The 72,089-nt window shown below is 37.9% G+C and overlaps 3 protein-coding genes across 3 annotated transcripts; all 3 read left to right on the top strand.

Annotated features, from left to right (window-relative positions):
• The first annotated feature begins 19,770 nt into the window (after positions 1 to 19,770).
• Positions 19,771 to 21,130, top strand: LOC117073091 (olfactory receptor 2F1-like). The gene has a single exon (XM_033193611.1). The coding sequence runs from the start codon at positions 20,095 to 20,097 to the stop codon at positions 21,046 to 21,048; it is 954 nt and encodes a 317-aa protein (XP_033049502.1). The 5' UTR covers positions 19,771 to 20,094; the 3' UTR covers positions 21,049 to 21,130.
• A 22,869-nt stretch (positions 21,131 to 43,999) lies between these two features.
• Positions 44,000 to 44,953, top strand: LOC117073347 (olfactory receptor 2F1). Its single transcript, XM_033194151.1, has one exon. It carries the CDS (start codon positions 44,000 to 44,002, stop codon positions 44,951 to 44,953), a length of 954 nt encoding a protein of 317 aa, XP_033050042.1.
• Positions 44,954 to 63,946: 18,993 nt separating this feature from the next.
• Positions 63,947 to 64,882, top strand: LOC117073403 (olfactory receptor-like protein OLF3). Its single transcript, XM_033194228.1, has one exon. The coding sequence runs from the start codon at positions 63,947 to 63,949 to the stop codon at positions 64,880 to 64,882; it is 936 nt and encodes a 311-aa protein (XP_033050119.1).
• Positions 64,883 to 72,089: the final 7,207 nt, after the last annotated feature.

Genomic DNA, 72,089 nt, shown 5'->3' with positions numbered 1-72,089 from the left:
ACTGATGTTTTCTTTGTTGAAAAATTTTTAACAATGAATTTAATTATTTAATATATATATATAATTATTCCTGTTATCTATTTCTACTAAAGAAAGCTTTGTTTTGTGTGTTTTAAGGAATTTGTCCATTTTATAGGATGTCCCCTTTTCCTTCCTGTCTGTGTCTTGTCTTGTCATTCTCTTGACAGCTTATTTCACAGAACAGAACATTTTAATTTTATTATATTCAGCTTGTTAATTATGTCTTTCATGGATCATTCCTCTGGCTTTCATGTTGTACCTAAAAAGTCATTGCCAAACTCAAGGTCATCTAAAATTTCTGTTATGTTATCTTCCAGAAGTTTTGTATTTTTGTTTTGTTTCACATTTAGGACTATGATTCATTTAGAGTTAATTATTGTAAAGAATGTCAGCTCTTTGCATGGATTCATTTTTTTTGTTTTTTTGTTTTTTTGGCATGTGGGTGTCCAGTTCTTCCAGCACCACTTGTTGAAAACACTGCCTTTTCTCCATTGTATTCCCTTTACTCCTTTGTCAAAGATCAGTTGACTATATGCATGTGGGTCAGTTTTTGGACTCTCAGTTCTGGTCTATTGATCTATTTGTCTATTCTTTCATTCAAAAGAATACCATTCTTTTCTGATTACTGTAGCTTTATAGTGAATCCATACCAGGAAGTGTCAGCCTTCCAACTTTATTCTTCTTCTTCAATATTGTGTTGGCTCTTCCGGGTCTTTTACCTCTCCATAAAAACTTTGGAATTAGCTTGTCAATATTCACAAATTAGCTTTCTGGGAATTTGTTTGCGATTGTATTAAATCTATGGATCAAGTTGAGAAGAACTAATATCTTGACAATATTGAGTCTTCCTATCCATAAGCATGGAATTTCTCTTTGTTTATTTAATTCTTTGGTTTCTTTCACCAGAGTTTTATTTTCTTCAAATATATCATGTACATATTTTGTTAGATTTGTACGTATTTTGTTAGATTTGTACATGTTTCGTTTTTCGGTGTTAATGTAAATAAAATTGTGTTTTTAATTGCCATTCCACTTGAACATTGCTGATATATAGAAAAGTAATTGACTTTGTATATTAGCGTTTAGTCACTTAGTTCTAGGAGTTTTTTTCTTATTCTTTCAGATTTTTTGCATAGATAATTATGTCTTTTGTGAGTAAAGACAATTTTATTTCTTCCTTCTCAATCTGTATACATTTTATTTCTTTGTATTATCTTATTGCATGCGTTGGACAGGATTTTCAGTATGATGTTAAAAAGCAGTGGTGAGAGGTGACTTCCTTGTCTCATACCTAATCTTCATGAGAAAGATTCAAGTTTCTCACCATTGAATACGATGTTACTTGTAGGTTTTGATAGATATTCTTTTGAAATCTAGGAAATCTTTGTAGTAAATCCATATCAGGCAATGTCAGTCTTCCAACTTTCTCCTTCTTCTTCTTCAATGTTGTGTTGGCTCTTGTGGATCTTTTACCTCTGCATAAAATCCTTTCTATTCTTAGTTTACTGAGAGTTTTTTAAAAAATTATTATTATTATACTTTAAGTTCTAGGGTATATGTGCATAACGTGTAGGTTTGTTACATATGTATACTTGTGCCATGTTGGTGTGCTGCACCCATCAACTTGTCAGCACCCATCAACTCGTCATTTACATCAGGTATAACTTCCAATGCAATCCCTCCCCCCTCCCCCCTCCCCCCTCCCCATGATAGGCCCCGGTGTGTGATGTTCCCCTTCCCAAGTCCAAGTGATCTCATTGTTCAGTTCCCACCTATGAGTGAGAACATGCAGTGTTTGGTTTTCTGTTCTTGCGACAGTTTGCTGAGAATGATGGTTTCCAGCTGCATCCATGTCCCTACAAAGGACACAAACTCATCCTTTTTTATGGCTGCATAGTATTCCATGGGGTATATGTGCCACATTTTCTTAATCCAGTCTGTCACTGATGGACATTTGGGTTGATTCCAAGTCTTTGCTATTGTGAATAGTGCCACAATAAACATACGTGTGCATGTGTCTTTATAGCAGTATGATTTATAATCCTTTGGGTATATACCCAGTAATGGGATGGCTGGGTCATATGGTACTTCTAGTTCTAGATCCTTGAGGAATCACCATACTGTTTTCTGTAATGGTTGAACTAGTTTACAATCCCACCAACAGTGTAAAAGTGTTCCTATTTCTCCACATCCTCTCCAGCACCTGTTGTTTCCTGACTTTTTAATGATTGCCATTCTAACTGGGGTGAGATGGTATCTCATTGTGGTTTTGATTTGCATTTCTCTGATGGCCAGTGATGATGAGCATTTTTTCATGTGTCTGTTGGCTGTGTGAATGTCTTCTTTTGAGAAATGTCTGTTCATATCCTTTGCCCACTTTTTGATGGGGTTGTTTGATTTTTTCTTTCAAATTTGTTTGAGTTCTTTGTAGGTTCTGAATATTAGCCCTTTGTCAGATGAGTAGATTACAAAAATTTTCTCCCAATTTTTTAATATCATGAATAGGTGTTGAATTTTGTCAGTTTTTATTCTGCATCTATTTATTTGATCATGTAATTTTTTTTAAGCCTACGGATGTGATAGATTGGATTAGCTGATATTTGAATGTTGAGCCAGCCTTGCATACTGGGATAAATCCTACTTGGTCATATTGTATAATTCTTTTTATACATAGCTTGATTCAATTCGTTAATATTTTGTTGAAGATTTTTGCATCTATGCTCATAAGAGATATTGGTCTCTAGTTTTCTTATAATGCCTTTGTCTCTTTTTGTCTTTGTATTTGGGTAATGCTAGCCTTATAGAATGAGTTAGGAGGAGTCCCTGTGCTTGTATCTTCTGAAAGCAAATCGTAGAGAATTGGTATATTTTCTTCCTTAAATATTTGGTAGTATTCACCAGCAAACCCAACGAGACATGGTGCTTTCTGTTTTAAAAGATCATTAATTATTGATTCAACTTTTTAATAGATATAGACCTATTCACATTTTATTTCTTCTTTTGTGAGTTTTAGCAGATTCTGTCTTTTAAGAAATTCATTGATCTAGGTTATCAAATACGTGGGCATAGAGTTGCTTATGATAGTATTCCTTGACTATCCTTTTAATGTCCCTGGGCTCTGTAGTCATGTCTTGTTTTTCATCTCTAATATTAGCAGTTTGTGTCTTCTCTTCTTTTTTCCTAATTAGTCTGGCTAAACGCTTAGCAAAATTATTGATATTTTTAAAGAACTGGCTTATGATTTTATTCCGGTTTTATTTTGATTTCTTATTTTCAATTTCATTGATTTATCCTCAAATTTTAATGATTTGTTTTCCTCTGCTGAGTTTGAATTTGATTTGCTCTTTTTCTAATTTTCTAGTGTGGAAGCCTAGATCATTGATTTTGAACCTTTCTTCTTTTCTAATGTACACATTGCATGCTGTAAATTCCTCTTGAGCACTACTTTCACCGCATTTCACAAATTTTAACAAGTTGTGTTTCCATTTTCATTTAGTTAAATGTATTTTAAATTTCTTTCAAAATTTCTTCTTTGATCCATATGTGATTTAGGATCACGTTGTTTCATTTTCCCCATTTCACTTTTTCTTCTTGTCTCACTAGAGACTAGGTGGATTGCTGAGCTTAGGAATTCAAAACAAGCCTGGGAAACATGGCAAAACACCGTCTCTATGAAAAATAAAAAAATTGGCTGGATTTGGTGGTGGATACCCGTAGTTCCAGCTACTTGGGAGGCTGAAGTGGGAGAATCACTTGACCCTGGGAGATTGAGGCTATGGTGAGCTGTGATCACACCACTGCACTCCAGCCTGAGCGACAAAGTGAGACTGTCTCAGAAAAAAAAAAAAAAAAAAAAAAAAAAAAGAGCTCATGTAAACAAACCCAGTAAAAAGAAAAAAGGGCGGGGAGTGCTTGAGGCATAAATAATATGTCAGAATGGTAACATGACTGTGTTCTTTCAAAATTGCATCAAACCTCTTCCTAGGTATTAAAAATTTAAAGAAGTATAGAAAGTTAACCATTCCATGTTAAGGATTGTATTAGGCTGTTCTTGCATTGCTACAAAGAAATACCTGAGATAGAGTAATTTATAGAGAAAATAGGTTTAATTGGCTCATGGTTCTGCAGACTGTACAAGCCTGGCACCAGCATCTATCCAACTTCCGGCGAAGCCTCAGGGAGCTTTTACTTATGTAGAAGGCAAAGTGGGAGAAGGCACATTGCATGGAAAAAGGAGGAGCAAGAGAGAGCGATTGGGGGTGGGGAGGTGCCCCACACTGTTTTTTTTTTTTTGGAGAGACGAAGTCTGGCTCTGTAGCCCACGCTGGAGTGCAGTGGGGAGATCTCGGCTCACTGCAACCTCTGCCTCTCGGGTTCAAGCAACTCTCCTGACTCAGCCTCCCGAGCAGCTGTGATTATAGGCGCATGCTGCCACACTCAGCTAATTCCTTTTGTATTTTATCAGAGACAGGGTTTCACCGTGTTGCCCAGTCTGATCTCGAACTCCTGAGCTCAGGCAATCTGCCCTCCTCAGCCTGGCCTCCCAAAGTGATAGGATTACAGGCGTGAGCCACCGCGCCCGGCCCCCACAGTTTAATTTAATTTATTTATTTATTTATTTATTTATTTATTTTTGAGATGGAGTCTCGCTCTGTTGCCCAGGCTAGAGTGCAGTGGCGCGATCTCGGCTCACTGAAAGCTCCGCCTCCCAGGTTCCCGCCATTCTCCTGCCTCAGCCTCCCGAGTAGCTGCGACTACAGGCGCCCGGACCACACCCGGCTAATTTTTTTTGTTTTTTGTTTGTAGAGACCGGGTTTCCCCGCTTTAGCCAGGATCATCTCGATCTCCTGACCTCGTGATCGGCCCGCCTCGGCCTCCCCAAAGTGCTGGGATTACAGGCGTGAGCCACCATGCCCAGTCTGCCCCCACACTTTTAAATGACCAGATCTTGTGTGAACTCAGAGAGAGACCTCACTTAACACCAAGGGGGATGGCTCAAGCCATTGATGAGGGATCCACCCGCATGATCCAAACACCTCACACAAGGCCTCACCTCCAAAACTAGGGATGACAATTCAACATGAGAATTGGCAGGGACATACCTTCAAACTATATCAAGTATTTTGGATAAACTTTTTACTTTCTTTTTTTTCTCCCTGTGGATCACAAGACATTCTTTATGTAGGTCTTAGTTATAGTCTTAGCTCTTAATTAAAATCTTAAAATAATTCGATGTTATTAGTATTGGAACTTAACACCATGAAAATATACTTAGTTTTCTATCCACACTTGCAATGATCAGAGAAACTCTTTGCACAAAACTCTGGGGGTTGAAGCATAATTCTCTTGTCTACAGACAGAGGTAAGGGCATCCTAGTGCCAGATATAAAAGTTGGCTTGGTTCACCAGGTATGGATGGAGACCCGTAACTGCTAACTGGAATAGGGGCTTTGAGTGCTAAAACTCAGGTTCAAGCTACAGGAGAACATCTTAAACCTCACAAAGCTGGCTTCTGTGACCTTTTAGAGTGATCTAAGGCTTCAGTGGAGTTTTTGAGGGGAGAGGGATGGTAGAGCACAGCTTTCCATAGGGACAGGAAGGGCCGCATGGAGGCTCTGCTCTGGAGAATTGGGAGTGGTGACAATTAGTCACTCTAATGCATGAAGCTCCTGAGGGGACTCTCTAAGCCCTTCTGTGCAAAGTCAGCCACTGCCACACTTCTGTAGTTCTGTGGATTAGCCAATTTGAGGCCATCTGTGAATTTCCTCCCAGTAGTTTTTCTCACAATCTAAACTAGTCTCAGGTGATTTCTGAGCCCCTGAGTCCGAGGAGTCTGGAACCCTTAAACTCCATCATCCATCATTTTGTTGGAGGGGAGCATTCTTTACAAAGCAACTTAAACGTTTACTGAAATAGGTAAGTCCACTTTCTCAGGCTCTGATGAATATTTTAGAGCTCTTAATAGAAATTTCAGCAGAGGGTGAGTGTCAACAGAAGTTTATAGAGAGGTAGAAGTCATTCTTACATGAATTTTTAGGAAGTTTGGATCAGAAACAAGAACCATGAATGATGAAATCATCTCACTCTAAGTATTAAAACAAATGTAATAATATAATTTTGTTTTCCAGAAGCTGGAGAACTAACTACATTTTCATTTCATGGGTTTCTCAATTTTAATCTTTATTACTAGCAGAGAAGAAGAGAGAGTGAAAACAGAGGTTGGGAAAGAAGATAATTATTAATTTTAAAATAGAGATACCATGGATGAATTCTACATTATTTTTGGGAAAGAAATTTAGAGGAGAAATTCATAGCTATAAAACTTTTACTGGGGCGGAGCAAGATGGCCGAATAGGAACAGCTCCAGTCTCCAACTCCCAGCGCGAGTAACACAGAAGACCGGTGATTTCTGCATTTTCAACTGAGGTACTGGGGTCATCTCTCTAGGGAGTGCCGGACAATCGGTGCTGGTCAGCTGCTGCAGCCTGACCAGCGTGAGCTGAAGCAGGGCGAGGCATCGCCTCACCTGGAAGCGCAAGGGGGAAGGAAATCCGTTTTCCTAGCCAGGGGAACTGAGACACATAACACCTGGAAAATCGCGTAACTCCCACCCCAATACTGCGCTTTAAGGAAACAGGCACACCAGGAGAATATATCCCACACCTGGCCGGGAGGGTCCCACGCCCACGGAGCCTCCCTCACTGCTAACACAGCCGTCTGCGGCGATCTATCCGCAAGGCAGCAGCGAGGCTGCGGGAGGGGCGCCCGCCATTGCTGAGGCTTAAGTAGGTAAACAAAGCCGCTGGGAAGCTCGAACTGGGTGGAGCTCACAGCAGCTCAAGGAAACCTGCCTGTCTCTGTAGACTCCACCTCTGGGGACAGCCCACAGCTGAGGTCCAATAGGGAAAGCAGCGGGGGCGGTGCAGAGGCGAACGACTCTGTCTGACAGCTTTGGGGAGAGCCGTGGATCTCCCAACGAGAGGTTGAGATCCGAGAACGGACAGACTGCCTGCTCAGGTGGGTCCCTGACCCCTGAGTAGCCTAGCTGGGAGACATCCCCCACTAGGGGCAGTCTGACACCCCACACCTCACAGGGTGGAGTCATCCCTGAGAGGAAACTTCCAAAGGAAGAATCAGACAGGTACACTCGCTGCTCAGCAATATTCTATCTTGGCAACCTCTGCTGCTGATACCCAGGCAAACAGGGTCTGGAGTGGACCTCAAGCAATCTCCAACAGACCAACAGACAGTCCTTCTGACTGTCAGACGGAAAACTATCAAACAGGAAGGACACCTATACCAAAACCCCATCAGTACGTCACCATCATCAAAGACCAGAGACAGATAAAACCACAAAGATGGGGAAAAAGCAGGGCAGAAAAGCTGGAAATTCAAAAAATAAGAGCGCATCTCCCCCCGCAAGGAGCGCAGCCCATCGCCAGCAACGGATCAAAGCTGGTCAGAGAATGACTTTGACGAGATGAGAGAAGAAGGCTTCAGTCCATCAAACTTCTCAGAGCTAAAGGAGGAATTACGTACCCAGCGCAAAGAAACTAAAAATCTTGAAAAAAAAGTGGAAGAATTGACAGCTAGACTAATTAATGCAGAGAAGATCATAAACGAAATGACAGAGATGAAAACCATGACACGAGAAATACGTGACAAATGCACAAGCTTCAGTAACCGACTCGATCAACTGGAAGAAAGAGTATCAGCGATTGAGGATCAAATGAATGAAATGAAGCGAGAAGAGAAAACCAAAAGAAAAAAGAAGAAAAAGAAATGAACAAAGCCTGCAAGAAGTATGGGATTATGTAAAAAGACCAAATCTACGTCTGATTGGGGTGCCTGAAAGTGAGGGGGAAAATGGAACCAAGTTGGAAAACACTCTTCAGGATATCATCCAGGAGAACTTCCCCAACCTAGTAGGGCAGGCCAACATTCAAATTCAGGAAATACAGAGAACGCCACAAAGATACTCCTCCAGAAGAGCAACTCCAAGACACATAATTGCCAGATTCACCAAAGTTGAAATGAAGGAAAAAATCTTAAGGGCAGCCAGAGAGAAAGGTCGGGTTACCCACAAAGGGAAGCCCATCAGACTAACAGCAGATCTCTCGGCAGAAACTCTACAAGCCAGAAGAGAGTGGGGGCCAATATTCAACGTTCTTAAAGAAAAGAATTTTCAACCCAGAATTTCATATCCAGCCAAACTAAGTTTCATCAGTGAAGGAGAAATAAAATCCTTTACAGATAAGCAAATGCTTAGAGATTTTGTCACCACCAGGCCTGCCTTACAAGAGACCCTGAAGGAAGCCCTAAACATGGAAAGGAACAACCGGTACCAGCCATTGCAAAAACATGCCAAAATGTAAAGACCATCGAGGCTAGGAAGAAACTGCATCAACTAATGAGCAAAATAACCAGTTAATATCATAATGACAGGATCAAGTTCACACATAACAATATTAACCTTAAATGTAAATGGACTAAATGCTCCAATTAAAAGACACAGACTGGCAAACTGGATAAAGAGTCAAGACCCATCAGTCTGCTGTATTCAGGAGACCCATCTCACATGCAGAGACATACATAGGCTCAAAATAAAGGGATGGAGAAAGATCTACCAAGCAAATGGAGAACAAAAAAAAGCAGGGGTTGCAATCCTAGTCTCTGATAAAACAGACTTTAAACCATCAAAGATCAAAAGAGACAAAGAAGGCCATTACATAATGGTAAAGGGATCAATTCAACAGGAAGAGCTAACTCTCCTAAATATATATGCACCCAATACAGGAGCACCCAGATTCATAAAGCAAGTCCTTAGAGACCTACAAAGAGACTTAGACTCCCATACAATAATAATGGGAGATTTCAACACTCCACTGTCAACATTAGACAGATCAACGAGACAGAAAGTTAACAAGGATATCCAGGAATTGAACTCATCTCTGCACCAAGCGGACCTAATAGACATCTATAGAACTCTCCACCCCAAATCAACAGAATATACATTCTTCTCAGCACACATCGCACTTATTCCAAAATTGACCACATAATTGGAAGTAAAGCACTCCTCAGCAAATGTACAAGAACAGAAATTATAACAAACTGTCTCTCAGACCACAGTGCAATCAAACTAGAACTCAGGACTAAGAAACTCAATCAAAACCGCTCAACTACATGGAAACTGAATAACCTGCTCCTGAATGACTACTGGGTACATAACGAAATGAAAGCAGAAATAAAGATGTTCTTTGAAACCAATGAGAACAAAGATACAATACCAGAATCTCTGGGACACATTTAAAGCAGTGTGTAGAGGAAATTTATAGCACTAAATGCCCACAAGAGAAAGCAGGAAAGATCTAAAATTGACACTTTAACATCACAATTAAAAGAACTAGAGAGGCAAGAGCAAACACATTCAAAAGCTAGCAGAAGGCAAGAAATAACTAAGATCAGAGCAGAACTGAAGGAGATAGAGTCACAAAAAACCCTCCAAAAAATCAATGAATCCAGGAGTTGGTTTTTTGAAAAGATCAACAAAATTGACAGACCGCTAGCAAGACTAATAAAGAAGAAAAGAGAGAGGAATCAAATAGACGCAATAAAAAATGATAAAGGGGATATCACCACCGACCCCACAGAAATACAAACAACCATCAGAGAATACTATAAATGCCTCTACGCAAATCGACTAGAAAATCTAGAAGAAATGGATAATTTCCTGGACACTTACACTCTCCCAAGACTGAACCAGGAAGAAGTTGAATCCCTGAATAGACCAATAACAGGCTCTGAAATTGAGGCAACAATTAATAGCCTACCCACGAAAAAAAGTCCAGGACCAGATGGATTCACAGCTGAATTCTACCAGAGGTACAAGGAGGAGCTGGTACCATTCCTTCTGAAACTATTCCAATCAATAGAAAAAGAGGGAATCCTCCCTAACTCATTTTATGAGGCCAACATCATCCTGATACCAAAGCCTGGCAGAGACACAACAAAAAAAGAGAATTTTAGACCAATATCCTGATGAACATCGATGCAAAAATTCTCAATAAAATACTGGCAAACCGGATTCAGCAGCACATCAAAAAGCTTATCCACCATGATCAAGTGGGCTTCATCCCTGGGATGCAAGGCTGGTTCAACATTCGCAAATCATAAACGTAATCCAGCATATAAACAGAACCAAAGACAAGAACCACATGATTATCTCAATAGATGCAGAAAAGGCTTTTGACAAAATTCAACAGCCCTTTATGCTAAAAACGCTCAATAAATTCGGTATTGATGGAACGTACCTCAAAATAATAAGAGCTATTTACGACAAACCCACAGCTAATATCATACTGAATGGGCAAAAACTGGAAAAATTCCCTTTGAAAACTGGCACAAGACAGGGATGCCCTCTCTCACCACTCCTATTCAACATAGTGTTGGAAGTTCTGGCTAGGGCAATCAGGCAAGAGAAAGAAATCAAGGGTATCCAGTTAGGAAAAGAAGAAGTCAAATTGTCCCTGTTTGCAGATGACATGATTGTATATTTAGAAAAACCCATCGTCTCAGCCCAAAATCTCCTTAAGCTGATAAGCAACTTCAGCAAAGTCTCAGGATACAAAATTAATGTGCAAAAATCACAAGCATTCTTATACACCAGTAACAGACAAGCAGAGAGCCAAGTCAGGAATGAACTTCCATTCACAATTGCTTCAAAGAGAATAAAATACCTAGGAATCCAGCTTACAAGGGATGTAAAGGACCTCTTCAAGGAGAACTACAAACCACTGCTCAGTGAAATCAAAGAGGACACAAACAAATGGAAGAACATACCATGCTCATGGATAGGAAGAATCAATATCGTGAAAATGGCCATACTGCCCAAGGTGATTTATAGATTCAATGCCATCCCCATCAAGCTACCAATGACTTTCTTCACAGAATGGAAAAAACTGCTTTAAAGTTCATATGGAACCAAAAAAGAGCCCGCATTGCCAAGACAATCCTAGGTCAAAAGGACAAAGCTGGAGGCGTCACGCTACCTGACTTCAAACTATACTACAAGGCTACAGTAACCAAAACAGCATGGTACTGGTACCACAACAGAGAAATAGACCAGTGGAACAGAACAGAGTCCTCAGAAATAATACCACACATCTACAGCCATCTGATCTTTGACAAACCTGACAAAAACAAGAAATGGGGAAAGGATTCCCTATTAATAAATGGTGCTGGGAAAATTGGCTAGCCACAAGTAGAAAGCTGAAACTGGATCCTTTCCTTACCCCTTATACGAAAATTAATTCAAGATGGATTAGAGACTTAAATGTTAGACCTAATACCATAAAAACCCTAGAAGAAAACCTAGGTAGTACCATTCAGGACATAGGCATGGGCAAGGACTTCATGTCTAAAACACCAAAAGCAACGGCAGCAAAAGCCAAAATGGACAAATGGGATCTCATTAATAAAGAGCTTTTGCACAGCAGAAGAAACTACCATCAGAGTGAACAGGTAACCTACAGAATGGAGGAAAATTTTTGCAACCTACTCATCTGACAAAGGGATAATATCCAGAATCTACAAAGAACTCAAACAAATACACAAGAAAAAAACAAACAACCCCATCAAAAAGTGGGGAAAGGATATGAACAGACATTTCTCAAAAGAAGACATCCATACAGCCAACAGACACATGAAAAAATGCTCGTCATCACTCGCCATCAGAGAAATGCAAATCAAAACCACAATGAGATACCATCTCACACCAGTTAGAATGGCAATCATTAAGAAGTCAGGAAACAATAGATGTTGGAGAGGATGTGGAGAAATAGGAACACTTTTACACTGTTGGTGGGATTGTAAACTAGTTCAACCATTATGGAAAACAGTATGGCGATTCCTCAAGGATCTAGAACTAGATGTACCATATGACCCAGCCATCCCACTACTGGGTATATACCCAAAGGATTATAAATTACTCTACTACAAAGACACATGCACACGTATGTTTATTGCGGCACTATCCACAATAGCAAAGACTTGGAATCAACCCAAATGTCCATCTGTGACAGACTGGATTAAGAAAATGTGGCACATATACACCATGGAATACTATGCAGCCATCAAAAAGGATGAGTTGCGTCCTTTGTAGGGACATGGATGCAGCTGGAAACCATCATTCTTAGCAAACTATCACAAGAAGAGAAAACCAAACACCGCATGTTCTCACTCATAGGTGGGAACTGAACAATGAGATCACTTGGACTCGGGAAGGGGAACATCACACACTGGGGCCTATCATGGGGAGGGGGAGGAGGGAGGGATTGCATGGGGAGTTATACATGATATAAACGTTATGCACATGTACCCTAGAACTTAAAGTATAATAAAAAATAAAAAAAGAAAAAAAAAAAAAAAACTTTTACTTAGACATTGATTGATATTAATGAACATGTAGCAGGAATATATTACTTTTCCAAATATGTATATTACATTTCCAGATAAATTGTCAATTGTTTTAATGTCTTTTCTCTCAATTATTTCCCTTAGAGTATTTTGATTTTAATTTTCCTTTCTCTGAGGGAAATTTTAAATGTAAGATGATGAAATAAATTGAAGTCTACAGCTCTCAGAACATGAACTGGGACTACCGTTGAGGTCTCCTGACTCAGGTTTCGTTAATCTAGAGTGTGTTGTAGGGAATACACTGTGAGACTATCCAGACTAAGGAAATTATGCTACAAAAGAATACCCTAGACTTAGATATAGGAGAGAGGAGATATAAAGAAGATAAGCATTTACAGAATGAAACCATGATAAAACATAGGCAAAGGCGAATTGTAGGATTGCACCATGTTTGAGACACCAGGCCTCAATAATTGGACTCAGATTATGGGAAAAGTCAACCAAATCAAGACAGGAAATAGATAACAAGGTCTCAAAGAAGAACAACTAATTGTTTTCTCAGGATATCTAAAACCATCTTTGAGATCTCACCCACCCAGTGGCACTTGGGTTCTGGGTATCCAAATGTTAGTATGATGGAAATACTTTTGCCCGTGATGGATGCATTCAGTGTACACAACCAAGTGTTCAACCATAGGTCAGATGCACCTTCCTCTAAATGAAATGAACATTTCTAATCACAGCCCAAGTCTGTAAAGAAATGTGTCTGGTTTATTTAGAGCAGCGTGGAAGAAAAACATATGTAGATTGTGGGACTTAACCTTCATGTGCACTATTGAATACGCTACAGAGTATTCAGAGCTCTATTTGCCTCAGCTAAGATTGTAGAGGACTCCAATAAGAAGGGCAAATGAGCTTAAAATTCGGTGGAGTATAAGAATCATGGTGCACACATTTTCTGGAGAGAAAGTTTTTGGCTTTTTAGACCTTAGCTTTAGGGAATTATCACTATAATGAATAAGAGATAATATTGGTAATATGCCCCTAAGCCTCAGCATGTTTCAGATTAAATTCACAAAGCTCTTAGAAGGTTTTGTTTAACCATGCACTCTTTGAATTGATGTAAGTAGTGGAAAGGATTATTATTCAAAAATATGTTTTTGGAATGTGAGACATTGAGGAATACTTTTCTAGCGTGCATACCTTCTGAGTCTTTCCAAGTCAACACTTCCCTCTTCCTAATATGGGGGAAAAGGGAGAAGTTAATGTTTTAAGGCAGCCAGTCAATAGAAGTGGAAAATTATGTTAGATACTTTAAAATGTATAATACACTGACTGAAGTGGGATAGCAAAACATGGAGCTCAATGTTGCAAATGGAAATTATGCCTAAGTGTCAAGCCCTGGACATTTGATTCCTTGCAAGAATAAATTGAATATATTTCAGTCTTGGTCCACAGAGTAGCAATGACATTTAAATGCAATTAAAAATAATACAACAAAAATGTGAACAGCAGCACGTGAAGACATTTCCAGAGCCCCACAACTTATGATCCTGTCTGCGTGGCACCAACAGTGATAAGTTCTGTCAATGCCCGATTGATTTTAACTATGGGTCTGGCTTCTCATCTTTTACTTGATGAACAGTGGCTCATGGTTCCTCCAACACCTTCTTATTTCATTAGAGCAGCAATAGGGGGAGGATGTGGCAAAAGGCTGAAAGGGAACTTTAGGTGGGAAGTCATTGTTGCTTGGGGCTGTACCCTGCCTTCTCAGCATTCTGCAGAGTTGTACGGAGCTGGGCATGGATGGGACCCCCATCTCGGAGATCAGTTCTTCAGGGTTAAAGAAAATTCTAGCAGACTTGTTGGCAGAATGATTCCATAATTTCAAAATACCAGATGTTTACAGCAAATATTAACATACGTCACTGCCTAAGAATTTACTATGAGTAACATTTTTAACTTCACTTAACATCTTGCTTTTCCCTGTGTTCCTTTGAGGAAGGGGAGAGGAAAAGGCAATTTTAGAACAGGGACCACATCTTCTGGAAGGCAGGCCTGCATGTAGAGAGCTACAGAGACTGGCATGGAGCTTTTTGTCTCATAGATGAGGGGTTAGAATATAAATTCAGAGAAAGGAAGGCAGGAACATCTATAGCCCAATTTTATCTACTCCATCCAGATAAAGGCTAGTCCAGGTTTGAACATCTGCTAGCTCAGTTCTGTGAATTTTTCACTCTTCATCTTCTTCAGGTGATATATATTTTTTGTCACAGATATTATAAGATAGTACTTGATTGAAACAATAAGAAAAAGAGTAATGGGTGAATTTACCGAGATAGGATAGGTTGAAAAAGAACATTTAATTTGTTGCAATTTAGATTTAATTTTTCCAAAAAAGAAAACAGATTCCATGGAATCAATGAATAGATTTGCTTTACTAAAGAAAGATCATGACTGATTGAAATTTAACTGTTAAATCAGGGTTTTTTTATTATGTAAAATGAACTGTGTGAGGAATCTAAACACTCATTTTTTGGTCTTTCTTTGTCGTAGATAGAAGAACATTTCAGTCCTGATATTTGCTGTAACTAGTAACTACTGGATAAACAGAGAAGGCACATGGAGGATCTTTTACCTGGGTCCAACAAAAGTAATTTTGTTTTCTTTTATATGTTTGTTTGACACATAAAAATTGTATATATTTATTGTATATGTTTTAAGAATTCTTGTTACAAAAATAATATGTATGTGATGTGATGCACATATTAATTAGCTCCACTTAGCCATTCCAATAAAGGTAATATTTTAACTAGAAAATTTTTATCTTTGCTATTCATACCTCTTCCCTGATTTTTTCTGTAATTTTCAGGTTATTTACATCTAAAACCCCAGTTTTTACTGTTATGTGATGTGTTGTAAAGGATCAGTGTAAGCTGTTATACCAGTTGATAATGTTTAGGTACTTTATATTATAAAAGTTTCATTTAGCATTATTGCATTTTTGAACAATTTCGCAAAAAAAGACAATGTTCAACATAAATGTAATACATTTCAGGCATTAGAGACAGGGCTTTAAGAAAGATAATCATTCACAGAATATTTCAGTAGCACCTCTCTTACTATATCACACATTGTTTTCTATTTCTTATGGTCACGGTGATTATCCTATGTTCACCCCATTTCATAAAATACAATAGGAATTCCTTTTTTCATCGTGATCCTGTTTATGGAGGTGAACTACAGGGTATGCCATTCTTCAGTACTGTGTTCTGAGCAGGCAGCATGAATTGGTTATTTTCAACAGTCAAAAGAAAGCTCAAAACATATATAGAAAAAAATTGATTTGATGTTTATTGAGTATAAAGATGATATAACTCTAAGAATGTAAAATATAATTTTATTGCTTACTAAAGGAACATTAGATGCCTGGCAAAAAGGTAATGTTGTTGGTGTTGGACAAGTACTGTGAAGAGCACACAAGTCACACTTGTACACCACGAAGAGCTAAATAGGACTATTAGCTGTGTTCATTGTCCAATACTGGTTTTGTAACTTGGCTGTGTGCTTGTATTAAGAGGTTTTGGTAGTTGTGTTTGCACAGACAAATTGAAGAAATATTCTCACGTTTTTTCCTTAGTTAGTTGACTTCAATGAGTGTCACTTGTGTAGGGGAAATACAGATTCCACAAATTAGAGCAGTAAAGATCAAGCTTTGGCTTCCTATACGAGTGGTTGGATACGAAGCATGTTACCTGGCACCTGGTCCGTTCATCGTGATATAAGAATAGAAAGCCAGTTATATTTAGCTGAAAGGTGAGCCCAGAATAATATGCATATGGTTTCAACTGAAGGTGCGTTAAAATCATCTGGCTCGTACATGGTTCCTCTTTCAATTGGCTTTCCAAGTGCAGATGATACTTACATTTTCTTTATCTAACATCAATCCAAAAACGTTAATTATTAATGTTTAATTATTTTGAAACCCACAATGGCCATGGAAAAGCACAGCAAACTTGATGGGTTAATAAAAATTAGCTAACATATCAGTGAAAGATATTCAAGTATTAGCAGCTTATTTTAATAAAAGACTTGGTTGGAAAACACAGGGCATGATAATAAATGCTACAGTTAATAAAAGTTAGTCATAGAAGAAGAGCAGATTATGGATTAGATGAAAAGTCTTCTACCCAGGATAAACTTAAATCTTTAAGCACTTAGACATTATACATCTTTTTGTGCTTAAAATGATGTAAAAATTTGTATTTTATATAATTAACTTGGAGGTAGTGTGTAGGATTTTTGGAGTGAATGGAAGTTACATTAGGGAAATTTACAAGGAAGCTCTGGAACTCTAGAAGATGGGAATAAAGAGGGAAAGCATAAGTGTGGCTGAGAGTAAGGAGAAGATGGGGGAGATATATAATAAAATAAAGGAAGAGAATGTATTCTGTGGCATACAGAAGAAGAGGGAAAAATAAAAGATGACTCACTGAGAGACTAGGAGAAATCTAATTCTGCTGATAGTAAAAAAGAACTCAGGATGGATTTCATGTATGGATAGAGGAGTACAGGCATCGGTGAGATATTTAAGAAACATTCATTCAGCTTTTCTGGAATGCATTTGGAGCTTTGAAGGGAAATCCAGAAGCTAAATGTAAAATTGAGGGTGAGCCATATAGAGTTGATAGTAATTATTATAACTAGAAATAAAAAGACTTCTAAGAAAAACTGTAGAAGTTGAGTACAAGTTCTGAGCACAGAACCTTAGCAAATGCTCATAGAGCAGAGCAGGGGAACGAGGAAGGTTAAGAAAGCAAATTCGATTGGAGGAAAATCAGGACAGAAGTCCATGACAGAGTTGAGAGTTTGAAGGAAGAAACAGGTAACATTATTAAAAGCTAAGTAAAAAATGAAAATACGATAAAAAAAATCTCTGGAATTGATGATGGCAGGTTATCAGTAACCTTTAAGTTTTCAAATCCTATAGATTAGTGAGGGCAGAAATGTTTACAGGCTCAGGAATAAATATTAGGAAATAAATCCAGACAATGGATTCCAATCATTAGAGATGTGAAACGAAGGGGGATTTAGAATGCTATATACACAGTAAAGCTTCCTAAGTTGAGATGCCTGTATATTTTCTTTTATAATGAGGGCTAAGGAGATACTCAGGAGCAAGAGAAACATGAGGGAGAGTAAATGGATAAAGAAGATTCTGAATGAGAGAGCATGAAATCAAGACTAAGGATCATCAGTAAATAATGGACACCTGCCTGTTCCAGCACTCCTGTAGGAACCTAGGCCTTCAACGCCTTTAATTTCACCCAGGACCCTTCAGCTGGCCAATATTAGGCACATTTCACACATGAAGAATGTGAGGCTCTGAGTCGCTAAGTATCTTGCTCTGAGTCTCAGGAAACAGAGCAGATGTGGATCCAACACAGGAGCTGTTAGACTCTGAAGTTCACACTTTCTCTGAGATGAGTCACTGTCAGTCATTTGTAATGTGACAAGGACTTAGTGGAGAGACATGTTGGGTGACTGAGAGGAGCACAGTGAGTCACGGGCTTGCAGGGTCTCCAGTGCGGCAGAGGAGCAAATACAGTGAAGATCACTGTGTCTTTTCCCTCACTGATATGTCAGCTCTCCATGAAAATTAAGGGTAATATTCACCCTAAAAATCCATCATCTAACAACGATGGCACTTTATAGGTGTTTGCCAAGTTAATGGAAAAATGTCTAGTTCAGATGCAAATCTGGAATCTAGTCAATAATAGTTGACAGGTTTTCTTTTAGTGAAATGTTTTTGAGGTTTTAGAATTTAAATTTGAATGTCTCTTTGAGGCAATCAAATGTATTTGCAGGCTCATTATTATTTTAGAAAAGCACTGAGGGGTGCTGCTGAGGGATGCTGCTGGGAGCATCAGGACAGAGCAGTAAAGAGGAAATGTTGGAGGAGAAGGAAGGTCTTGAGGAGGACATCAGGGAGAGTCTAGAAAAAATGGATGTGAACGTCAACTCTGAAAGGGATGAGCATTTCTGGAACTACATGTTTTGCTTAATCCTTTATCACGTAAGAGAGTTGAAGCATTGACAGTCTTTCCCTTGTAGGTAAGAGACCCTAGTCTGTCCGGACCTGTTTCTGCCCTCAATGCCTCCTGCCTCCTTTCTTTCCTACTTTCCCTTATTGTGGACACTGCAATAAAAGGAAAGCTCATGAAGAGGCAGACATGGAATAAGAAGGAATTGGTTCTAATTTTTTTTTTTTTTTTACAATGTAGCTTGTTTTTGTTTAATGTTCAAAATTGATGCTGTAACATTAGTTTTACTGACAAAGCACTTGCTGAGCAAAAGTAAGGAGAAGGGAATCTCCATTCCAATGTACATTCAAGTGAATTCATATCTTACTCTCTGTCTTGGACAATGAAGAAGGGTCCTTAGACATCTGCTTTCTCTTCTTCCCTCGTATCTAAAAAGTCTAAGCATTCATATCCATATTTGTTTTCTTTCACGGCCAATAGCAACAGGAGCAAGTTGAAAAAAGCGGAAAAAAAAAGAGAGACCAAGGTACAATTACAATCCTATCCCACAAAGAGGTCAAAGGCTACCCAAAAGACCAGTGGGCCGCAGGATCCTCAAAGCATCTAAGCCATTTGTATACGTTCAGGTATGTTACAGGTGGTCTCCAATTTTATTTGTATCTGAATTTGTGGAGAGGATGCAGGGAAAATCATGTTTGTTGGCTTACCTATCCCGACACAGACATCATGTTACTACTAAAACACATGATTCTACAGTTGTACTACCAGTAACAATTCAAAAAGTACTTTCCCCATATGTTATCCACATTTGATGCTAAATGTACTCATGAGTTATGCAATAATGTCCTCTTGCATATATAATGTTTATCAATAAACCAACATCATGAATCTGCCTAATACAATCAGGTTTAAACATGGGTTTCCGGTTCCAGATTTTTCCTCCAGGCCTTGCTTCTTCCAAATCTTTCCTTTTGTAGTAGAGTTACACATTTCATCAAAATGAGTCTGGTTGACATGTTTAAGGTAATTCTTTAACTTTCCAATCATATTCTTCTTTATTGCTTATCATTTTACCTGCTGGTTGTCATTTGAAATTCTCTCCTTGCCCTGGAATCTGAAGTAAGTTGGTAAAGATTCAGAATTTCTAGTGTTGCAATACATTATTTACTTTTGTAGTACATTTACACATTCCATCAAGATGAGTCTAGTTGACATACTTAGGGTAATTTGTTAACTTTCCAACCATATTCTTCTTCATTGCTTATCATTTTTACCTGTGGTTGCCATTTGCAATCCTCTCCTTGCCCTGGAATCTGAAGTAAGTTTGTAAAGATGTAGAATTCCTAATGTTGCAATGCATCATTTCTAGGATTTAACTGGCTTCCCTGACATCGAATTGCATCTTATAAAGGCCATAGTTTGTCTCTCTGATGCAAAGTAAATGTAATGCATGTTGGGTCAAGACTGTCATTTTGGCCAATAAATGACCTGAAGTACCTGCCTAGGGCTGGCTGGCATGTACAGAATGCATTCAAACAAGTTATTCTTATGGTTAGTCAACAGCTTCTGTTTTTTTCTGACTCCCTTCACAGATTAATAATCCTTAAATATTTTAATGGGAACAAATAACCAGACTCGGGTGAGTGAATTTATTCTCCACGGCCTGTCCAGTGACTGGAACACTCAGGTCTCCCTCTTTGTCCTGTTCTTGGTCATGTACATGGTGACCGTGCTGGGGAACTGTTTCATTGTCCTTCTGATCAGACTGGACAACCGACTCCACACTCCCATGTATTTCTTTCTCACCAACCTCTCACTTGTTGATGTCTCCTATGCCACAAGCATAGTCCCTCAGCTGCTGGCACATTTTCTTGCAGAACATAAAGCCATCCCATTGCAGAGCTGTGCAGCCCAGTTATTTTTCTCCCTGGCCTTGGGTGGGATTGAATTTGTTCTCCTGGCAGTGATGGCCTATGACCGCTATGTGGCTGTGTGTGACCCCCTGCGATACTCGGCCATCATGCATGGAGTGCTGTGTGCTAGGTTGGCCATCACATCCTGGGTCAGTGGCTCCATCAACTCTCTTGTGCAGACTGCTATCACTTTTCAGCTGCCCATGTGCACTAACAAGTTTATTGATCATATATCCTGTGAACTCCTAGCTGTGGTCAGGCTGGCTTGTGTGGACACTTCTTCCAATGAGGCCGCCATCGTGGTGTCTAGCATTGTTCTTCTGATGACACCCTTCTGCCTGGTTCTTTTGTCCTACATCTGGATCATCTCCACCATCTTAAAGATCCAGTCCAGAGAAGGAAGAAGGAAAGCCTTCCACACATGTGCCTCTCACCTCACGGTGGTTGCCCTGTGCTATGGCCTGGCCATTTTCACTTACATCAAGCCCCACTCCAGTCTCTCTGTCCTTCAGGAGAAGTTGTTCTCTCTCTTTTATGCCATTTTGACACCAATGCTGAATCCCATGATTTACAGCCTAAGGAATAAAGAGGTGAAGGGGGCCTGGCAGAAACTATTATGGAAATTCTCTGGGTTAACATCAAAGTTGGCAACTTGACTCACGAGCATGACTTAGAGAAACCAACTTTACCTCAGTGTTCATCCAACTCAGATCTGACAGGTGTAAACTAGATTGTCCTGGCAACCAGGAAGGAGATGACATATCATGAACTGTGGGTATTATGTAGGAGGCTGAGTGGTTGAGTTGGATGGGGTGTGGGATGTGGGGTTATGTTTATGAACAGTGGAGTTAGATACTGCTGTTATAAAACTTCCCACACTTCTTCCACCTCCACTCTTACAGCCTGACAATCATTGAAAAAAAATTACTACTTACTGTTTTGATTTGTCACATCATTTGTAATCATAAACCTATTCATGAATGTTACCTTAGACCACTAGTACTTACACATCCACATTTTATAAAAGGTTATGGTGCTTCCATTGAAAACAAAACGCATTTTTACATTTGAAGACTCACTTTAAATAATTTGTAGCATAGGTCATCATATGCAGTAATTGTGTGAGTCAACATTCTGAGAGAAGTGTTACTGTCAAGGCTGACTAAAATGTTTTTGTGCAGTACCTACAAAAGGTGAACATAATGTCTTTTCCTGAGTGCCGGAGGTAATTCAGTGAAAAAATATCAACTCAAGGTCTTGTTTTACCTTTATAGGGTTATAATTAATGGTTGTTTGTACTAAAGACTATTATTGACTAAGAAAAGTTAAGCTTCAGGCACTCCTTGACAGTATCCAAACAGTTTGAGAAGAATTTTACTGCATATATAGGTATGTCATTTAATATATTAAAAATGATTAATCTCTGAAAAATTCATAAGCTCTTTCTCTGAAACGTTTTTTATTTATTTTTTATTTTTATTTTTTTGAGATGGAGTTTCACTCTTGTTGCCCAGGCTGGAGTGCAATGGCGCAATCTCGGCTCACTGCAACCTCCGCCTCCTGGGTTCAAGTGATTCTCCTGCCTCAGCCTCCCAAGTAGCTGGGATTACCAGCATGTGCCACCATGCCTGGCTAATTTTTTGTATTTTTAGTAGAGATGGGGTTTCTCCATGTTGGTCAGGCTGGTCTCGAACTCCTGACCTTGGGTGATCCACCTGCCTCGGCTTCCCAAAGTGCTGGGATTACGAGTGTGAGCCACCACACCTGGCCCTCTCTGAATCTTCAGAAACACACAAAAAAGCACACAAATTATGAGATACTGTATAAAAGGTCAAAGACATAGTTAATCTAAGGACAAACTCTTCAGCCAAAGTCAGTGAAGGGTAAGATAATTTAATACGAATTCTCAAACATCAAAGGTCAGTTAGCTGGGCAAATGTTACCCTCAAGTCTCCACACTGAGAACTTCTCTTGCCCCCTCTGTCTTTCCCGCCCTCACACACACAACAGAGCCATAGGTGAACTTTCGTAAATCTTGTAACCTGGGCTTGTCTGACAGTGGACTTCCCTTTGAAAAGAAGCATAACTGATATAAAAGAAGGAGAAGACATAATTGAAAAAGGGGAAAGAAAAGAAAGAATACGATCATAGCTGGTCTCTCTACTCCTTTGAAGGTGTCAAAGTCCTTTCTTCCTTTTGCATTTTCTTTAAGTCAGTTGATTTGCATTTCTTACATTTGTGAACACATCATCATAGAATCTAAGCTTCCTACAGTGTTGAAGACATACAACTCAAAGCCCATTTGATATCTGAATTTTATATTAATAGTAATGTAATCTTAAATTTTGCAAGATAGGCGGTCATCCTAAAAGATGACAATGCTGGCAAATTAAATTTTTATTTCAAGTATTATCAGTGGAGTATCTATTCTGTGTCAGTGTCAATAAATGGTTGTTGGACACAATAGTCAATATGATACCATCCTGACAAGGATAATTTCGCATAGTGGGGAAGACAGATGATGAAACAATGATAACGCATTGTGGTAAGTGTTACAGTGAAGGGAAACCTGCTGGAAATGATTGCAGAAGTCTTCCTATAAAAGGATCTTTGGGTTGAGACCAGAAATGTAAGAACAAGTTATCTAGAAGATAAGAAACCCAAACAAGAAACAACCTGTACAAAGTTGTAGAGATGTGAGCAAGAATGAAAGTCCAAAAAATGCTGGAAGTTCAATTTCAGGGCAGAGAAGAGTGAGGGAGTAGTACGGATAAAGCAGGCGGGTTAGACATGGTCAGATTCTGGAAGGTGTCAACTGTCTAAATATCTTTTAATTTTATTCTGATAGAAAACAATAGTCAGTGGAGAATTTTTAGAAGGAGTATAGATTGAAAAAAAATCACATTTAAAAACTATCACTCTGGCAAATGAGATAGTGGAAAAAAGGATTAGAGGCAAGACGACCAGCCTGCCTGCTGGGTCTGCTTCAGTAATACTCTTGAGACATTAGAGATGTCTGAATTAAGTTAGATGCAATGGGAAGGAGACAAGTAAAGTAGTGTCATTTAAAAGCGATGTCAGCTAAAACATTTCATCTCCCAGATTGGAAATGTCATCTGAATCTCATTCCTCTTTTAAAATGTGAGGATACTGTCTGAACATTCTGTAAATTGTGTAGTAAACTGGAAAATTCACCATCATGAACATGCCCTATATAAAATGGTATGGGAAAGAGATAAGGAGAAAGTAATCAAAAATACAAATACATACATAATACCTCAAGGAGGAAAATACATGAAGATGCTATATCTTCATTTCTGTAAGCAGTCATGTGGTCACAGTGTTTGTGACATTTCTCCATCAACCATCACACAATCCTTTGCCTTCAAACCCCACCTAAGCATGTTGGGATTCTTCCTGGAAGGGGTATCCAAGTCTTGATCTCTCAGGAAGCAGAAATGCTGAGAGTGGGCCTTAGGCATTTGGAAATAGACTACTATAGTCTCATATTCTGTATTCACTAGGGTTCTTTAGAGAGACAAGACTAATAGGATAGACATATGAAAAGAAGTTTATTAAGGAGTATTGACTCACACGATCAAAAGGTAAAGTCCCACAATAGGCCTTCTGTAGGCTGAGGAGCAAGGAAGCCAGTTGGAGTTCCAAAACCTCAAAAGTAGGGAAGCCAACAGTGCAGCCTTCAGTCTGTGGCCGAAGGCCTGAGAGCCCCTTGCCAACCACTGTTGTAGGTCCAAGAGTCCAAAAGCTGAAGAAATTGGAGTGGAGTCTGATGTTTAAGGTCAGGATGCATCCAGCACAGGAGAAAGATGGAGGCCAGAAGACTCAGACAATCTAGTCTATCCATGTTCCTCTTCCTGCTTTTATCCTAGCCATGCTGGCAGCTGATTAGATGGTGCCCACCCAGATTGAGGGTGGGGCTGCCTCTCCCAGTCCACTGACTCAAATGTTAATCTCCTTTGGCAACATCTCCACAGACACATCCAGGAACAATACTTTGTAACCTTCAATCCAATGAAGTTGATGGTCAATATTAACCATCGTATATTCCATCTATTACATTTCAATTTTTATCTTTTTTATTTGATAGACTTTTTAATTTCAAGGCTGCACTTTCTCAGTAACTTAAATCTTCATAAATTAAATTAGTTGGATCACCTTATGACTGCACACACTTCTAATTCACAGCTGCTTGTGAAAGGCATTCCCGATAGAAGGCATGAACATTATCTTGATACAGGAATACAAAATAAGATGCTCTTCTAAACTTTATTGTTTATTTAGCCATTAAATAGAAAAAATTTAAAAAGGCACTGAAAAGTATTTGAAAAAAAAAGTTTTTCATTAGTTAATGACCATAAAAACACCACTGAAGTTTTTCCTTAAAAATCTAATACATATAAAAATTACAGTTTGTTCAAACAAGAATCTGAATGAGACCCATATATTCCAATTGTCTACTCTGCCTCTGAGAATTCTTCTACTCTATCAATTAATAAATTTATGGTAATTTAGTAACCTATAAATTCTGCTTTTTTACTGTTGGAATTATTTTGTAAATAAAACTGCATCATTTGTTCCTGTTGGACTTCTCATACAGTCTAGATTTTTTGATGACATCCCTATAGTGTAATTTTACATGTTATTTTATTTCTGTATCTCCTGTTTAATCCAGAGGTTTCATCAGATTTACTTATTTATTTTTCTGACAATAGTATTCCGTAGATGGTCACATGTCCTTCTAGCAAGAAGCACATGATGTTTGCAGCAAGAAACACAATGTTTCTTTTTTTTGTCTGGGGATTGTTACAGTTATTATATCGCACAGGTCAGGATTTTTCAAAAGTGCCAAATATCTATTGACATTTTGGGCTGAATAATTATTTGTTATGGGGGCTATTTTGTGCATGGTAGGATAGTTAGCGACATTCCTAACCTCTACCTACTAGATGGCCCTAGTACTCCCTCCCCACTAGGCAATGCCAATATTGCCCCTGATAGAGAAGGACTGACCTAGCTCTATTAATTTATTAGGGGTTTCAACATGATGAGAGTCTATCATCCTTTTCTCTTTATAATCTAAAATACGTGTACAGAGAGAGACTTCCACCTCATCACTATTTCATCCTCCTGAGGTACAGTTGGTATGAGAAAGGCAGAATAAATTTTTTAATTTTTCCTCTTTGCCACTTTTCAAAACAACAAATGAGGCGAGGTTTTTTTCATTATAGTTGTGAACTCACTGATGTACATTTATTCGATGTGTCTTAATCCATGGCAATTATTGTCTTTACTGATGTTCAAACTGCCCCATATTTGGTGAACGTGAGCCTATTTTAGTTTCTTATTCCTGCTGTAAAAGCAGGAATTCCACAAGTTCCACTTTATTTTACAAAGTCCCACAAACTTTGTGACTCAAAACATTACAAAATTATTATCTTAACATTACAAAGGTCAGAGTCTGATATGGGTTCTACTAGGGCAAAATCAAGCTGTTGCCAGAGCTGCATTTCTCCCTGTGGTCTCTGGGGAAGATTCCATTTCTTGCTTTCCTGCTTTTTGAGCTGACTTCCACTCCTTGGCTCGTGGCTCCTCCTTCCACAAGACCAACAGCACAGCAAACCTCTCTGTGTCTCTGATCCTCCACTCCATTCTGTCCTCCTTATGATGACAGATAAATGATCCTCTGTCATCACATATCTTTCTTCTGACCCTGATCCTCTTATCTTGTTCTTTACAAGAAACTTGTGATTACACTGGGGCCACCCACATTGTCCAGGACAATATCCCAATTTAAAAATCCTTCATTTAAATGCATCTGCAAGGCCCTTTTATCATGTACAATAGCATATTCACAGGATATTCTGTATTCATACAGGAACCTTAGTGTGCTACTATTTGCTACTCCTCATTTTTATACTTTTATTTTCAAAGATTTTATATTAACATAAACTATGAATACAAATAATTGCTATGCTGTTTCAGCTTTTGCTGTGCAGAAGCTCTTTAGTTTAATTAGGTCAATTATCCTGTAGTCTGTTAAATATTTAAAAGTGAATTTTATGTTAACCTTAAATCTTACTATTTCCAGGATGACCTACCTTCCTTTTCTTTTCTTTTCCTTTCTTTTCTTTTCTTTTTCTTTTTCTCTTTCTTTTCTTTTCTATTCTATTATCTTCATTTATTTCTTTTTTCTTTTCTTGTATAGATCCAATTTTCTGTCTGGTATTCTATTCCTGAAGAATTTCTATTAACACTTCTTCTGGGGCCAGGCGCGGTGGCTCACACCTGTAATCCCAGCACTTTGAGAGGCTGAGGCGGGCGGATCACGAGGTCAGGAGATTGAGACCATCCTGGCTAACATGGTGAAACCCTGTCTTTACTAAAAATACAAAAAATTAGCTGGGTGTGGTGGCGGGTGCCTGTAGTCCCAGCTACTTGGGAAGTTGAGGCAGGAGAATGGTGTGAACCCGGGAGGTGGAGCTGGCAGTGAGCCGAGATCACACCACTGCACTCTAGCCTGGGCGATGGAGCAAGACTCCATCTCAAACAAACAAACGAACAAACAAACAAAAAACACTTCTTCTGGTCTAAGTCTGCTGGAAATATATTTATTTGCTTTTTTTCTGAAAAAGAATTTATTTTTCTTTAATTTTCAAAAACATGTTTTCTCTGCATATAAAATTCTAGCTGATAGTTTCCCCCATCTCACAGTTTTAAAGATGTAACTCCATTTTCTTCTGCCTAGCATAGTTTCCGACAAAATATCTGTATTGATTTGTGTTTTTGTTTTTCTGTGTGTGATGTATCTTTTTTTCCCCTTGGTCTGTTTTCAAGGTTTTCACTTTTATTTTAGCTTTCTGACAGTTTGAATACCATGAATGTAGACTTTTCTTTGCTTATTTTCAGTTATGCTATTTGGCTGAGCTTCTTGGATTTGAGCTCCAATTTCTTTTATTATTTTTCTCAGTCATTATCTCTTCAAATACTTCTCCTTTTACTCTGTTTTGATTTCTCTTCTGCAATTTTCAAATTTTATGTATGTTAGATTGTTTGATATTGTACCACAGTCCTTGGCTGCTCTATTCTATTTTATCATTATTATTCTTTTCTCTTTGTGCTTCAGGCTTGCTAATCTCTATTGATTTATCTTTATCTTCACCGATTGTTTCTTGGCTCTCTTGAACCCACTCATCAGCATTCCTCATCTGTTATTATGTTCTTCATGTCCAGCATTTCCATTTGATTCTTCCATACAGTTTTCAATTTACAGTCCTAATTCCTTATACGTTTACAGAGGCTGACCATCTTTTCCACAGGATCTGTTCACTTACCAAAGAGAGTTATTTTAAGTCCCTGTGTGATAGTTCCTATATTCAGGCCATATTTGATTCTGGTTGTGTTAATTCTTTTGCTCAGTGACATTTTTTTCCAGCTTTTTCCTCTGATCTTTAATTTTGGTTAGATCCAAACATTGTGTGTGTAGGATAATAGACTCTGAGAAAAAATAAGAGTATGACTTGAAATGGGCATGCCTGTTTTGCTTGTCCTGCAGTATTTTTTCTTTTTCAACTTTTATTTTAGGATCAGGAGGTACATGTGAAGGTTTGTTGCAAAGGTACATTGCATGATGCTGAGGTTTACGGTATGACTGAACCCATCACTCAGGTAGTAAGCATAGTACCCAACAGCTAGTTTTTTTAGGTCTTTCCCTCCTCTCTTTCTCCCCTTTATACTAGTCCCCATTGTCTATTGTTCCCTTTTTTATGTCCATGTATACACAATGTTTAGCTGCCACTTATAAATGAGAACATGGGTATTCTGTTTCTATGCTAGTTTGCTTAAAGGTAATGGCCTTCAGCTCCATCCATGTTGCCGCATAGGACGTGATTTTATTTTTCTTTATGGCTGCATAGTAGTCCATAGTATATATGTACCACATTTTCTTTATCCAATTCATCACTGATGGACACCTAGGTTGATTCCATGACTTTGCTATTGTGAATAGCACTGCAGTGAACATACAGGTGCATGTGTCCTTTTAATAGAATGATTTATTTTCCTTTGAGTATATACCCAGTAATAGGATTGTTAGGTTGGATGGTAGTTCAACTCTCAGTTGTTTGAGAAATCCCCAAATTTCTCTCCACGGTGACTGGACTAGTTTACCCTTCCACAGACAATGTATACATGTCCATTTTTCTCCATTGCCTTGCCAACATCTGTTTATTTTTTTATTTTTTTATTTTTTAGCCATCCTGGCTGGTGTTAGATGTACCACTGTTGTTTTCATTTGCATTTCTCTGATGATTAGTAATAATGAGCATTTTTTCATATGTTTGTTGGCTCTTGTATGTCTTCTTTTGAGAAGTATCTCTTCATGTCCTTTGTTCACTTTTTAAAGAGGTTATTTGCTTTTGGCTTAATGATTTAAGTTTCTTATAGATTCTGGATATTAGAACTTTGTTGGATGCATGCTTTGCAAATATTTTCTCCCATTCTGTGTGTTTTCTGTTTACTGTGTTGATAGTTTCTTTTGCTGTGGAGAAGCTCTTTAATTTAATTAGGTCCCACATGTCCATTTTTGTTGTTGCTGCAATTGCTTTTGAAAACTTAGCCATACATTCTTTGCTAAGGCCAATTTCAAGAAGGGTATTTTCTAGGTTTTATTCTGGAATTCTTATAGTTTGAGATCTTACTTTTAAGTATCTAATCCACCTTCAGTTAATTTTTGTATGTGGAGATAAGTGGTCATCCAGTTTCATTGTTTTGCATATGGATAGCCAGTTATCTCAGCACCATTTATTGAATTGGGAGTCTTTTTCCAATTGCTTATTTTTGTCAAGTTTATGGATTACCAGATGATTGTAGATGTGCAGCTTTATTTTTGGTTCTCTATTCCATTCCTTGCTTTGTGTGTCTGTTTTTATACCAGTATTATACATTTTTTGGTTACTGTAGCAGCATATGATGAAATAAGGTAATGTGATGCCTCCAGCTTTGGTTTTTTGTTATTGTTGTTTGTTTGTTTTTTCTTAGGATTGCTTTGGTTATTTGGGCTCTTTTTGTTTTCCCTGTGAATTTTAGAATAGTTTTTTCTAATTTGAAAAATGATGTTGGCAGTTTGAACAGGAATAGCATTGAATCTGTACATTGCTTTGAGCGGTATGACCATTTAAATGATATTGATTTTTCCAATCCATGAGCATGGAACGTTTTTCCATTTATTTGTGTTGTCTCCAATTTCTTTGAGCGGTGAATGAAGTTGAGACACAAAAATCCATACAAGAGATCAATGATTCCAAAAGTTGATTTTTAAAAAAATAAATAAGATCAATAGACCACTAGCTAGATTAACAAAAAAAATAGAAAAGATCTAAATAAGCACAGTTAGGAATGACAACTATGACATTACAACTGATCCCACGTAAATACAAAAGAACCACGTAAATACAAAAGAGACTATAATGAACACTTCTATGTACACAAATTAGAAAGCCTGGAGAACCTGGATAAATTCCTGGAAACACACAACCTCCCAAGATTTAACCAGGAAAAAACTAAAAGTCTGAAAAGACCAATAATGAGTTCTGAAATTGAATCAGTAATTTAAAAAAACCTGTCAATAAGTAAATAAATAAATACAAACAAACTATGGAACAGATGGATTAATAGCCAAATTCTACCCTATGTAAAAAAGAACTGATACTGAAGAAAGGACTTCTCTCCAACTTGTTCTACAAAACCAGCATCATCATCTTGATACCAAAATCTGTTAGAAACACAACCAAAAAAGATAATTTTGGTCCAATATCACTGATGGATGATGCAGAAATCCTCAAAAAACATGAGCAAACCAAATCCAGCAGCCTATCAAAAAGTTAATTCATCATGATCAAGTAAGCTTTATTCCTGGGAGACAAGGATGGTTCAACATACACAAATCAATAAATATGATTCACCACATAAACAGACTTAAAGACAAAAACCATATGGTCATCTCAATAGATGCAGAAAAATCTTTTTATAAAATCCAACATTTTTTTCCATGAAAAAAAAACACTCTCGACAAAGTAGGTAAAAGGGACATACCTCAAAATCATAAGAGCCTTTTATGACAAACCCACAGCTAACATCATACTTAGGCAAAAATTGGAACCCGTCCCACTGAGAACTGGAACTAGACAAGGATGCCCAATCTCACCACTCCTTCAATATGGTACTGGGAGTCCTAGCCAGAGCAATCAGGCAAGAGAAAGAACCATAAGGCATCTGAATAGGAAAATAAGAAGTCAAATTATCTCTCTTCAGTGACAATATGATTCCAAACCTAGAAAACCCAAAAGACTTTGCCAAAAGACTCCTGGAACTTATACACAACTTCAGTAAAGTTTCAGAATACAAAAATCAGTATAGTTTCTATATACCAAAAGCATTCTAACTCAGAGCCAAATCAAATGCAGAAGCCCATTTGCAGTAGCCACACACTCAAAATAAGATACCAAGGAATACAGCTAACACGGGGGTAAACAATCTCTACAAGAAAAACCACAAAACACTGTTGTCCTATAGTTTTGTGTGTTGTGTGTGTCTGTAGGTGGGTCCAGGGTATGTGGGAATCAATGGCATCAGGGGTTGACCTGGGTTTGAGTTTTGTTGTTGATTATCCTCCGCGCACCAGTGCATCTAAATTTCTCTAGCATTGAGCATTGCTTGTGCTTGGGGTGAAGAGTTAATTGTTGGAGGGTTTTCTCAAACATTGCTGTTCCACCCTCAGTTTTAAGCTCTTACCGTGAGACTCCACACTATATTGTGTCTTTCCACATGCTGCCTTTTGTTCATGGTAAACTTAAGCCACAATACCTGCTCTTCAATTCTTGCTGTCCTGGTGACAGAGAATGGGGATTATGCTTTGCTATTCCAGCTCTATCTCAGTCTTAGGCACATTGTTTGTCCTTGTCCCTGGGTCACAGTGATCCAGTCTCTTTCCCAGCCTTAGGACAGGGCTCATGGTCTGGACTCAGGGCTAGAAAGTGTTTATTTTTGCTTGTTTGCTTTTTCCTTCCCTCAGCAATAGTCTTCCTCTGTCTGTGGGGAAAAAAGGGTTCCTGCCCTTCCTCCAGTGAGTGGTTCCTGGTTTCGTCCCATGCGGGAGACAGACTTGGCAAGAGTGAGTGGACTTCCTGTCTTCCTGCAGCCACTATTGCCACCCTTACCTCAACCTGCATCATAAAGGAGGCTTTCTGTGGCGTTTCACCCTCTCTCAAGCATTCTTATCAGGACATTCCAAGTCTCCAAGTCTGAGAATAAAATATTAAGAAAAGATGTAAACTTCTCATTTATCTGTGGTTCCTGATTCTCACAATACCTCACACTTAACCTTCAGCAATTTGGCAAAGCAGTTCTTACTAGCACCTAGGGTGGCCTCATTTTCCTCTCACGCTCTGGCCCAGGTAACACAGAGCTCACGCCCCATGTCTTTCTGGGATTACCTGTATTTCCTCAGATTTCATGCTAGTTAGTTTCCCTGCAACCTCAGTTCTCTTATCAATTCAAGAATAGTTATGGTTGTGTAGGTTATCAAACCTTTTCTTGTTTTAGGATGGAAGCAATGCTCTTTCCAGCTTTTTACAACCTAAGTGAAAGCTAGAACAAGCTCAATTACCATTTTTCCTTTTTAAATAGACTTTATTTTTTGAGCAGTTTTACATTCATAGAAACGTTTAACAGAATGTACAGAGAGTTCACATATCTCCACTCCCCACCATGCCATGCTACCATGCAGTCTTCTCTGTTATCAACATCCATCTCCAGAATGACACATTTTCAATTACTTTTTTTTTTTTTTTGAGACAGAGTCTCACTCTGTCATCCAGGCTGGAGTGCAGTGGCGCGATCTTGGCTCACTGCAACCTCCGCTTCCTGGGCTCAAGTGATTCTCCTGCCTCAGCCTCCCTAGTAGCTGGGACTACAGTGGCGTGCCACCACGCCCAACTAATTTTTTGTATTTTTAGTAGAGATGGGGTTTCACCGTGTTAGCCAGATTGGTCTCCATCTTCTGACCTCATGATCTGCCCGCCTGAGCCTCCCCAAGCTCTGGGATTACAGGTGTGAGCCACCATGCCTGACCTTAATTACTTTTTAATGTCAGTTTTAACAGTGTGAGAAAATGTGTGCTAAGGTTAAGCTAAGTAAACTGTAACAATGGCAAATAATGCTTTTTAGGCCAAGGAATTGCGAGCCAAACAAACTGCTTCTCTGGAAGTAGCTAACTCTAATTATATGCAGAATTCCTAGCAGGAAGTAATTTGTTATATTCATGTTTATTTTTTTTCAATACCAAGGGTATGAATTTATAGTAAATATTAGTGTGCCTTTATGAATGCTTGTTGAAGGAACGCATTCAATTTCGAGATAGACAACTATGAAGCAGTCTTAAAAAATGAAATAGATAGGTAGATGGTGGTGCCGAGGAATTACCGGTATTTGACTTGGTAGACGAATAAATAAATAGAGAAATGATTCATTTAAGGGCACATACTGGATAAAGAACATATCAGACAATGATACTATGCTTGCATTATCTCAAAATTGTGTGAAATCTCTTCATATATATTAAAAATTTGAAGAAGTATGCAAAGTTAATCTGTTGTATTATTTTGGATAACTTTCTTCCTTTCTCTTTTTTTCCCAGTAGAACATAAGATTCACTTTTTCTACATCTTATTTGAAGTCTTAAATCTTTTTATTCAATGCTATTATTTTGCAACTTAAATAGTACCGTGAGACATGCACTGGCTATCCATGGACTCTTGTAAAGTTCACAGTGGCCCATTATATTCTGTGCATATATCTCAGTAGAATAAAGCACAACTCTCTTGTCTCCAGAAGGAGAAATAAGAGAATTCTAGAGCCAAGGGAGAGGATTTTTCTTTTTTTCCCTTTAACCTGTTGTGAATGCAGGCCTATTCACTGCTCACTGGAATTGGTGCATTGAAGGATAAAAGCTAGATTTGGGTTATAGGTGAATATCCTAAAACCCTACCAAGCAAGCTTTTATGAATTTTTTTAAGAGTGACCTAAGGCTTCAGTGGGGTTCTGCAGGAAACAGGGATAGAGAAGAACAGTCTTCCACAAGAAAAATAAGAGTGGCATGGAGGCCCTGCCCTTGAGAATTGGGAGTGGTGACAGCAATTAACACTCTAATGCATGAAGCTCCTGAGGGGAATCTATCAGCTCTGTGTTGCCAATGCAGCCACTCCCACACTCCATTACTTCTGTGTGTATGAGCCAATTTGGGAGTACCTGTAACCTTCCTCGTAGTTTCCCTCAAATGTGTGCTAGTTCTGGGTAATTTCCCAAGAGATTGGGGCACTTAATCTTTATGGTCCACCACTTTGTTGGAGGGGAGCCTTGCTTAGCAAACAACTTAATCCTAGACTGAGTTAGACATGACCATTGCAGGCACTGATTAACATTTGAGAGCTCATCACAGAGCTGTCATCAGAGGGTGGGTACAAACAGAGGCTTAAAGAGGGGCAGAAATAGTACAGTATGATTTGTTAGGCAGTTTCAATCAGAAATACAAACCATGAATGTGAAACCTCTTATTTATTTATTTATTTATTTTTGACAGAGTCTCACTCTTTCGCCTAGGCTGCAGTGCAGTGGTGCGATCTCGGCTCACTGCAACTTCCACCTCCCGGGTTCAAGCAATTCTCCCTGCCTCAGCCTCCCGAGTAGCTGGGATTACAGGCACCCACCATAACATCAGGCTAATTTTTGTATTTTTTTAGTAGAGACGGGGTTTCACCATGTTGGCCAGGCTCAGATCACCTGATCTCAGGTGATCTGCCAGCCTCGGCCTCCCAAAGTGCTGAGATTACAGGTGTGAGCCACCATGCTCAGCCTGAAACCTGCTCATCTTAAGTATTGTAACAAATGTAGGAAAGTAATTTTGCTTTCTGAAGGCCAGAGACTTAAGTACATTTTTGTCGTATGTTTATTCAATTCCAGACTTTAGTATTAGCAGAGAAAAAAAGAAGGGGTAAAAACTGAGGCTGGAGAAGAGAATGATTATTAACTAAAAAATAGAGATACCATGGATGAATTCTGTATCATTTTTGGGGAAGATGCTTAGGTGAGAAGGCTAGATTAATAAAACATTTCATGAACATGTAGTAGGGGTATATTACCTTTCCAGAAAATAAAAATTGTCAATTATTTTAAAGTCTATCATCTCAATTATTCTCCGAAGAGTGTGTATACTAAATGTTTTGACTTTCTTTTCTTGCTTTCTTCTTCTTCTAATTTTTTTAAAGACAGAGTCTCTCTCTGTTGCCCAGGCTGGAAAGCAGTAGCACAATCATAGCTAACTTAACTTTGAGCTCCTGGACTCAAGCAGTCTTCCATCTTCAGCCTCTTGAGTGGCTAGGACTACAGGTATGTGCCACTAGGGCCAGTTAACTAAAAAAAAATTTTTTTTTCTTGTAGGGATAGGGTCTTACTATGTTGCTCAGACTGATTTTGAACACTTGACCTCAAGCAATCCTCCAGCCTCAGTCTCTCAGAGTGCTTGGATTACAAGCCTGAACCACCATGCCAGCCTGATTTTCTTTTCAATAGAAACAAAAATGAAATGTAAGATAATTAAACGAATTGTTCAAAGTTAAAAGACTCTTAGAATGCAGACTGGGCCCACAGTTGAGGTCTCCTGACTGTCATTCAGCATCTCTCAAATGAGCTTAGGGATTGCACTATGGAAACTTGCTGGAGTGAGGAAACTACACTGGAAAAGAATATTCTGAGGTGCGAGGGACAAGAGCTCTAGAGAAGGTGTAGCATAAATGGAATGAGACCATGATAAATTATATGTCTAGGGTGAACTTCAGAATTGCACGTTTCAGAAACTAGCTCTCAGTAATTGGATTCCGATTATGTGAAATGTCAGACAACCAAATCAAGACAGGAAGTAGATAACAAGACCCTGAAGAAGAAAAGCAAATTTTCTTCTCAGGATATAAAACCATCTTGGGGACACTGTCTACCCACTGGCACTGGGTTTCTCCATTCCCCAGTGCTAGGATGATGAAAATACTCCTCTCCAGGATGGATGTATTTCGTGTATATCAAAACCAAGTGTTCAACAACAGGTCAGATGAATCTTTTGCTAAACAAAAATGCCATTTCCACTGAGAGTTCCACTGTGTAAAGGTAAGCTTCTTGTTTATTTAGACCAGCACGAAAGAGAAATAGCTGTTAAGTTGTGCATCTTATCTTCATGTGCTCTGCTTCTGTGTTCAGAACTCTGCATCAGCTGAGGTTGTAGAGAGCTCCAAAAGGAGGCCACATATGATGAAGACTCAAAAAAGTTTTACAAAAGATGATACACAAACACATTTTCCCAGGAGAAAACCTTTTGGTCTTTTACTCCCTAGCCGTGGGGCATCACATATGTAATGATGTACAGCATCATCTCTATTACATGGGGAAGCCTCACTATGCCTGACTATGTTTGCGATTGGATTCAAGCCTTATCCAAGATTGTTTCCGACCCATACTCTGTTTGAATTGACAAGGACAGTGGCGAGGATTATGATTCTGGGTGATTTCTGGAGAATGAGGCACTGAGGAGTTCTCTTAGAGTGTGCATACCTCCCGAGTCATTCCAAATCAGTACTTTGCTCCTTCTATTGTGGGGATAAAGAAAGAATATAACGTACTGAAGCAATCAGCCTTCAAAGTGAAACACTGTCTTAGGTAGTTTAAGTGTGTAGTATACTCACCGGGTGGGGTAGGATAATCAAATGTGCACTGCTTGCTACAAAAGGAAAAGGTACCTAAGGGTCAAGTCCTGGATACTTCCTTGTGAAAGTAAATCGAGCGTTTTTGAGTGTTAGTCTGTAAAGCAGCAATGGGATTTCAATGCAATTAAAGATGAAAAAAAAAGTGAAAAGCAGCACATGAAGACATTTCCAAAACGACAAATTATGATCCTATCTGTGTGGCACCAACATAATGAAAAGTTCTGTCAGTGTCTGGTTGATTTTGACTACGGGTACAGTTTCTCATCTTTTTCTTGAACAAATGCTCAAAGTTCCTCCATCTTATTTCTATTAGAGCAGCAATAGGGGGAGGATGTGGCAAAAGGCTGAAAGGGAACTTTAGGTGGGAAGTCACTGTTGTTTGGGGCTTTACCCTTTCTTCTCAGCATTCTGCAGAGCTGTACAGAGCTGGGCATGGATGGCACCCCCATCTCAGAGATCAACTCTTCAGGGTTAAAGAAAATTCTAGCAGACTAGTTGGCAGAATGATTCCATAATTTCAAAATACCAGATGTTTACAGCAAATATTAACATACATCACTGCCTAAGAATTTACTATGAGTAACAAGTTTAACTTCACTTAAGATCTTGCCTTTCCTGATGCTCCTTTTTAGAAGGGTAGAGGAAAAGGCAATTTTAGAACCGGGGCTACATTTCTGGAAGGCAGGCCTGAATGTAGACAGCTACAGAGACTGGCATGGAGCTTTTTGTCTCATAGATGAGGGGTTAGAATATAAATTCAGAGAAAGGAAGGCAGGAACATCTAAATTCCGACTGTATCTACCCCATCCAGGTAAAGGCTAGTCCAGGTTTGAACATCTGCTAGCATGGTTCTGTGAATTTTTCACTCATAATCTTGTTTGAATGACACATATTTTCAAGTAAAGATGCTATAAGGTAGTAGTCGATTAAAACAATATGAAAAAGAGTAGTGAGTGAATTTATTAAGATAGAATAGGTTGAAAAATAACCTTTGTTATAATATAGACTCAACTTTTATAATAACGGAAATATAGCAGTTTCATGAAATCAATAAATAGGTTTGCTTTATTTTTTAAAAAGAGATTCATTAAATTTTTTAAAAATTAGATATATTGTGTCATGTAAAGAGTTATGTGAGAAATTGGAACATGTACTTTTTGTCTTCATTTCCTTTTCATAGACAGAAAAACATTCCAGTTCTGACACTTGCTGTAGCTAATAATTGCTGGATAAAAGGAGAGGGCTCATGGAGGTACTTTAAACTGGGGCCCCACGAAGGTAATATTTTAAGTAAGTAATTTGATCTTTGCTGTCAGTTAAAGTACACTACTCTTTTCTTTTTCAACTTTTATTTTAGGTCTGAGGGTACATGTGCAGATTTCTTACATGGGTAAATTGTGTGTTACTGAGGTTTGGTGTACAATTGATGTCGTCATTCATATAGTGAGCATAGTACCCGCCAGGTAGTTTTTTGACCCTCGCCGCCCTCCCGTTCTCCACCCTCATCCTCCCCCTGCTCTCTACCCTCAAGTAGGCTCTCCCACTTATAAGTGAATAACATGTGGTATTTGGTTTTCTGTTCCTGTATTAATTTGCTTAGGTTAGTAGCCTCCAGCCGCATCCATGTTGTTGCAGAGACCATGATTTCATTCTTTTTTTTATGGCTGCATAGTTTTCCATGGTGTATATGTACCACATTTTCTTTTTCCGGTTCACCATTGATAGGCATGTAGGTTGACCTCACATCTTTGTTGTTGTGAACAGTGCTGTGATGAACATACATGTGCTTGTGACTTTGATCTGAAAGGAACAATTCAGATTCCTTTGCGTATATATCCAGTAATAAGATTGCTGGCTCAAATGGTAGCTCTGTTTCCTTTCAGAAATCTCTGACTTACTTTCCACAGTGGCTGAACTAATTTGCCTGAACCTTGACTTTTCTTGCAATTTCAGTATCATTCATAGCTTCGGCTCTAGTTTCTACTCATATATGATATGTCGTAAAGGATCAGTGCAGCTCAAGATACTAGTTCACACAAAGTTCAGGTACTTCATATTATAAACCTTTAATTTAGTATTATTTCATCCCTAAACATGTCACAAAGGGGGCAGTGCTTTACATAAATGTGATAACTTTCAGATATTAGTGACAGACATTGCTTTAAAGACATAATTTTAGTGGAATATTTCAATTACACATATGATATTATATCATATATTGTGTTCTAATTATTATGGGCACAGTAATTACCCCAACTTCCTCACCATTCATAGAACACAGGCAAGAGGAAGTCCTTCCTTCATGGTACTCATGTCTAAGAAGATGAATTACAGGGTATGTTACTCTTCAATATCATGTTCTGAGCAGGCAGCATGGATTGTTTATTTCTCAATAGACAAAGAAACCTCAAAACATATGAGTTAATGGGTGCAACACACCAACATGGTACGTGTATACATATGTAACAAACCTGCATGTTGTGCACATGTACCCTAGAACTTAAAGTATAATAAAAAATATATATAGCGAGAGGTGTAACTTTAGGTTATTGAGTATGAGGATGGCATAACCCAATGAAGATAAAATAGGATTTCATTGTTTATTAAAGGAGCATTAGGTACTGGCAAATAGGTAAAGTAGTTGGAGTTGGACAAATACGGAGAAGAGAACACAGGTCACCCTTGTACATGAGGAGAAGCTGAATATGACTGTTAGCTGTGCTCATTGTTTAACTCTGCTTTTGAACAGTAGCTGCATACCTAAACCTGTAGAAAGAGGTTTTTGTTGTCTTAATGTATAGACAAATGGAGCAAATATTCTCAAAATTGTCCCTGGGTTATTTGCCTTCAATGAAAACCACAGGTTTAGGGAGAGTTATAGAACTACAAATTATTTAGGACTGAAAAGGCCAATATCTGCTTTGTGACATGTGTGGTTAGACACAGAGCACTTATCTGGCACCTAGTTTACTCTTCACCTTGAAGGGAGAATATAGATCTAGTTCCATTTAGCTGGAAGCTGAGATCAAAGCAATATGAAAATGGTATTAGCTACACATGTGGTAAAATGATCTGAACAACACATTTTCCTCCTTAATTTGGTTTTCAAACACACATGATTTTTTTTTCTTTATCTATCATAAATTCCTAGAGGAACTCCATGAGTATAGACAAAAGGTATACTTAAATATTAATTTTTAAAACCAAGCCAATAGCCTTGGAAATAGTCACCTTATATGTTAAGAGTATTCAGTTAATACATCAATAAAAATTATTCAAGTATTAGCAGCCTGTTTTAATAAAACACTCCACTAGATGCCACAATTAATAAAATGAAAGCTAGATATAGGACAGGACTGGATTTTGGTTGACATGGAAACATTTCAGCAAGGATAAATTAATTTTTAAACACAGACATCATAGAAATGTTTGTACATAAAAGTGAATAAAGTAAGTTCATACTTTGCATGATTAATTTGGAAGTAGAAGGTAGAATGCATGGAGTGAGTGGAGATTACATCATAGACATTGCAAGAAAGGTCTTATACTCTATAAAATGGGAATGATGAGGGCAAAGGGAAATGTAGATGAAGATTAAGAGGAAGATGAATGATAAGCAATAGAAGATATAAAGGAAGAGGATTTACTCATGGGGAGGAGGAGGGAAAAATAAAAGATGGTTCATTGGAAGAGTGGGACAAATCTAATTCTGTTGATAGAAATAAAGAGGACACGGTGGAATTTCATTTGTGGATAGGGGAGTACAGGCATTTGTGAGACATTTAGGAAACATCCATTCAGCTTTCGCAGAATGCATTTGGAATTTTGGAGGGAAATCTAGAAGGTAAATGTGAAACTGAGAGTGAACCATATAGAGCTGATATTAATTATTATAGCTAGAAATAACAAGCCTTCCAAGAAAAACTTTAGAAGTAGAGTCCAACTTTTGAGCACAGAACCTTAGCAAATGCTCATAGAATGGAGCAGGAGGACTAAGAAGGTTAAGAATGCTCACAAGGCAAATCGATTGGAGGAAGATCAGGACAGAAGTGCACGACAGAGTTGTGACTTTGAAGGAACAAATAGGTAACATTGTTAAAAGCTGAGTGAAGAATGCAAATAGAATAAAATTCTCTGGAATTGCTGATGACAGGTTATCAGTAACCTTTAAGTTTTCAAATTCGGCCGGGCGCGGTGGCTCACGCCTGTAATCCCAGCACTTTGGGAGGCTGAGGTAGGCAGATCACCTGAGGTCAGGGGAGACCAGCCTGGCCAACATGGTAAAACCCCAAAATGCCAAAAATTAGCCAGGCGTAGTGGTGGGCTCCTGTAATCCCAGCTACTCGGGAGGCTGAGACAGGAGAATCGCTTGAACCTGGGAGGCAGAGGTTATGGTGAGCCAAGATTGAGCCACTGCACTCCAGCCTGGGCGACAGAGTGAAACTCCATCTCAAAAAAAAAAAAAAAAAAAAATTCAATTCTATAGATTAGTGAGGGTAGAAATTTCCACTGGCTAAGGGATGAATATCAGGAAATAAATCCAGAAAATGGATTCTAGTCATTAGGGATGTGAAATGAAGGGGGATTTAGAATGCTATCTATATGCTAAAGCTTCCTAAATATTTTCTGTATATTTTCTTTTATAATGAGGGAGAAGGAGTTGCTTAGGAGCAAGAGGAACGTGAGGATGGTAGAGAGGAGGAGTAAATGGTTAAAGAAGATTCTGAAAGAGAGAGCATGAAATTAAGACTAAGGATCATCAGTAAATAATGGACACCTGCCTGTTCCAGCGCTCCTGTAGGAACTTTAGTCCTCCAACTCCTTTAACTTCACCCAGGACCTTTCAGCTGGCCAGTATTAGGCACATTTCACATATGAAGAATATGAGGCTCAGAGACGCTAAATATCTTGCTCCAAGTCTCAGGAAGCAGAACAAACAGATGTGGGTCCACAACAGAAGCTGTTAGACTCTGAAGTTCACATTTTCTCTGAGATGAGACACTGTCACTCATTTGTAATGTGACAAGGACTACAGTGGAGACGTGTAGGGTGGCTGAGAGGAGCACAGTGAGTCACGGGCTTGCAGGGTCTCCCATTCGGCAGAGGAGAAAATGATCTGGTGACAATCATTGTGTCTGTGTCTTTTTCACCACTGATGAGCAAATGCTTCGAGAACAGGGAAGGGTGATATTCACCCTGAAATCAGCATCTAGCAAAGATGGCATTGCAAAGATATTTGCCTAATTAGTGGAAAAAATGTCTACTTCTGGTGCACATCTTCTATTTATTCAACAAGAGTTGGAAGTTATTTTTAAGTAAAATATATACTTGAGGCTGTAGAATTTAAATTAGAATGTCTTCTTTGAGGCAATCAGATGTATTCTCAGGCGGGTCAGGATTGAAGAAAAGCACCCTGAGGGGTGCTGGTGGGAGCATCAGGACAGAGCAGTAAAGGCGGAAGTGTTGGAGGAGGAAGAAACTTTTGAGGAGAATATTATGGGAGAGTTTAGAAAAAATAAATGTGACTCTGAACCATGAAGGAGACGAGCATTTCTGGAACTACATGTTTCGTTCAATACTTTATCAAGTAAGAGATTTGTGGCATTGACAGTCTTTCTCGTGTAGCTAAGACACTCTAGTTTGCCCTGCTTCTGCCCTCAATGCCCCCATCTCCTTTCTCTCCTAGTTTCCCTTGCTGTGTACACTGCAATAAAAGAAACGTTAGTGAGCAGGTGGACATGAAATAAGAAGGAGTCAGTTCTAAAACATTTTCAAATGTAACTTGCTTCTGTTTAAGGTTCACAGTTGATCATGTAGCACATTAGTTTTACTGAAAAAGCATTTGCAAAATAAAACATCAGGGAATCTCCATTCCAAAACACATCTTCCCTGCTGAAGACAGGGAAGAAGGGTCTTTAAACACCTGCTTTGGCTTCATCCCTTGTGTCTAAAACGTGTAAGCATTCATCTTTTTGTCTGCTTTCTTTTAAACCCGTATTTAAAGGATAGATTCTTAACAGTAGCAAGTTGAAAAGAGAAAAATACAAAGAACAAGATGCCATCACAATGTCCTCCTTTATCCCACTAATGATTGAAGAAACCAAAGCCTATCAAAAAGGCCAGTGAATCCTCAAAGCATCCAAGCCTTCAGATCTATCAGAGGTTGCTATCAATTTATATTTGATTTTGTGGAGGGTATGTGACAGCAAACACATTTGCTACTTTACCCCAAGGCAGAAGTACTACCAATTAGTGTACACCAAGTACTTTCCTATAACCTGTCTAAGTTTGACCTTAAATATAACCAAGAGTCATTTAATAGTAATCTGTCTTAGGTATGAAACTTGTCACTAAACAAAAATCACCTACCTGCTAGATAAAACCTAGGTTCTCTGATTCCAGGCTCTTTCCACAAGACCCTTGCCTTTTCCCAATGTTTTCTTTGGTAAATGATACATATATTTCATCGAGTTGAGTCTAGTTCATGTATTTGAGATACTTTCCAATTATCTGTCTTTGCCGTTTATCATTTTTCAGACAATTGTCCATTACCATGCTTTTCTTGCACTGGAATCAAGGGAAGATGGTAAGAATGTAGAATTCCTAAAACTGTACTACATTATTTCCAGGCTTTCACTGACGTCTCTGAGACAAATCATGTCCTTATTTAGAGACTGGCCTGTCTCTCTGAAGCAGAGTAGATATAATGCAGTTGGAATCCAGGTTGTTAGCCTCATGAATAATCTAAAGACTGAGGCTAGCACTGGTGGCTCATATACATATGTATTCTTAAAAAGTTATTTTTGATGGGCTTGTCTTTTTTTCTTGTAAATGTGTTTAAGTTCTTTGTGGATTCTGAATATTAGCCCTTTGTCAGATGGATAGATTGCAAAAATTGTCTCCCATTCTGTAGGTTGCCTGTTCACTCTGATGGTAGTTTCTTTTGCTGTGCAGAAGCTCTTTAGTTTAATTAGATCCCATTTGTCAATTTTGGCTTTTGTTGCCATTGCTTTTGGTGTTTTAGTCATGAAGTCTTTGCCCATGCCTATGTCCTGAATGGTATTGCCTAGGTTTTCTTCTAGAGTGTTTATGGTTTTAGGTCTTACATTTAAGTCTTTAATCCATCTTGAGTTAATTCCTCAAGGATCTAGAACCAGAAGTACCATTTGACCCAGCGATCCCATTACTGGGTATATACCCAAAGGATTAGAAATCATTCTACTATAAAGACACAGGCACACATATGTTTATTGCAGCACTATTCACAATAGCAAAGACTTGGAACCAACCCAAATGCCCATCAATGATTGACTGGATAAAGAAAATGTGGCACATATACACCATGGAATACTATTCAGCTATAAAAAAAAAATGAGTTCATGTACTTTGCAAGGACATGGATAAAGCTGGAAACTATCATTCTCAGCAAACTAACACAGGAACAGAAAACCAAACACCACAAGTTCTCACTCATAAGTGAGAGTTGAACAATGAGAGCACATGGACACAGGGAAGGGAACATCACACACCAGGGCCTGTCGAGGGGTGAGGGGCTAGGAGAGGGATAGCATTAGGAGAAATAGCTAATGTAGACGACGGGTTGATGGGTGCAGCAAATCACCATGGCACGTGTATACCTATGTAACAAACTTGAACATTCTGCACACATATCCCAGAATTTAAAGTATAATAAAAAAAGAAAAAAAGTTATTATTATGGTTACTCAACAGCTTCTGTTTTTTTTCTGACTCTCTCCACAGATTAATAATCCTTGAATATTTTAATGGGAACAGATAACCAGACTTGGGCGAGTGAATTTATTCTCCTCAGCCTGTCCAGTGACTGGGATGCTCACGTCTCCCTCTTTGTCCTATTCTTGGTCATGTACCTGGTGACCATGCTGGGGAACTGTCTCATTGTCCTTCTGATCAGACTGGACAGCCGACTTCACACTCCCATGTATTTCTTTCTCACCAACCTCTCCCTTGTCGATGTCTCCTATGCCACAAGCATAGTCCCTCAGCTGCTGGCACATTTTCTTGCAGAACATAAAGCCATCCCTTTGCAGAGCTGTGCAGCCCAATTATTTTCCTCCCTGGCCTTGGGTGGGATTGAGTTTGTTCTCCTGGCAGTGATGGCCTATGACCGCTATGTGGCTGTGTGTGACCCCCTGCGATACTCGGCCATCATGCATGGAGCGCTGTGTGCTAAGTTGGCTATCACATCCTGGGTCAGTGGATCCATTAACTCTCTCATGCATACCACCATCACCTTTCAGCTGCCCATGTGTACAAACAAGTTTATTGATCACATATCCTGTGAAATTCTAGCTGTGATCAGGCTGGCTTGTGTGGACACCTCCTCCAACGAGGTCACAATCATGGTATCTAGCATTGTTCTTCTGATGACACCCTTGTGTCTGGTTCTTTTGTCCTACATCCGGATCATCTCCACCATCTTAAAGATCCAGTCCAGAGAAGGAAGGAGGAAAGCCTTCCACACGTGTGCCTCTCACCTCACGGTGGTTGCCCTGTGCTATGGCCTGGCCATTTTCACTTACATCAAGCCCCACTCCAGTCTCTCTGTCCTTCAGGAGAAGTTGATCTCTCTCTTTTATGCCATTTTGACACCAATGCTGAACCCTATGATTTACAGTCTAAGAAATAAAGAGGTGAAAGGGGCCTGGAAGAAACTATTATGGAAATTCTCTGGGTTAACATCAAAGCTGGCAACTTGACTCGTCAAGATGACTTAGAGAAAACAGCTTTGCCTCAGTGTTCTCCACCCAACTTAGATCTGACAGGCATAAACTACGTTGCCCTGGCAACTAGGAAGGAGATGACGTAGCATGTACTGTGGATGTTATGTAGGAGGCTGAATTGTTGAGTTGGGGAGTGAGATGTGGGGTATTTTTATGTCATAGCAGCATGATAAGTGGAGTATGGCACTGCCCCCTTAGACCTGCCACACTTATTTAGTCTCCATTTCTTTGTCTTGGTAGTAATTGGAAGAAACTGTACTATATTATTGTACTGTTGGGTTTGTTACATTGTTTGTAATCATGGACCTATTCCTAGATCTTACACTGAATAACTGGTTATTTTTCCATATTTCAGAAAGGTTATATTTTGGTCAAATGCATTTTCACAATTGAAAGTTTGCTCACAATAATACGTGATGTAAGTAGCCACATGCATTATATTTGTGATTCATGGAGAAACATCAATTAAAGATCTTGTTTCACTCTGATCACAATATAACCAAAGGTTGTTTGTACACAATGACAGTACTGACTAAGGAAAAGCTGAGCCTCAGTAGCTGCTAAATAGTGAATGCACAATTTTGCAAGAAAATTATTGCATATGCATGGGATCTCATTTAAAATCCTAAAGCAGTCTAATCTCTGAAAATTCAAGGAACACTTTATCTGAAATTTTGGAAAGAAAATAAATAAATAAACAATGAGATAGATGTATAAAATACCAAAGATATAGTTAATTTCAGAAAAACAGGTTCCTTGGACAAGCCAATGAATAACAATATGGTTTTAATATGAAGTTTTGAAAATCAGGATCAGTCAGTCTGCTGTGTAGAAATCACCCTTATGTCCATTTTAAGAGCCTTCTTCTACCCCACTTCACACACATGCAATAAGACTCTATTCAACCTTTGTAAATCTAGTGATCTGGGATTTCTGAGAGTGTAACTCACCTTTGGTGAAAAACCTAAATATGGTTAAAAAAAAAAATTGGAAAGAAATACTTAGAGGACAGGGAAGAAAAAGAAAGAGAAAAATATATAATGATAATGAGTCTTCTTACTTGCTTAAAGAGTCTCAAAAGGGGGACCCTCCTTGCCTTTGTGTCTTCGTTAGTTCATTTGATTTGCAATTTTTCCATTTATGAACATATTATCACATAGTCTCAGAGTCAAAAGAAAGTTGAAGGCTCATATGTTCCAAAATCCATTTGACATGTCAATTTTAGCATAAGATTGACCTATTTCTAAATTTTGTGAGATAGGCAGACATCCTAAAAGGAGTCAGTGATACCGGACTGAATTTTCATTGGTATTAATTCAACATATATTAATGGAATTTCTTTTAATGTGTGAATATGAATGATTCATGAGACACTACACTCAGTAAGATACAGTTCTTGCAATCAAGGATATGACCACATAGTAGGAAAGACAGGCAATGAAGCCATTATAATGCAGTGAGATAGATGTTACAGTGGGAGTAAGCCCAAGGGCTTGTAGGAGTCAACTGGCATGCTTTCAGAGGACTTGGTATATGACGGAAACCTTGGACTAAGATCTGAAAGCTGAGAATGTGTTATCCACATGACAAACAACCTGACCAAAGAATAACCTGTGCAAAAAGCTAGGAGAAAGCATAGAACTACACGAATGTCGGGTGGGGGAGACGGACAGTCATGAGGTTGACCCAGCAATCCCACTGCTAAGATCTTTCCAAAGGAAAAGAAGTCATTATATGAAAAAGACACTTGCACATGAGTGTTTATAGCAGCACAGTTCACAATTGCAAAGATGTGGAACCAACCTAAGTACCCATTGACTAATGAGTGGATAAAGAAAATGTGGTATTATAAACACCATGGAATACTACTCAGCCATTAAAGGGAATTAGATAATGTCTTTTGCAGCGAATTAGATAGAGTTGGAGGCCATTATTCTAAGTGAAGTAACACAGGAGTGGAAAATAAAAAACCACATGTTCTCACTTATAGGTGGAAGCTAAACTATGAGTACACAAAGGCATATAGAATGACATCATGGACTTTAGAGACTCAGAAAGGGGAGAGTGGAAAGGGGACCAGGAATTTTAAAAATCTGCACATTAGGTACAATGTACATTACTAGGGTGACAGGTGCAATAAAATCCCAGAATTCACTACTATGTAATCATCCATGTAACAACAACAACAACAACAACAACAACAAAACACTTGTACCCCAAAAGCTATTGAAATAAAAAAATTTAAAAAAAGAAGTATAGGCAAGGGTTAAATCATGTAGGGCTTTGAAGGTAAAATGGTGTTTGAACTTTTTCCTGATAGCAAAATGGATATATTAAAGGATTTTAAGCAGGTAAATTGCTTGATATAATATTATTTTTAAAAGATCACTAGCAAATTAATAAGAGGAGAAAAGAGTAGAGGCAGGGAAGTCTGCTAGGGAGTCATTCCAGTAATGCTGATTATATAATAAATGAATCTGAACTAAAGTTGTGGCAGTGGGGAAAGAGAAAAGTAAATGAAGACATGCACAATATGACAACATTACTGGGGATTAAACCCTACCTAGGATGATTGCTTGCTGAGGCTTAGCACCAGTGTCCGGTTCACACTTAGCACTAATTAAATACTTTATTGAATGAATAAAACATCAAACAAAAATGCTTTCTGAAAAATCAGTTTTAAAGGCTTTTCTACTCAGGCTGATGACAAATACAACAAAGACAGATATGCTAGTTTAACATAATTGGCTGATTTTATACAGCACTTATATCTTTTATTCCACAAGTATATTATTAAATGGTAGAGAACATCTAATACAACCATTTCTACAGAACTAGGAGATGAATTTCTAAGAATGAAAGATTTTACAGACTCCATCTTTTATACCCACCCCAACAGTCTAACTCTGAAAAGGAGAAAGCCAATGACTTTCCTCACAAGGATATACTAATATTTTGTTAAACATTTTTCAGTCTATGATTGTAAAGAATATTGATCTTGGGTTTTTTTCTTGTGATGTCTTTGTGTGGTTTTGGTATCAGATCAAGACTAACTTCATACAATAAATTGGATATTGTTCCCTCCTCTTCAATTTTTTGAAAGAGTTTGGAATGATTTGGTGAAAATTCTTCATTAAACGTTTAGTAGAATTTATCTATGAGGGCATCTAATTCTACATTTTTCTTTGTTCAAGGTTAATTGATTATTAATTCAATTTCTTCACTTATAGATCTATTTTCTGTTCTTCACAAGTCAGTTTTAATTGCTCCTAAGAATTTTTCAATTTTATTTAGGTTATTAAGTTTGTAGGATATAATTGTTCACATTATTATCATATAATCCATTTTATTTATTTGAGGTCAGTCATGATACTACTTCATTCCTGCTTTCAGTAATTTGAATTTATTTTTTTCTTGGCTAGTTCAGCTAAAATGTAAAAAAAAATTGCTGTTTTCAAAAAACCAGCTCTTAGTTCTGTTGATTTTTCTAGTTTTTCTTTCCTTAATTTCATTTATTTCTGCTGTAATTTTCATCATTTCCCTTTTTCTGTTTGATTTGTATTTAATTTGCTTTTTTTCCAGTTTCTTAAAATTGAAGGTTAAGTTGTTGAGCTGGATCTTTTGTAGATGGCATTATTTTGATTACATAATAGATGTAACTTACTAAACTTGGGCAGCAGGTATTCTATACTTAGAGTCCAGATTCAGTTCAGCCTGGCTTGTCTATTCTATATATTTTTCTTTGCTTTTCTCTCTCTGTGGGACTTATTCTACTCTATTGTTCATAAATTTCCTCCATGGGGGGGGGAGTAACATTGGAGGTGTTGTCATGATGGGAGATGTATGTCATGATAAAAGACACAAAATCTTGAATTCCCTGCTAGTTCTAACAGAAAAGTGTCAGAATCCAAATTGGCTCCGTCTGGGTCATATGGCCCTCCCTCAACCAAGCCCTCCCTTAGAGGTTTGAGGCACTTTGACTAGACATTAACAATTTTGGTTGACTTGAATAATTTTAAATATATGAAGACTTGTTTTATAGCTCATCATATGCTCTATTTTGGTAAATGTTCCACTCACACATGAAAAAAATGCATTTTATGTTGCTGTTGATTGGAGTACAGCCATTCACTGCATAGCAATGTTTCAGTCAATGACAGACAACGTAAATAACAGAGGTCTCCTAAAATTATAAAATTGCCAAAAAAATCCTATTGCCTGGTGACATCGAACTAGTTGTAACATCCTAGGGCAAAGCATTACTCACAGGTTTGTGGTGATGCTGGTATAAACAAATATATGTGTTGCTTTTTGTATAAAAATATATCATTCACTTACGTACAGTACATGTAAGGATACTGGCTGTGCTTCAGTCAGGAGTAGGCGTACCAATTGTTGAGAGAGGGGTATTGAAATCTCTGACTATAATTGTAAATTTGTCTGTCTTCTTGCATTTTTGTCAGTTTTTGCTTCATATGTTTTGAATGTCTGTTAAGTATGTAAATATTTCATTGTTCTGCATCCTTCATGAATTGAATCATTATGAAATGCTTTTCTTTGTTTTTTGCTCTGAAATCTACATGATTGATACTGATATAGAAACTTCCACTTTCTTTTGATTCATGTTAACATGATATTTCTTTCCCATATCTCAGGGATCACTGTTCATCATCTCATATTCTGTGTCTTAAAGATGTTTTTTCCCGTATATTTTGTCCTGCTCTTTAGTTGTTTCTGGTGGGAGAATAAATTAAATGCCTGTTTCTCCATCTTGCTACAAACAGCAATCTTTTCTTGGGTTTTTAAACCCTACTAAAAATAAGTTTGTGTTTGGATTCTGAAGGTATTTTTCATATTGTGACACGTAAGAGAACATGTCTGAGTACTCAGACTAATTACCAAGGTTCCTTTACTTTTTATTTTACTTAATTTTTTTTAGACAGAGTCTCGCTCTGTCACCCAGGCTGCAGTGCAATGGCGTCATCTCAGCTAACTGCAACCTCCACCTCCCAGGTTCAAGTGATTGACCTGTCTCAGCCTCCCAAGTAGCTGGGATAATAGGCGCATGCCACCACGCCCAGCTAATTTTTTGTATTTTTAGTAGAGATGGGATTTCACCGTGTTAGTCAGGATGGTCTGGATCTCCTGACTTCGTGATCCGCCCACCTTGGCCTCCCAAAGTGCTGGGATTACAGGCGTGAGCCACGGTGCCTGACCACTTTTCTTAGTTGAAACTCAGGCTGTCTGGATCTAGAGTCTACACTCAGAACCATTGTCCCGTGCTGCTTCTAAAAATGTTGTTATTATGAACACTAGGCAAATAGAGATCTTATAGGAGAAACTTTTACTTCCAGGGCTTCCTAAATCACCTACCCTTCAGAGATCTTTTACTTTCTTTGCAAAGTGGAACAGGACAAAGTGAGAAACACCTCCGTGCAGCTATGGTGCTCTACAGTTAGTGACTCTTATTTTCCAAAGAAGACAAATATAGCAGATGAGGTTACTGTAAAGAGTTTACCGTTATTTATTTTTTTGAAAAATACATTCTTTTTATTTTGAGTTCTATTCCTAAAAATAAAAACCTGTAACTGTAAAAAATTAAAAAAAAAAAATTAAGAGCAAAATCAGCACATAGAGACATGGGTATCGACATTATTTTTATTATTGTTAATTTGGACGATATAACTTTACATTTGAATAGCTTTAATTGCTAAAGAGCATTTTTGTCTGTCATCTCATTTCTTCTGTTTTATTAATTTACTGTAAGAAGTGCCATAGCAAAGTACCATAGCGTAAGGTGGCTCAAATAACAGAAAGGTATTTTCTCACTGCTCTAAAGGTTAGAAGGCTGCCATACAGGTGTTGGCAAGGCTGATTTCTTGTGAGGGCTTGCTCCTTGCCTTGTAGGTGTCATCCCTCTGTGTATGTCTGTGTTGTAACCTCCTCCTCTTGTAAAGACATCTCTCGTGCTGGATCAGTGTCTATTCCAATAATCTCATTTTAGCGTAATTACCTGTTTAAAGACCTTATCTGCAAATACAGTCACATTCTGAGGTACTAGGGATTAGGACTTCAACACAAGTATGGGGAGGGGGACACATAATCCAGAATGTATATTTATACTCAATAAACATTATAGCTTTGTTTCTTTATCCTCTATGTAGTAAGATAGGGAGAGCTGGCATTATTATTCCCATTCCAAATATCAGGAAACCATTATCAGAATATAACATGAAAGGCTACAAAACATTTAACCCGCTTGGTATTTTATGTGCTTTAAAATTACTGATGCTTATTATACAAACAGAAATAGTCTTTAAAATACATTTTTATCACACTCCAATTTACAGAGAAACAATTTACTAAGGGCCATCACAAATACTATATGTCAACTATTATTTAAGTACTATGTAAGTGCATAACTCTCTATGCCCATTCACTAAGTGCTAAGGGCTATCCAAGTACTCTTGCTAGAGAGTAAGTGAAAGTCAAATCTGTGATAAATTTAAGAGCCATAAGCAGACACACAAGGGGAAGGAGACAGTGTGGCTTTCAACAATCTCTTACACTTTTTTGACGTTTCTTAATTTTTAAATGAGTGGACATGATCCTATAGTTCACGCATATGGAAATCAAAAAAGGAGGCAGTTACACTTCTTAATTTTTTAAATGAGTGGACATGATCCTATAGTTCATGCATATGGAAATCAAAAAAAGGAGGCAGTCTGTGCAGTGATGACAATTTTGCTTTAAGATAAATTGTCATAAACTTATATAATGTAGATATGAAATAAGTGTAGACATCATCTGGCCTAACTTTCCATTGTCAGTAGAAGACTGAAAACGGGGCTCATATGATATCACAGGCTTCATTCCAACTAGAAAGAGACATCCCTTCCTTTAGAATAAAAGTTCCATGTCAGGGCATGTCTATTGCCAAGTAAAACATAGGCTTACCTATATTGCCTGACTTACTACCTCAGAACACCACATTTTGTAACACACAATCACATACTTCCACTCCAAAGAATGTAAGACAGAAACAACTCCTTGTAAAAATTCAATAGAACTTACCCATGTAACTAACTAGCTTTGTGGGAATACTTCTAGTAAGTATTTCATTCCTCTAATGTTTCTGAGAATTTTTCAGGCTATTTTATATTCCATCAGCTTTTAATGAATTACATTTTACTAGGAATTTGTCTATTTTTAAGTTTTTAAATTTACTGACATAAATCTCTTCGTAACTTTGGTGATTATCTTTTGAATGTCTACTGAATTAGTACTTATATCCTTTTTATAACATTATTTGTTCTTTTTCTCTTTCCTTTCTTAAATCAAGTTTAATGGTGCATATTGTACACACAGTGAGATTAACCATTTTAAGTGTATGGTTCTACGAGTTTTTGATGAAGGTTTATGACAACCCCAAACAAAATATGTAATATTCCAAAAGTCATTTTGTGACCCTTTGTGGTAATACCATCCTTATTTATTTCCAAGTTACTTTTGTCACAGGAATACAAAGTACTCTTCAAAAGTGTTAAGGTGTGAAAGTCCAGGAAAGACTAGAATTGCTACAGAAGGAAGGAGACTGAAGAGAAATAACATGTAAGTACAATGTGGGATCCTGGATAGCATCTTAAATTTTAAGAAAAGACAAAGACCAAAGAAATGAATGGGAAACTGATGAAATTAGATTAAGCGCTGTAATTTAGCTAATAACAAAATAATATCAGTTGCAACAATGTTAGTTTCCTGTTCTTTTATTTGTATTATAGTTATATAAGATGAGAATATTAATGGGAATTTTCTGTGCTATTTTTGAAAATTTTCTGTAGTGCTAAACTTACTTCAAAATAAAATCTTTTAAAAAATAAGCCAATGTAATTCACTATGTTAAGAGCATACAGTTTTTTTAAATGCTCATCTCAATAGGTGATAAAAACATTTGACAAAATTCAATGTCTATTAATGATAAAAATTAAATAATCTAGAAATAGAAGGGAATTTCCTAAATACAAAAAAGACATCAACAAAATTCTATTAATTAACATCATTCTTAATGGTGCAAGATTAGATGATTCTCTCCTAGATTGGGAACAATCAAAGATGCTCACTCTCAGCACACCATTTCAATATTCTAGGTTCTAGTCACTGAAAAAAGGAAAGCAAAAGAAATGAAAGAATAAAGATCAGAAAACAAAAAAAATCAACCTATCTTTACTCACAGATGACATAATCATCTCCACAGAAAATCTCAAAGAAGCCACAAAAAAGCCCTATCAAAACTAGTAAGGAGCTGGGCGCGGTGGCTCACGCCTGTAATCCCAGCATTTTGGGAGGCTGAAGCAAGCAGATCACCTGAGGTCAGGAGTTCGAGACCAGCCTGGTTAACATGACAAAACCTTGTCTCTACTAAAAAAAATACAAAAAATTAGCTGGGTGTGGTGGTGGGTGCCTGTAATCCCAGATACTTGGGAGGCTGAGGCAGGAGAATCACTTGAACCCAACAGGCACTCCAGCCTGGGCAACAAGAGCAAAACTCCATTTCAAAAAAATAAAAAAAAAATTTAAAAAAACCTAATAAGGGAGTTTAACGATGGCAAAGGATACATGTCAGTAATAAATAATATATTTTATTTTTAGCAATGAACAAGTAGAAAATAAAATTAGATCAAAGTGTCATGTAAAAGAGCATAAAATCATGAAATAATACTTAAGGGAAAGCTAAATACGTGCAAGATTATACAGTGGAAACCATTTTTAAAATAAGGGACATTAACGAAGAACTAAACAGATATGTATGTCATGTTCAAGGATTGGGAGATTCAATATTTTATTAAGATGGTAATCTCTCCAATTTGATCTGTAAATTCGTTGCAATCCTGGTCAAAATCTTATCAGGAGTTTTTCAAAAATTTGACAACGTGATCTTAACATTTATATGAAAAACAAAAAACTGAGGATGGACAAAATAGTTTTGAAATGTAGAACAAACTTGACACACTCACTGATTTTAAAACTTAGTCAATACAGTCAATATACTGCAGTAGTAAATACAGTGAAATATTTCTTCAAAGGTAAACATATGGATTAATGGAATAGACAAGAGTCCAAAACTAGACGAAATTCACCAATTCAGTCCATTGATTTTTGATAAAGATGCCAAGGTAATTCAAAGGAGAAAAGATAATCGTTTCTACCGTTGTGCTTGAAAAATTAGACACCCATATAAAGAAAGAAAAAGGGAAGGAAGGAAGGAAGGAAGGAAGGAAGGAAGGAAGGAAGGAAGGAAGGAAGGAAGGAAGGAAGGATGTGTTCCATTTTCCCCATTCAGACTGAATTTTTCTTCCTTTCATATTCCCTATCTAGTTTTGGGATCATAGTTATGATAATCTTACACAATTAGGTATGCCATAATTCCTCATTTTTTCTTTTGAAAATCTTGTGCAAATTTGAAAGTATGTGTTCTTTTAATATTTGATAGAACTCCAAAATAGAACTGTGAAATACATTGCTACATTGTTGCAATCAAATCCTAGCACATGTATTTTTTTTTTTGAAGTGGTTCTGATATAATAGCCATGGATTTTTCAAGGTCCTAGCTATTTATCAACTTGTCCCACACTGGACTAGAGAAGCTCAGAAGAGCTACGTATTTTAAAAGTTATCTCCATATATATTTGAGGATAATTTTTAAATGATGTTTGCTTTCTTTTATAGTATTAAGAATTTTCTTCTTAAAGGAGGAAATAATTGTCTTCTTTCTGTTACTTGCTAAATTAAATGGTGTTTTCCAAGGATGAGACTACCTCTTATTTGTATTTTTTTCCCATATTTAATTGATAAATAAAAATTGTATATATTCAAGAAGTATGACATGATTTGGTATATTTATACATTACATAATGATTACCACATCAAATTAATTAACACACCCATCACCACCATGCTGTACCTTAGATACCCAGAACTTGTTCATCTGATAACGGAAAGTTTTACCAGCATCTCCCTATTTCCCCATATCCCATCCCCTAGAAACTATGGTTCTATTCTCTACTTCTATGAGTTTAACTTTTTAAGATTCCACATGTAAGTGAGATCTTACATTTTGCCTAGATTTTTGCACTTAGCATAATGTCCTCCAGGTTTATCTACATTGTAACAAACGACAGGATTTCCTTTTTTATGGCTGAATAATATTCCTATATATAATATATATTCCAATATATAATATCATCATCCAATATATACTATAATGATATAACCATTTCACATTCACACAAATATACAAAGATTTCCTTTTCTCCACACCTTCACCAACACTTATTATCTGTTATCTTTTTAATAATAGTCATCCAAACAGGTATAAGGTAATATCTTATTGTGTTTTTTGATTTGCATTTCTCTGATGATTGGTGTCACTGAACACCTTTTCATATATTTGTTTGTCATTTTTATGTCTTCTCTGGAAAAACAACTATTCAAGTCATTTGCCAGTTTTTGAATTGGGTTATTTGTGGTTTTTTTTTTTTTTTTTTTGCTATTAAGTTGTCTATGGTTTTTATATGTTTTGGATACAAACTTCTTATCAGATATTTGGTTTGCAACTATTTTCTCCCATTCTATAGGTGGCTTTTTCATCCTGTTGATTGTTCCATCTGCTGTGTGAAAACATTTTAGTTTGAAGAAATCCCACTTCCGTATGTTTCCTTTTGTTGCCTGTGTTTTGGTGTCATAATCTATTTGGATTATTTGTTGTCCTCCTTGCATCAAATGATTTTAAAATATTTTCTAGTGAAACTTATAATCTATTGCCCAGACTGATCAAAATAGAGGGCATGGAGAGAACTGGAAGAAAAAAAAATCTCAGCAAAAGAAAAAGACCCATTATCACAGTTTCTATATAAATTAGAAAATATAAGAAAATATTAACAAATTTAGGCCCATAAAGTTGAATGTTTGATGGGACAGAGAAATTCCCCCCCAAAAGAAACCTTACCAAACTGGACACATGAAGAAATCGTGTGTCTTATATTTAAGAAATTTGAATCTGTGTTTAAGAATTTTCCTTCAAAGAATTATTTTAAATCAAGTGTTTCTTCAAGGAATTCTACCAAATATATGAGATAGAAATGACACTAGTCATCCACAAAAGCCATTTTATGTATTCAATATAGAAAGGCTAATTATATTTTCACGTAATTTAAAAAACACTGTTTAAAACAACATTTCAAAACTTCAAATCTGGAAACAAATCTAATGAGAGATCTACAACACGTATATATAGATTAAAAATACAGATACAAAATACATGGAAGAATATGACTTTTACATGGATTGGAAGACACAATACCATAAAAATGTCACTTCCCCCCAAATGGATTTTCAGATTCAATGAAAATCAAATTAAAATCTTGGCAAGTTATTTTCCTGGAAATTTTTGAGAACATTTTAGAATCATATTAAAAATGTATATGGCCTGAATAGTCAAGATGATTTAAAAATGTAGAATCTAGTTGGAGGATTTACACTATGATAAAACAAGATTTATTATAAAACTATGGTAATGAAGAAAATGTAGTGTTGGTATAGTGATAAATAAACAGACCAATGGGACGGAAAAAAAGAGCCTAGAGCCTAGAAATAAAAACCTACACAATAAATTGAAATTTGGTTTATGGCCATACAAGGGAGCAGCGAAGAAGCAACGCTCCCTCAACACGCTCAGTCAATTTGATATCCACATAGAAAAAAGTGAATCCGAGCTGTTATCTCACATCATACACACAAATAAGTTCCAGATACATTGTTGGTCTAACTGTGAAAAGCAAAACATTAAAACTCCCAGAAGATAAAAATAAAGAATAATTTCATGAATTAGACATGAAATTTCTAATCTACTAGATTAGAAAAATCTAGTAGACAAAGATTTCTCATTCAGGACACAGAACGTTAGAACTATATGAAAAACAATTGATATATAAAACTACATTAAAATTAAGATAATCAATTCATCAGAAGCACAATGAAGAGAGTAAAAAGGCGAGCCACACCGTGGAAGAAAATGTTTTATGACAGATGACTTACATTCAAAATATATAAAGAGCCAAAATCAATAAGAAAAAGAGAGATAACCCAGTAGAAAACTGGGCAAAACATTACATATACATTTCACAAAATGGAATATCCAAATGGCCAATAAATATTTGAAAATACGTACAATGCTGTTAGTCATTAGAAATGTAAAATATAATCACAGTGAGATACTACTATGTACCTATGAGAATGGTTAAGCCGGGCACGGTGGCTCAAGCCTGTAATCCCAGCACTTTGGGAGGCCGAGACGGGCGGATCACGAGGTCAGGAGTTCGAGACCATCCTGGCTAACACGGTGAAACCCCATCTCTACTAAAAAATACAAAAAAAGCTAGCCGGGCGAGGTGGCTGGCGCCTGTAGTCCCAGCTACTCGGGAGGCTGAGGCAGGAGAATGGCGTAAACCCGGGAGGCGGAGCTTGCTGTGAGCTGAGATCCGGCCACTGCACTCCAGCCTGGGCGACAGAGCGAGACTCCGTCTCAAAAAAAAAAAAAAAAAAAAGAGAATGGTTAAAAATGAAAAAAACTGACAATGACAAGGGTAGATAAATTCCCTTTGAAAACTGGCACAAGACAGGGATGCCCTCTCTCACCACTCCTATTCAACATAGTGTTGGAAGTTCTGGCTAGGGCAATCAGGCAAGAGAAAGAAATCAAGGGTATCCAGTTAGGAAAAGAAGAAGTCAAATTGTCCCTGTTTGCAGATGACATGATTGTATATTTAGAAAACCCCATTGTCTCAGCCCAAAATCTCCTTAAGCTGATAAGCAACTTCAGCAAAGTCTCAGGATACAAAATTAATGTGCAAAAATCACAAGCATTCTTATACACCAGTAACAGACAAGCAGAGAGCCAAATCAGGAATGAACTTCCATTCACAATTGCTTCAAAGAGAATAAAATACCTAGGAATCCAGCTTACAAGGGATGTAAAGGACCTCTTCAAGGAGAACTACAAACCACTGCTCAGTGAAATCAAAGAGGACACAAACAAATGGAAGAACATACCATGCTCATGGATAGGAAGAATCAATATCGTGAAAATGGCCATACTGCCCAAGGTGATTTATAGATTCAATGCCATCCCCATCAAGCTACCAATGAGTTTCTTCACAGAATTGGAAAAAACGGCTTTAAAGTTCATATGGAACCAAAAAAGAGCCCGCATTGCCAAGACAATCCTAAGTCAAAAGGACAAAGCTGGAGGCGTCATGCTACCTGACTTCAAACTATACTACAAGGCTACAGTAACCAAAACAGCATGGTACTGGTACCACAACAGAGATATAGACCAATGGAACAGAACAGAGTCCTCAGAAATAATACCACACATCTACAGCCATCTGATCTTTGACAAACCTGAGAGAAACAAGAAATGGGGAAAGGATTCCCTATTTAATAAATGGTGCTGGGAAAATTGGCTAGCCATAAGTAGAAAGCTGAAACTGGATCCTTTCCTTACCCCTTATATGAAAATTAATTCAAGATGGATTAGAGACTTAAATGTTAGACCTAATACCATAAAAACCCTAGAAGAAAATCTAGGTAGTACCATTCAGGACATAGGCATGGGCAAGGACTTCATGTCTAAAACACCAAAAGCAACGGCAGCAAAAGCAAAAATTGACACATGGGATCTAATTAAACTAAAGAGCTTTTGCACAGCAAAAGAAACTACCATCAGAGTGAACAGGCAACCTACAGAATGGGAAAAAATTTTTGCAACCTACTCATCTGACAAAGGGCTAATATCCAGAATCTACAAAGAACTCAAACAAATATACAAGAAAAAAACAAACAACCCCATCAAAAAGTGGGCAAAGGATATGAACAGACATTTCTCAAAAGAAGACATCCATACAGCCAACAGACACATGAAAAAATGCTCATCATCACTCGCCATCAGAGAAATGCAAATCAAAACCACAGTGAGATACCATCTCACACCAGTTAGAATGGCAATCATTAAGAAGTCAGGAAACAACAGGTGTTGGAGAGGATGTGGAGAAATAGGAACACTTTTACACTGTTGGTGGGATTGTAAACTAGTTCAACCATTATGGAAAACAGTATGGCGATTCCTCAAGGATCTAGAACTAGATGTACCATATGACCCAGCCATCCCACTACTGGGTATATACCCAAAGGATTATAAATTACTCTACTACAAAGACACATGCACACGTATGTTTATTGCGGCACTATTCACAATAGCAAAGACTTGGAATCAACCTAAATGTCCATCTGTGACAGACTGGATTAAGAAAATGTGGCACATATACACCATGGAATACTATGCAGCCATAAAAAAGGATGAGTTTGCGTCCTTTGTAGGGACATGGATGCAGCTGGAAACCATCATTCTTAGCAAACTATCACAAGAAGAGAAAACCAAACACCGCATGTTCTCACTCATAGGTGGGAACTGAACAATGAGATCACTTGGACTCGGGAAGGGGAACATCACACACTGGGGCCTATCATGGGGAGGGGGGAGGAGGGAGGGATTGCATTGGGGAGTTATACATGATATAAACGTCATGCACATGTACCCTAGAACTTAAAGTATAATAATAAAAAAAAAAAAAGATGGAGCAAAAAAAAATCCTAGTATATAGTTGATGGAAATTTAATTTATACAACTGTTTTGGCAAACTTACAATGTTAGCTAATGTTGGGCGTGCATTTAACTTGTGATGTAGCAATTACACTACCAGGCAACTGAAATGGGTACATATGTGGGATGAAAGATGAGTGTGTTATATGTGTCTATGAATGTTCATAGAAGTATTGTTTTTAATAGCTACAAACTAGAAACAACCCACATATCTAACACAATGGATATATAATTTGAGATGCTTAAAGTATGTAGTAAATTTCTGTGGTATTTGCAGAATATAAGGGTTAAGCACTAGATACATAGTTAAATAATTTGACAGATTGAAGTACTCTTTCAGTAGTCAGACAGAATGAGAAAGGTTTCACAAAACAGTTGCATCAGTTGTGAAAAGATATTTGATCACAAATAATGCACAACTTGAGTGTCATGTTAAAGAAGATAATGTTCAAAGGTCGTATAGATGATCCATGAATAACTAGACACTTGGGTCAAATATTCCAAATCATGAGTGCGTGGACAGAACATCATGGGCAAGTTACAGCTTCCTCAAAGTGAAACTTCAACAAAGGCTTAGAAAAATGTCCCCTGGGGAACTGGGACTTTGAATTCTCTTCTCATGTTTTGGGCTCAGGAAACACTGAATTCTTATTTGTAAATTCTCTTAAATGTATATGTAAGAGTTTAAGGTGAGGGAGTCACCATATTGAAATTCCTGAATGAAAGAAAAAGAAATGAAGGGGAAAAATGAAAGAAAAAAAGAAGAAAAAGTAAGAGAAGCCTAATAAACACAGCATAATTGGCCTGCAGAGATTTTCTCTCCAAGGGGAAAGAAAATAACTTCTAAATCCTGCCTCTTGCCCAGCCCTCTCTTCCTGGGGTAGTGCTGACCTCTTGTCATCTTCAGTGCTGTATTAGAACCTTGAGCCATGAACCCAGGGTTTCCTCCTTAACACACACAGCTGCTTCCTAGACTTTTAAGCCTTATGTGACAATAGGAATGAATTTGGTTGGTGGAACGATAAAAGTCTCATTTTGGCAATTGGTTCCAAGAAACCATAGCTTGAATAGCCAAATTGAGGAGGAAGTTATTTTCAGATACCTCTGAGAAGAAAAGCACCCAGCATAAGGCTTTGACAGCTTTCACAGGAATCACCAAGCTTAGCTGGTCATGTTTCCTGCATCCCACCGCAGCACACAGCAGCACTAACTCCTGGAAATGTGGACTAGAGGACAGGTTTGTGTTGACTAGCTCATAAATGATGATGGTCATAAGGTAACTTCATCAGAATAACCAAAGCGTATGTTGCTGCCAGCACTGTGGCTATACCTAAGGAAGTTGGGATTGGGAGAGCAACTCAGCCAATCGACATTTTGGGAAAAACTCAAGTTTTCCATGTGGCTTTGTATTTTGAAAAGAACACTTCTAATTCATCACCATAGGAAGCCTGAATCATAAACTCAGGAAGAAAAGGTGATACAGGAATGCCGTTCGCCTTCACTATTATTGTCAATTATAACATTGCCACCTTACTTTAGAAAATCTGCTTAACTTTTATTTACATAGCAGATTTTCAAAAATGTTTTAAGCTTTATTATTTTATTTTTTGCTTTTTTTCTTAAGAAACCATTATCTTTACCATTAGCATTATATTCTTATTTCATTAAGGATACATATATTGCCGCCCTCCAATGAATTAGGAAAGATTTGAACTTATGCTCCCTTTAGACAGATCAAGAAAAGAGTTAATGAGAGATGAACTGGTAAATGCAAATTCATTGGCAAAGCAGTTAATTCACTCCCAGGAAAAGGCAGTTAAAAAAAAAATAACGAAGATGATACAGAAATATGACATGCTAACTACAGGTATTTTTATTTTATCTTTAATCAATACCTTCTTGGGCCTTTCTGGCCAAAAATCAGGGATTACTCAATTTTGTCCAACCTTTATTTTTATTTTTATTAAGAAGTAAAAGGTTTAGGCCGGGCGCGGTGGCTCAAGCCTGTAATCCCAGTACTTTGGGAGGCCGAGACGGGCGGATCACGAGATCAGGAGATCGAGACCATCCTGGCTAACACGGTGAAACCCCGTCTCTACTAAAAATACAAAAAAAAAAACTAGCCGGGCGAGGTGGCGGGCGCCTGTAGTCCCAGCTACTCGGGAGCCTGAGGCAGGAGAATGGCGTAAACCCGGCAGGCAGAGCTTGCAGTGAGCTGAGATCAGGCCACTGCACTCCAGTCCGGGCAACAGAGCGAGACTCCGCCTCAAAAAAAAAAAAAAAAAAAAAAAAAAAAAAAAAAAAAAAAAAAAAGAAGTAAAAAGTTTAAAACTCCAAGAGATTAATGTCAGTTGGTTTCTTCAACCAGGTTTCCTTATTTGGTACCTGAGATCCATTAAGGCATCATCAAATATACCCTTCTCTGTTAGTTTTAACCTTTTGCTGACGAAATTCCTTTATATGAATTGTTTCATAGGTCATAGAAGAACTGACTACTACTCCATTGAATTTTCAGAACTAGTTTCTAAAATATTATCTGTTTATGGCCAAGTCACATTGACAGGTCCCAAGCATTGATTTTCCCCTTTGAGATGAGGCAGTACCTGCAATACCTGCCAGTTATGCTTTCATAATTTGACTGTTTTATTCATTAGGGATTAAAAAAGGGTAGGTTTTTTCTTTCTTTGATAGAAATATTATGAAGTGATTTATTAATCTTTTGAAGCTTTAGAGTAAATTTTAAAGAATTAAAAAACATTTAGTACTTTTATTGCCTCCTCTCATTGTAACTTACATAAATTATCTCTTGGGATAGGAATGGTTTATTAAGCTTAATTTATTCAAAGATGAATAAAGGATTATCATATCCAAATGCCCATTGACTTTTTGTCTGCTAGCTTATCCAAGTGCTCTGGACACCCTATTTATCTGCAGTTAATGGCACTACCTGACCACAGATGGAAAGTAGGTAATATTTGGTTGGAATATCTGGGTCTAAGTTTCATTTTCTTTTGCCACAAGACAGAGTAATTACAAAATAGAATATGTGGGAAATTTAGAGTAGGCTTTGGTAAGACCATAAAATGTTTCCAAATCATTTGTGATTTGAATAAGGTGCAAACACAGATTACTAAGAGTTTCAAAGAGCATTTTTGAATACTAGAGCCCTTGAACTTTCCAAAATACTGTTTATCATCAGTATTAGAAAGTTTGGAGATGGTATTGAGCAGGCTAGAGGGTTGCCTTTTGGTTCTGTGAGCCACAATAGAAGGAGAACAGTACAAAGATAAGAGAAGACAAAGTTTTCCAAGGGAGGGGAACAGCAAAGTATTTGAGATGAAAACAAGAATAAAGGGAACTGAGAGAAAGAGAGCGAGAGATAATCAATAGTCATTTCAATGAGTTAATTCCAGTTAATTGTTTTCCATCACACTGTGGTCTCCAAACCATAACCGTCACTATTCAGGATATAATACAAATAGAACTGGTGGGAATATGCAACTAGATGACCATTATCTCTCAGTTAATAGGCTAATACTTCTAGCAAATATGTAAGTTCTTATCATTTATTACGGAAGATAGTAGATGCATCACTGACATCTATAGTTTCTGGACAGTCATAGCCTGCTGTTAACACATACTCTGCTGCTTTTCTGCAGGAGGATGTAAATGACATTGGGCATTCTTCCCTCTTACCTTATCATCCAGATAAGAGACTTTTGACAGTTTTTTTATCACCTAAAAATCTATTTTATGTTTGCTTTCTAAGATGAAGCCCCAAGTTTCTAATTATAAATGGATAAAAATGGGGCAACATAGTTTTTGTAGTCAGAGAATTCAGAGATCAAAAAATGTAAAATGTGTTTGTAACTGTTAGGTTACTTTACTATGGATTCTGAGACAGTAAGGAGGGATAAACGGGTATCCAACAAAGAAGTAAACAAACTTTATAATTAGAAATTGGATGTAAAAGAAGAGATTCTGGTTTCACAGTTAATCTTTTTAAGTCAAGTGTCCACTCATTTTAATAAAATCTTCCCCACTTAAGGAAGAAGAGGTTTTTTTCCTCAATGAATGCGAACATCTACAGGTTCTATTGTGGCCAGAACCTTCAAGGAGATGTATATAATCTGGAAAACCACATCACTTAATATTAGATGGGCTACCTGGTGTAAATGACCTCATAAAGCCTCTGCCACCCTGAAGTTCTGGGACTTACTGATTTATGACTTGGGTTTGGTCCTCAGAGGCTCATGGGTAGAGAAAACCAGACATGGATGTGTGAATTCATTCTGCTTGGATTGTCCAGTGCCTGGGAGACTCAGGTCTTCCTCTTTGTCCTGTTCCTGGCCATGTATCTGGTGACTGTGCTGGGGAACTTCCTCATCCTCCTCCTTATCAGGCTGGACAGCAGGCTCAATACACCCATGTACTTCTTCCTTGGTGTCCTGTCATTTGTGGACATCTGTTATACCAATAGCACTGTCCCACAGATGCTTGTTCACTTTCTTTCAGCCCGAAAGTCCATACCATTCCACAGCTATGTGCTCCAGCTGTGTGTCTCCTTGGCAATGGGCAGCATGGAGTTCTTCCTGCTGGGGGCCACGGCCTATGACCACTATGTGGCCGTGTGCCACCCACTGCACTACACACTCATCATGCATGGAGGGCTGTGCCTGGGGCTGGCGGCCGGCTGCCTGGTGGCTGGCTTCTCAAATTCACTGATGGAAACAGTTACCACCTTCCAGCTTCCCCTGTGTCACGATGTTATTAATCACTTTGCCTGTGAGACCTTAGCAGCGCTACGGCTAGCCTGTGTGGACGTCTCCTTCAACAAGGCCATGGTGGCCATCTCAGGGTTTCTGGTAATCCTGCTTCCCTGTTCACTGGTCCTATTCTGCTATGCTCGCATAGTTGCTACTATTCTTCGTATTCCTTTTGCCCAGGGGCGCCGCAAAGCCTCTGGGACCTGTGCCTCTCACCTCACTGTGGTTTGCATGTGCTTTGGGGCTACAATGTTCACCTACATGAGACCTGTGGGTGGCTCCTCTGTGGAACAGGAGAATATGGTTGCCCTCTTTTATGCCGTCGTGACTCCAATGCTTACTCCCTTAATCTACAGCCTGAGGAACAACGATGTGCAGAGTGTCTTACAAAGAGTGTTGGAAAAATTTAGTGAAAAAGGATGAAGATTCAATGAATTTCTCCTTCCTTCCAACAGTCCAAAGAAAGACATTACAAAGAAGAAATGATTGCTATGCCCTTTCTCCTAAGATTTTCTGACAAGGAAGACCAAAGGGAGCATGTTTTTGTACACTGGCTCTGGCACTACAGCTCTAAGAATCACAACCCTGTTAAATATGTGGCAAGAAAACAAAAACAAAAAATTCCAGTTGTTAAACTGGGGTCCGCTTGGGAATCTATCTTCCTAGACTTCACACGCTTCCTTTGTTTCAGGAAATATAATGTGGACAGGGTGAAGAGCTTCTGAGTGAGATCAGCCACACTTTGTGTCTTGACCCTATCTCTCACCAACAATGTGGCTTTCAACAATCTCTGACCTCTAGTTCCCTCAGCTATTAAAAGAAGCCATAATACCTAACGTGTGATTATTTTGAAGATTATAGATAATCTTTTTAAAATACCTGGCAGAGTGGCTGACATAGAGTAGATATTCAACTACTTAAAAAAGATTTTTGGCCGGGCGCGGTGGCTCAAGCCTGTAATCCCAGCACTTTGGGAGGCCGAGACGGGCGGATCACGAGGTCAGCAGATCGAGACCATCCTGGCTAACACAGTGAAACCTCATCTCTACTAAAAAATACAAAAAACTAGCCGGGCGAGGTGGCGGCGCCTGTAGTCCCAGCTACTAGGGAGGCTGAGGCAGGAGAATGGCGTGAACCCGGGAGGCGGAGCTTGCAGTGAGCTGAGATCCAGCCACTGCACTCCAGCCTGGGCAACAGAGCGACTCTGTATCAAAAAAAAAAAAAAAAAAAAGATTTTTAGGGTAAATTATAGGCCAAAGTATTATGCAATCCTCTCTCTCCCATATGGTTATTCAAAATGGGCTTTATAAAATTGCTGTGGATATAGTGGCTTGCTGTTCTCTGTCTGCTCCAAATGATCTTACCCAGACTCGTGGCATCTATCACCTATCTATCCACACATCTATAATGAAGTTCTTAATTTTCTTAGTTCCAGGGTAGGCAAGATCTTTCTCATGGGCTCCAAACATGTGTGTCCAATTGCTTGCTTAATAACAGTTATGGAAAATGAATCACATTCTTAACATAGCTAAACTGGTACCATTGTTCTTGCTCCCTCTATGGCAAACTGCTCGTCTCTTGCCCCAGTACACCATCACTATATCAGTAAAAGGAACACACTCAGAGTAATTCTGGATTCCTTCCCTTTACATCTAATTGTCAATGAATTCTGTTAGCTTTATCAACAATTATATATGATTGATCTGCTTTCTCTGTTTCCATCTCTACTTTCTACATTTTATTCTTTACACAATAGTTTGATTTTTAAAATTACTATTTGTTTTTATGTAAAATAAAATACAGAAGCAGGAAACCACACTAAACACTTGTGTAACTTAGTGAATTACTATTAGCCAATCTGCTTGTCAGCACTGCTCAGATCAAAAATAGAACTACCAGCTACTGCAGAAGCCCCTCCATGTGCCCCATCCTAATCACCCAACCCCTTTTCCCAATAGTAACTACTATGCTGATGTTCGTAGTAATCACTTTCTTGCACGTCTTTATGGCTTTAGTGCCCAAACGAACATCCCTAGTCCATCTAGTTTAGTTCTGCACATTTCCACTTCGTGTGTCTTCAAAGTCTCTTCAACCTGTAGGTCCCCTCCAACTCTTTCTTTTTCCTGCAATTTATTTGTTGGGTAACCTGGGCCCTTTGACCTGGTGAGGACACCTTTATCTGAGAAAATAAATTAGGCTACATCTCCTGCTTAGAACAAAATGCAAACTCTTCCTGTGCAGGGCCTGTTATGGTCCAGCTGCGGTTCCCTCCCCATTTGCACCTGCATCCTCTCTCCCCTCTTTCACTGCATGTGTTCATCCATCAAGGGTTGGGAGAAAACAGGTAAATCTCTATAAAAAGAAAATGTGTTTTTCTACAAGTCATAGGTATTGTTGGAGAAAATGATTCTAGACCTACAAGATATTTGTGTGTGAAATCTTAGACTTAATCTAATTTATTTATACATATTGCCTTTCACTGGAAATTTTGAATTCTATAGATTACGGTCATCAATAACTCTGCTAAAAATTGTGCAAATTTTCAAAAACAAAGCAGTTTTGATCCCCTACTTTTCAAAAGAAGAAAACCTGCTTTTGCGGTGGAAAGGGCAGTGTTGTCTTGGCAAGTTAGACTGTAAGCTTCTTGAGAGCAAAGTGGATGCTCCTTGTAGTCACAGTGCCTAACAATGCTGTTAAATTCATGCTTATTGAAAAATTTATCAATGGACACGTTCTTTGCTATTTTAGGAGTTGCCTTTTATGAAGTATATAAAGATCATATATGTTAGAATTAAGATACTACAAAATAAGGCTTTTTAAAATCTCAAGTGCAGAGATAATTGGTTAATAATACTCGTCAGTATATGGAATAACACGAGGGACCTCTTAATAATTTTTGAAAATTTATTACAGTCATGTATTGTTTAACGACAGAGACATGCTATGAGAAATGTGTCATTAGGCGATTTTGTCATCATGCAAACACCATAGAGTTGTGTACCATAGGTACACAAACCTAGGTGGCATAGCCTACTACACACCTAGGCTACATGGTATAGGCTGTTCTCCTAGTTTACAAACCTGTACAGCATGATACTGTACTGAATACTGTAGGCAATTTTAACACAGTGGTAAATATTTGTGTTTCCAAATATATCTAAACATAGAAAAGGTAATGTGTTGCTACAACGTTCCGGTACCTGCGAAGTCACTAGGCAATAAGAATTTTTCAGCTCCATTATAATTTTATGGGACCACCATAGTATATGAGGTCAGTCATTGAGCAAAACATTATTATGCTGCATATTGCATTAATTCTCTTATATCTTATTTGTAATGTCTGTTTCTTCCTGGTCTTTTGGCCAACTATTCTAATTTGTTAATGCAATAAATGTGTTTTGAGTGAATTTATCCATTTTTTTAAATAATGTGTTATGTTGTTATCTGATTCTATGTATTCATTTTCTCCACTCAACACTGTATTTTTTATTGTTTTTTTGTTTGTTGGTTGGTTTGTTTTGAGATGGAGTCTCACTCTGTCACCCAGGCTGGAGTGCAGTGGCACTATCTCAGCTCACTGCAACCTCTGTCTTCTGGGTTCAAGCAGTTCTCCTCCCTCAGCCTCCCGAGTAACTGGGACTACAGGCACATGCTGCCATGGCTGACTAATTTTTTGTATTTTGCTAGAGACAGGGTTTCACCGTGTTGCCCAGGCTGGTCAGGAACTCTTGAGCTCAGACAATCCTCCCGCCTTGGCCTCCCAAAGTGCTGGGATTACAGAGGTGAGCCACCATGCCCAGCCTCAACAATATAAAGATTCATACATATTGCTAGTCTATTACTTCTAATTGTTCACAGTGATCAATTATGAATCCATGGTGTCTACAATATTCTAGCTATCATTCCTGGTAGCTAAATATCCAACTCCCCAGCACCCTGGCATTCATATCACGCTACAGGCTCACTTAAAGACCTGTGTGAAAATTTCTTGGGTATATTTCCACAGGAACCAAGTTGCTAGGTCATAGTGATCTCTAGAATGGCTTTATAACTCTATACTCCTACTTCAGTGCACAATCATTCCTTATGTACAACTTCAACAACACTTGGCATGTTTTTATGGTTTTTTTTTAGCTAAAAAGATAAAATTGTTTTATTTTCCATTACTCTGAAAAGTAATCAGACACGGAGTTTCATTCTCATGTTTTTCTCATGCTGAGTTCCTGATTCCCACCCACTCTCACTCTGTATCATTCTGTTCATGCCTTCCTCGTCTCAGTTCATGGTAACTTCCTCATTGCAGTGAGGAGTCCATTCACCACTCCTTTTTTTCATACCTGACTCAAATCTGCAAAAATATCCTGTTGTCCCTACCTTCAAAATATGTGCAGAATATGATCACTTCTCACCTCTGTGGTCACTCTGTGGTATGAAACACCACTGTCTCCCACTTGGGTTACTGCAGTAGCTTTCATCAAGTTTCTCTGCTTCACTCTTATGTCCCAGCACTTAGAGGGAACCTTTTAAAATATAACTCAGGCCATGTCATTACCCTGCTCACACCCTGCATTTACTAAAAACAAAATCCAAAGTATTTTTTGTGGAGATGGGCCTGTTTTCTAACTATACTCTTTTCCTGGGATGCTCTTTCGTTAGATAGTCACTTCCTCACCTCTGCTGATTTTTCATTCAACCATCATCTCTTCAACTAGATTTACATGACTGACCTATTTGTTACAACAAACTTCCTTCCTGACCCACACTCCCACTCCTTCTTCCCTTGATTTATTTTTTCCAAAGAACTTACCTTTTCTAGCATTTTGCAATTTATGCATTTTTAAATATAGGTTTCCCTTCACTGCCCCATATATAAACCCCTTGAAGGCAGGGCTCTTTGTTTTGTAAACTAGTATATGCCAAGTCTCTAAAATCGTGCCTGTCTCATAGTAGGCACAAAGTATATGTTTTCTGAGTGAGTGAAGCAAACTGTTAGCTATTTGGGTTTTTATTGTTGTACACTGCATGTTCATTTTCCTTGCCCATTTTTCCTTTGGGTTGTTTGCCATTTCTTTATTGATAGATATATTATAGATGTTAGCCCTGTTCTGTTATACCCACTGCAAATACATGCTTTTTATCTGTCATCCCTCTGTTCACTCTATCCATAGAGTCCTTTGTTGAACAGAAGGCCTTCATTTTGAGGCAATCAAATGCATCACTTTTTTATTCTGTGATTTGTGCTTTGGAAGTTTGTTTTTCTAAAAAGAAAAAATCCTGCATGTAGGTCATAAAATACTATATTTTTTATTTAATTAGGTTTTTAGTTTTACCTATTACAATATTTCTTTAGTATATCTGACATTCACTGTTAAATATTTGTGAAATATAGATACAATGTTATCTTTTCTATCGGGGGAAACAGCCCCCAATATTTCAACATAGGTTCTTTTCTATTTTCCCTGAGTGTTGGCTGGTCTGAGAAATAAAGAGAAAGAGTACAAAGAGAAGAATTTTACAGCTGGGCCACCAGGGATGACATCACATATCAGCAGGTTCCGTGATGCCCACCTGAGCTGCAAAACCAGCAAATTTTTATTAGGGATTCTAAAAGGGGAGGAAGTGTACTAACAGGGAGTAAGTCACAAAGATCACATGCTTCAAAGGGCAATAAAAGATCACAAGGCAAAGGCAAAATTAGAATTCCTGATGAAGGTCTGTGTCCCACTGTGTACGCATTGTCTTGATAAACATCTTAACAGGAAACAGGGTTCGAGAGCAGACAGCCGGTCTGACTAGAATTTCCAGGCTGGAATTTCCCAATCCTAGTAAGCCTGAGGGCACTGTAGGAGACCAGGGCATATTTCAGTCCTTATCTCAACTGCATAAGACAGACACTCCCAGAGCAGCCATCTATAGACCTACCCCCAGGAATGCATTCCTTCCCCAGGGCTATTCCTTGCTGGGAAAATAATTCAGCAATATTTCTCCTGCTCACACATCCATCTATAGGTTTTCTGTGAGAAGAAAAATATGGCTCTATTCTACCCAACCCCACAGGCAGTCAGACCTTATGGTTATCTTTCCTTGTTCCCTGAAAATTGCTGTTATTCTGTTCTTTTTCAGGGTTCTCTGATTTCATATTGTTCAAACACACATATTTTACAATCAATTTGTACAATAGTGGTCCTGAGGTGACGTACATTCTCAGCTTACAAAGATAACAGGATTAAGAGATTAAAGTAAAGACAGGCATAAGAAATTATAAGAGTATTGATTGGGGAAGTGATAAATGTCCATTAAGTCTTCACAATTTATGTTCAGAGATTGCAGTAAAGACAGACGTAAGAAATTATAAAAGTATTAATTTTGGGAACTGATAAATGTCCATGAAATCTTCACAATTTATGTTCTTCTGCCTCGAATCCAGCCAGTCCCTCTGTTTGGGGTCCCTGACTTCCCACAACACTTTTCCAGTGTTCCATTTATTAGGCAATTAATTCTTCACTCGTTCATTTGTAGTAATTTTAGTGTGTACTAAGTTTACCTATGTCTGGGTCTATCTTTAAACTCTCCATTCATTCCTGTTTGTTATTCCATCTGCTCTTAACACCATGCATTCTAGTATTCTATTTTTTAAATTATTTTGGCTTTCAATAAGTCTTCCTGCAGGGTGTGTAAGACATCAAATAACATGAGCATGCCTGTTTTATTTGGTCCTTTTTTCAAAGTTAATCCAGCTATTTATAGAGAGATATATTTCATATAAAATTTTGACTAATTTTAGTCAAAAGTTTCCCAAAAATTTCACCTGAAATTTTAATTGTTTCTAGATTACTTCTGTCTGGAGAACTGATCTTCATAATATTAAATTGTCCAAAACAAAGCATGAAATATCATTACAGTTATTCAGAAACTCTTTAATGTCCTATTTATAGTTTTAACACTTTCTCCACATTTGTTCAACAAATATTTGTTAAATATTTTTTACATGCTGGACACTATTCTAGGCAAACAAAAATCTCTGCCGTCATGGAATTTACATTCAACTTAAGGGAAACAGACAATAAAAAAAAAGAAATAATTAAGATATATGTTATGTTGGATGGTGTTAATTGCTAGGGAGAAAAATAATAAGGAAGGTAGATAAAAAATATTGTCTGGGACTGGTGACTCACGCCTGTAATCCCAGAACTTTGGGAGGCCGAGGTGGGTGGATCACCTGAGGTCAGGAGTTCAAGACCAGCCTGACCAACATGATGAAATCCTGTCTCTAATAAAACTACAAAAATTAGTTGGGCGTGGTGGTCCACTCCTGTAATCCCAGCTACTCAGGAGGCTGAGGGAGAAGAATCGCTTGAGCCTGGGAAGTGGAGGTGGCAGTGAGCCAAGATCTTGCCACTGCACTCCAGCCTGTGCAACTGGAGGGAGACTCTGTCAAAGAAAAAAAAAAAAGAAAAAGAAAGAAAAAGAAGGAAAGAAAGAAAGAAGAAAGAAAAAGATTGAGAGGACTGAAAGGTCTCGCAAAGAGTGCCATAGAAATCATGTATATTCTCTGTTAAAAAACCCCTACTTTGTACAATTCCAACTTTATAATTTGTGTTGCTGTTATAAATGACATTTTATTATATTT

Source organism: Trachypithecus francoisi, unplaced genomic scaffold (genome assembly GCF_009764315.1).
Source record: "Trachypithecus francoisi isolate TF-2019V2 unplaced genomic scaffold, Tfra_2.0 Lachesis_group4, whole genome shotgun sequence".
Taxonomy (NCBI): Eukaryota; Metazoa; Chordata; class Mammalia; order Primates; family Cercopithecidae; genus Trachypithecus; species Trachypithecus francoisi.
This window is presented reverse-complemented; position numbering and strand designations above follow the sequence as displayed.

Bases quoted from the DNA above. Each gene is read 5' to 3' on its own strand.
- LOC117073091 (XM_033193611.1), top strand. From the start codon at position 20,095: ATGGGAACAAATAACCAGACTCGGGTGAGTGAATTTATTCTCCACGGC.
- LOC117073347 (XM_033194151.1), top strand. From the start codon at position 44,000: ATGGGAACAGATAACCAGACTTGGGCGAGTGAATTTATTCTCCTCAGC.
- LOC117073403 (XM_033194228.1), top strand. From the start codon at position 63,947: ATGGGTAGAGAAAACCAGACATGGATGTGTGAATTCATTCTGCTTGGA.